This window comes from Dipteris shenzhenensis, chromosome 32 (genome assembly GCF_047967505.1).
Source record: "Dipteris shenzhenensis isolate YYH24624 ecotype China chromosome 32, Dip_SZ_1.0, whole genome shotgun sequence".
NCBI lineage: Eukaryota > Viridiplantae > Streptophyta > Polypodiopsida > Gleicheniales > Dipteridaceae > Dipteris > Dipteris shenzhenensis.
Window position 1 is genome coordinate 28,028,390 of NC_141627.1, and position 72,089 is coordinate 28,100,478.

General features: G+C 43.1%; 2 protein-coding genes across 2 annotated transcripts; both read left to right on the forward strand.

The window, feature by feature from the left end:
• The first annotated feature begins 6,379 nt into the window (after nt 1-6,379).
• LOC147880549 (uncharacterized) lies at nt 6,380-6,796 on the forward strand. Its single transcript, XM_087370636.1, has one exon. The coding sequence runs from the start codon at nt 6,380-6,382 to the stop codon at nt 6,794-6,796; it is 417 nt and encodes a 138-aa protein (XP_087226762.1).
• Nucleotides 6,797-20,545: 13,749 nt separating this feature from the next.
• Nucleotides 20,546-50,849, forward strand: PNT1 (mannosyltransferase family protein). Its single transcript, XM_087370845.1, has 4 exons — nt 20,546-20,962; nt 37,571-37,753; nt 49,260-49,825; nt 49,931-50,849. Exons 1-4 carry the CDS (start codon nt 20,659-20,661, stop codon nt 50,249-50,251), a joined length of 1,374 nt encoding a protein of 457 aa, XP_087226971.1. The 5' UTR covers nt 20,546-20,658; the 3' UTR covers nt 50,252-50,849.
• Nucleotides 50,850-72,089: the final 21,240 nt, after the last annotated feature.

The window sequence follows — 72,089 nt, forward strand, 5'->3', positions numbered from 1 at the left end:
AAGTATACTTGTTGCTATTACACTTGTAGGTGAGGTTTGCCAATGCAATGATGCTCTCAATATATATCATGTCAAGGTCTGTAAGGTCATATGTCAAGCATCTTGAGCCTTCTGCCTTTTGATACCACCCAAGTTGGAATTCTACTCCAGAAGGTCTATCCCGAGAGGTTGAACCCTCTCTTATATTCCACATATTTCCCACCAACCTTTCTCCTCATTTTTTGAACTCATCCAAGATACCATGTAGCTAAATTTGTCTTTCTTTGCTAAGAGATTGGATTGCTTTTTCTTTTGTTTTTTCTTGTTTTGTCTTTTTCTTGAAAGTATACAACATAATTGAAACCTATTCCAAATAGGTTCTCATTTGATGTAGTAAGAGGTATCTCTTCCTTACACTAGTATACTCCTTGTCAAACCCTCATAAGTCTATCTTTAGAGAATGTGGGATAATGGGATTTCCATTAAGCTGGCTTACCAATGTGGACTTGAAGAGAGTATTATTATCAATGCTAACAACTGGGTTCACTGCTTTTTGTTCATCTAGGGGACTCCTAGGAGAGAATCTACCAAATTTTTTATTTCACTTATGGGGGCATCATTGTCATTGTCCTCTATTTTTGACACATGATTTGCTTGTTGGTCTTCATCTTTGGAATCAGATTCTTGTGCATATGCACTTGCAAATCCAACTGACCAAGGTTCTAGCCACCACTTCAAGTCCTCACCCTTTAGCTTCATATGCAAATGTTCACACATTTTGATGAGCACAATTTAGCCCTTTCTTCAAAGCTTCAACAACTTTATCATCAATTGAGACATAATTATAGTCTCCTAGATTAGCTTCTGGCATGTTCTCTTTGAGATATTCAATTCCCTCCAGACATGTTCTTGCTTCTTGTGTGCCCTTATGAATAAGGGACTATACTCTTTACATTCAAAGTGTGCAAGCATGTTTAGACTACCAGCACTATGTAGCATGTCCAAGTCATAAGCATATTCTTGTCCCACCATACTTCCAATCTTACTGAAGAAGATTTCAACTACATCTGATCCTGTAAGATGTAAAGGGCACCTAAGACTTGGACAAATTTCTCTAAATTACTTTATTAATAAGACCACAAAATGGCATGAGAGTTGTATATCTAAGAAAGCCTCTATTCAATGTATAGTGTGTATGATGAACAATCCAAGACCTCCAAATTTGGAAGAAAAAGGAAACTTTGCCCACAAGATGGACTTGGTTCACAAGGCTCAATTGTGGAGACAAGAAGATATGAATATAGTCTTTGTCAATTTCAAGATAAGCTTGTGTTTCCAACATGCTCCTCTCTTTTCTATGCATTCCATTGTTTGCTAGTTCCCCAAACACCCTTGCACTTGTCTACTACATATCCTTTGAGCTCTAGCCCAATTTTGGCGGCATCTCGTCTAATATCTCCCTCACTTAGGATATGCTTGTCAATGGAAAAAACAGCATACACAATAATAAAATGATTTAAGGTGATCCAAAAATTGCCAATAACCAACTGATGCTTAGGCTTATCATCAAGAACATTGACTAATTTTTTTCCATTATGTACAAAGCCTTGATCATGTAGCCCGTAAACTTCATTTTCTAAAACTTTTGCTGAGAGTTTCCATCCATCCCGTTTGATCTTAAATCTACTATCTTTTTTATCTACATAATTAGACAACATTAATGTCCTTCGTTGACTATCACCATCAGATGCATGCCCATAAATTGGACCAAGCGTGGGCTTTATCTTCTCATTCCATAAGCTACCAATGGCATCCTATTTCTTGCAAATGGTGGACGGAAAATGGAGATAGATGGAAAATATGGAGGCTTGACAGAATTTGGAGATGAAGGAGAGATGGAAGTGGCTTAGAAAAGTGAGGGGAAATAAGTGGGGGGGGGGGGGGGGGGGGATGGTGTTGCTTTAATAGAATGTGGGGGGTTTAAGGGTTAATTTTTTGTGATTAGTGTATTAATGTGCTTATGTATGTCAACATTCTTGAGGATGTAATCTCATCCTTTTGCACTAATTGGAAGCATTTTTTCACTCCTTTGCCTTGAGGGATGTGTCTTGAATGGTTTTTCGAAGGGGGATCTTTCTCACACATGCTTTTCTTTCACTTCAGGCACTAATCTCCTCAGTAGCGATGCCAAAATTTTGTTACTCTCCCCCATTTCCACGTTCTGAGGGTGTTGGTTGCCCATAGTCATGTCGTTGCTCGTTGTAGCATAGGTCCTCGGGCCATTTTTCGGTAGAGGTGTAGGCTAAAGCATGGAAAGTAGATCTCATGCGTGCATGGGTGAGAAAAAGGGCTTGATCACAACAATGGATGGAGTCTTTCTCCTCCACGAGGGTTCAAGGGTTTAGAAGGTGGTTGCAAGGTTCAGAAGGGAATAGGGTTGAGAGAGCTATCTAGGAGTTTCAAGGTGCAGAGAGAGTTGCAGGGTTTAGGAGAAGTCTCGGGTTGAGGAGTGGAGAGCTAGTCTCCTTCGCAACTTGGAGAGGTAAGGGTTGAGGAGGAGGGATAAGGGAGGAGAAGGAGGGAGAAGGGAGGAGAAATTGGGGGAGGAGGAGGAGGAGGAGGGAGGAGGAGGACAGGAGGGAGGAGGAGGAGGGAGTACAAGGGTAGGGAGTGCAAGGGTAAGGGCATGCTAGAACACGATAGTGTAAGAGAGCATGGACGCAATGGAGATCAATCACATGACCACAATATTGAGCTTGAACACTGAACCCCAAAGAGTGGGAGCTTCAGTCTTCAAAGATACACAAAGGGTGGATTTCAACAACCAAGAAAGACATAACCCTGCACACACAAAAAGTTCCATTCATCCTCCCCTAGTTCTTGTGGCAAATTCCTATGCTTTGATACCACTAGAAGGACTCGTCCTTGAGTCACCTACCTGATCATCTTCATCAAACTAGAAACTAGGAACCAAGCTATATGAATTACCATCTAAAACTGACCATCCAACCATAGAGATCTTCCAACTGACCCTCGAGCACATAGAGGTTAGGGGTAAGGTTGATGGCCTAACCCTATCCCAATAGACATCTATCCATACTAGAGAAATCCCTCAACAAGGGAGGCATTGGACTAGCTTGGTAGCCTTCCATGCCAAACCAAGATCTAGAATTCAAATATTCACCACTGAATGCCATTGGTCCAAGCCCTCATGCCCATATATAGCCTAAGCCATGGCTAAATATATGATGAATTCTTTTTACCCCTTTGACCTCTAATCGGATGGTTAGTATAACCTTAGTCCTAGGGTCTTTGACGCTAGGAAAATAGCCTTGCCCTATAAGATCCCCCCTTAACCCTAAGGCTAGCTATTGGCAACCCATGGTCAACAGGGATGTAACATGATGAATAATAGTGGTAGGGGAGATGTTATCGGAAATCCAAAAGGTCATTCACATATATAAGGACGTCTTATACAAAAGGTCATCACCAACTTATACAAGGTGACCAAAGATGTCTTATACAAAAGATCATTCACCAGCTTGTACAAGGTGACCAAAGGAGACCTTGTATAAGGGATGACCTAAGGCATCTTGTACAAATGACGCAAAGGGACCTTGCATAAGGGATGACTTCTTATACATGGTGACAACAAAAAAGATATTGTTCAAGGGACAACCTTGTACAAGGGACGACCTAAAAACTTGTACAAGGATGACTTCAAAACTCTTGTACAATTGACCAGAAGAGACCTTGTGCAAGGGATGATATGATCATATAGCATTCTATACGTGTGACGTGATAAGGCGACTTCTTGTACATTAGAGAGATGAGGCAATTTCTCTATACTTGATCAAGCAACCATGTGGCCACCAAGTTACTTTAGAGGTGATGACAGACAAGGTTGCTGACACTCGAGGTGATGTAACCTAAAAGGCCAATTTATCCACCTCAGTACAAGTTAGAAGTTAGAGCCAAAAAGAGGACATACAAATGGAGGAGTTATGATACCACTGAATAGTCAAAGGATGATGGGACTTCAGCGTAGTTAGATATCCAAAGTCATTACGAGATTGAGTAGTAGAATGACTGAGGAAAATAAAAGGATAACCAATGAGAATGAAGTGAAGAGATTTCACCAATAGGAGGTCACAAGTCATCGTCATGGATGTGAGGATGAAAGTGAAGGGTAGGAAGCACTATTCATTGAGAAGAGCTGAGGAGAGAGACTTACTTTCACCAATATGAATCAACGATACATGTGAAGTGTTCTCAAACCATTGACTAACCATTAAAAGTTGTCTCTTGCAAACACTCATGGTTTACTTCTTTTGTTTTGTTCCAATATATATATTTTAAAGTCCCAATACGTGGCGCCAGTTTTCCCTATGTATAATTGAATGTGGTTGAGTGAACGAGAGAGAGAGAGAGAGAGAGAGAGATTGCTTATTGTCATTTAGGAAAATTAGATAATACTTTAGGGCTTCTCATGGCTATGTTTAGCTTGGGACAAGGTGAGGGTTGCCCTTACATCGATGGTGCCATTCCTCAACTAGAGGACCAGCAACCTTGGTTAGATTGGGCATTTTGGAAGCCTTAAGACATAGTCTAGTGTACTACAAACCAAGTGTATCATATGATGGTAATGGAAAAGTCCTAGTTTACATAGAAGGCTAATCATGTATGGCACACTTGGGTGAAGGAAGTACTTTTGTAGGGTTGGGGCTTGAAGATATTATATCAAGGACATGCATTTATCTAGCGCATGCTAGTGGGAGGCCTACCCATGGGAGAAGTGGCACGTTTCTTATGGTAATTGTGTGTTTTGTAGAAAATATTTGGAAACTTCTTCTCATCTTTCATTTCATGCCCGGTGGCAAAGACTTCAGCTCTTGAATATAGACCTCATTGACCCATCAGCACATGACAGGTAAAGCCTGGCAAGATCCCGCATGGGTTGCATAACCCAGAATCTTTAGTACTCTTTCAGTTTTCCAAATGGACAGGCTTGTGGCACATCTAAATAATACGGAATGATGCAAAAGTTGGTATTCAAGCACACAAAGGTTGTATAAAAGGGTTACCCTTGTAGTGAGTTTCTTCATTAGGGTCAAGTCATTTGGTAGAGCATGACATGGCTATTTCCTGGATGAGGGTAATTCGAACCACCATTGTAGTTGGAAGGATATAGGAAGGGAAATTTTGGATATCACATGGTGGCCATGTGGCCATCTCTAATTTGATTTTGGCAATATATCTCTTTTCTCTATTAAGCAGAGGTTTGGGGAGAACGATTGGAGAAGTAAGGGTCGTTTGATTACATTTAGTCAATATGGACCATTGGATAAACATGAACGTTGGGATGGGCAGTTAATCATGATGCCGTTGGATGCATTTGCTGCGTGTGGGAGGAGCCTCACTTTGATATCACCGCCTGCATTGATGTTGCTTGAAATCCTCTACATGATCAGACCATTGAAAACCTCCACTTGCGGCTTCTTTCCTACCATTAACACGTCAAACATCACGTCCACCATTAACACATCGGCAATTAATCGTGACGCTGTTGGATGCATTTGTTGCGTGCGGGAGGAGCCTCTTTTGATATCACCTCCTGCATTCACGTCGCTTGAAATCCTCTGCCCAATCAGACCGTTAAAAACCTCCACGTGCAACTTCTTTCCTACCATCAACTTACACGCAACCTTTGCAACGCTGGGCCTTAATGAAATCAATGATCATGCAAGCACTGGGGGTAACCTTGTGGTATCCACCACCAACAATCTTGTCAGTTTTATGTGAGATACTGCTAGTGCTTGCTCTACGGTGTTGTCAATGTGGAGGATTTTTTGAGGGTCTCCTACTTACTCTACTATCCGGAAGAGGAATGTACAAGCGGGTTTGATCTAATGCTTGAGTCATCTATTCTCTTGATCTTATGCATGATCCGGTCTTATGCATGATCCGGTCGTTGTAACAATTGGACATACTTACGATTGCGTATCCATTGCGAAATGGCTCAAATCCGAGAATTGCACTTGTCTGAAGAGTGGGCATAAGCTATTGGAGGTTAGCCTCATTCCGAATTGCACACTGCATAATCTGATCCGTCAATGGTGTGAGATGCACAATATCCCTTACCTCGAGGATGAAAGCTTTACCAAAGATATCCCACAAGATCACATTTCCTCGCGACGACAGGTTACCATGGAGGCTACCAAAGAGATTGTAGCTTACTTTCATGTGGGCAAGCTTGCAACCGGTTCACTAGAGGTCCAAAGGCAGGTTACTTAAGAGTTCAGGCTGCTGACCAAATGTGGGAGGGAGAATAGGGTGCGCATCGCTGAAGCAAGTGCGACTCTCTTCACCTGATCACAGAACCCAGGAAAATGCAGTTAATATGATAGTTGTAGCCGGCGTCCTACGAGTGGTGGTCGAAGTGGTGAAATCTAGAGGAAGTATGGAGGCAAGAGCGAATGCCGCAGCCACTCCATTCTCTCTCTCAGTCTTGAACGAATACATGGTCATAATCGGAAGCAAGCCTCAAGCCATTTTAGCTCTTGTGAAGCTCATGCGAGAAGGCATAGGGGGACGAAAATGCAGCTACTGCATTATTCAACCTATTGATCTTCATGGGAAAAAATCCAAAGTGGTAGCGTGCTGGAGCTATTCTCTATTCGTAGACCTCTTGACGGATGCAAGGGCAATTATCACAGACGATTCATTGACCGTGCTAGCAGTGCTGACCTCTGCCACAGAAGGAGTTGCTGCAATCAGTCAAACAAACGCCACTCTTGAGAGGGGGATCTCCTGCTGAGGTCGACTAGAGGAAATGAGAACTCGATTGCTGCTTTGCACGCCTTGTGCAGAAGCGGAGGAGAGGACATGATCAGGTTATATGCTCTCCGTTTTCCCACGGCCTTGCCATTGCTGCAGAGCATTGCCCGTGGGGATCTGTAAGAGTTAAGCACAAAGAAGTTCCGCTCCTCAAACTCGTATAATACAAATTTCTCATGATCATTCAGTGATTCCATAGTTCAAATTAACAACCAGAGCATTTCGTGAATCAACGATTCCAAAGCTCAAATTAAGAATAATAGAGGTTGAGTCCTGTACGCCTTGCAACACTAGTCTCCATTAAGGGGGAAAAAAAAGAAAGAGCGAGAGAGGATTACACCCTGCCTTCCCCTCCCCATATATGTAGTGATATGCGATTCCCCATACACATTTCGTGGCATGATCTTTTGTAGGGCATATGCTTTCCAAATATTATCAGTTTGGTTTAGTCGAAATTTTGTAAATACAATCATTATCACATTACAATATAATACAATTTGGATGTTTTTTTGCAAGCAATAAAATTTGGATTTTTCATTTGAAGGGAACACATTTGATTAAGCATTAAGGATTTTCTAATTAAGGTTATACCTTTCTAATTTATTATTATCATTATCAATTTTCTCTACTCACACACACATGGCCAGCTACGAGGGGCACATCAGACCGCGGCCTCCCTTAACAGACAAGAGGCATCCCACGCGAGCAATCAACTCAGGTGGGTGAACGCCCAACTGCTTGAGCTGCCACTGCTCCGCTATTAGTGCCTATGATGCAAGCATTAGTCTCGTGTAAAGCTACATAGGTGCTCGAGTACTGACCATGACATACGCGGGCAATCAGCTTAGGTGGGTGAATGCCCAACCACCTGAGTTACCACTACTCCACTATTAGTGCCCATGATGGCAAGGACTCATGTGAAGCTACACAGGTGCTCAAGTACTGACTTATCTTAACCTAACATCAGTTAGGTGTACTCAAGTCAAAGGTTGCAATTAATGCAGAATTTCGCCATCTCGAGTGATCTCCAAAACTAAAAACCGGCAACACAAGATCCACGTGGTGGCGTGTAGTGCCGTCCCCGCTAAAGAGGTGAAGCACGTGTCGGCCATCCGGATCAAAAGCCGCCGGATTTTGGCTCGAGGTCTACGGGCCGGTTGCCGAAATCCGGCCGGCCACCTCCGACCCTCCCCTACCCATCATCATGATACATCTCTCTCTCTCTCTCTCTCTCTCTTTCCCAACCTACAGTAGCCCAACCTACAACACAGTTGCATGCTAAACTACCAGCCTTTTCTACAATCCTTTTCTATTGGCTCAGCATGATCTCTTCTATTGTGGACCTTGCTGTGCTCTGTGTGTAGAGTCTCATACCTCAATGCCTACTTTGTCTGTGCATATCTCTTTGGAGAGGAGAGAGAGAGAGAGAGAGAGAGAGAGAGAGAGAGAGAGAGAGAGAGAGAGGGAAAATATAATGGTGGACAGAAAGGAATTAAGTTTGTAGATGATTATATTATTGAGATGGAAGAACTAAAAGATAATGGAGGCGATGATGTGATTGGACCAGTAATCATTAAATATAAGCTACATTTTTAAAATCATGCAAACCATTATGATCTTATAGTTTCTAGATGATTATATTATTGAGATGGAAGAACTAAAAGATAATAGAGGTGAGAGAGAGAGAGAGAGAGGGAGAGAGAGAGAGAGGGAAAATATATTGATGGACAGAAGTGAATTAAGTTAGTGTATTAGTTAGAGACAAGACGATGATGTGGTTGAACCCTAAGTGATCTAATTAACCTCTCAAGGAGAGTAAAGGATTATGTATGTTTCATGTCATGTGCATTATGGCCATGAGAAGTAACCTCCAGAGGTGAGGCGATTGGATATCAGTAATCATTAAATGTAATTGTATCTTTCCTAGGAGCATCTTGATGACTTCGCAATATGTCTAGAGATAAGCTTGCACCCTCTAGCCTAAGTGATCTAATCTAACCTTTGTTTTGAGAAGCTAGCCTTGCTTCTCAATGAGAGTAAAGCATCAAATATGTTTCATGTCATGTGGACTATAGGCATGAGAACTAAGCTCGAGACGTGAGGCAATTGGATGATAGGTGGGGCTACACAGAGAGAGAGAGAGAGAGAGAGAGAGAGAGAGAGAGAGAGAGAGAGGACGAAAGGATATAATGGTAGGGCAAAAGTGAAATAAGACAAGGCCATGATGTGGTTGGACCAATAATCATTAAATGTGATTGTATCTTTTGTAGGAGCATCTTGATGACCTGGCAATATGTCTATAGATAAGCTTGCACCCTCTACCCTAAGTGATCTAATCTAACCTTTGTTTTGAGAAGCTAGCCTTGCTTCTCAATGAGAGTAAAGCATCAAATATGTTTCATGTCATGTGGACTATAGCCATGAGAACTAAGCTTGAGACGTGAGGCGATTGGATGATAGGTGGGGCTACATTGAGAGAGAGAGAGAGAGAGAGAGAGAGAGAGAGGACGAGAAATATAATGGTAGGCAGAAGTGAAATAAGACAAGGCCATGATGTGTTTGGACCAGTAATCATTAAAGGTATTTGCATTTTCTTAGGAGCATCGAGCTTGCAGTATGTCTAGAGATAAGCCGGCATCCTCTTCCCTAAGTGATCTAATCTAACCTCTTTTAGAAGTTAGCCTTGCTTCTCAAGGAGAGTAAAGGATTAAGTGTGTTTCACGTCATGTGCTTTATAGCCATGAGAACTAAGCTCGAGAGATGAGGCGATTGGATGATAGATGGGGCTACACACACACACACACAGAGCAAAATATAATGGTGGACAGAAGTGAAATAAGTCCATGATGTGGTTGGATACGAAAGGTCCAAAGTTAATTGTATCTTTCCCAGGAGCACCTTCATGAGCAGACAGTAAGATTGCAGTAAGATTGCTTGGTGATGATCATAGGACTAAGGTCTTAGATTTAGGGTTCGGTAGAGGAGGCTAATGCATGGCAAGGGGAGGTTAGGGGGATTTGATTTTTGAAATAGACGCTAGGGCCATGTGCCTTCCATGCCGATTTCTCCTTTTAACATGTCCTATGATTTCTACTTCCTACCACCATATCCTTGGTCACTCTAAGCAACTTGCCGCCTTTGAATCGGAAAATATTTGCACGAGTGCTTGGCACGAGCTCATTCACAAATATCTCAACCCATCCAACTTGATTCCAAATTCTTTGCTGAGAGGAGATGGGCTACAATCTTTGGGTATCTACCTCCTATGCCAATTCATTTCTGCTCATGTTTGTTCTATGGAATTTGTGTGATCCAATTATACAATTGAGCCAATACATACCTGAAAAGGTTTTTGTATTTTGTTATGGATGCAGCTCCAGAAATGGCTTCTACCGTTGTTCTAAATCTTGGGGAGTCAGGTTTCCATGGCGACAAAGCCTTCGGGCAATGAAGCGAGCTGCTAGGTTGGAGGGCTCTGCAATTTCTGACATTGTGTTGTCATCTTTTCCTGAGCTAGATAGCCTTCATGTGATAAATCAAGTTTTAGCAAGGGCCGAGACTTCAACCCATGGAGCAAATCACGGTCCCAAGTTGCCTTCAAAGCGTTTTAAGTCTAGCCGCGAACGTCGCACTACTAATATAATGAAACGACTTACAAGGGGGAGAGCTTCAACCCATGCAACTGAGCATTCAAGTCATTACAATCTTTTAAAGTCCATTCAAGCCATGTGCGAGAATAATAAGGATGCATGTGCCATGAACACACGATATTTGGGCTCTTTGTGGGGAGAAATCCATTCAGATGGTGCTGCAGTAATAGCGCAGGGCATGGCAGAATTCCCTGGTACTCTCATTGCAAGGATTTCTCAAATTGAGAATAGCGTTAAGGAATCTAATCAATGGATGCAGCAGATTTTGGGGAGAGGTGGAGAAGGGGCAGTTGTATGTGAGAATGGGTGTAGACTACAAGTTGATAAGCTGAAAGAACAAGTTCAGCTACTGTCCACTGAGGTGTCAATGTTCAAAGTTGGTTTAAATAGGCTAACTGCTTTGATGACCAGGATGAGCCATAAACTAGAGCAGGTCACAACCCGTGACAATTAAGAGACTCCTAAGACTTTTATGTCACTTTTTGTACTGGAATCCCAAATGCTTCTATGGGATTCATGTACTTGGGTTGCCCTTATGTTATTTGGCAAGACAAGTTTGACTCCTGAGACTTTTATGTCACTTTTTGTACTGGAATCCCAAATGCTTCTATGGGATTCATGTAGTTGGGTTGCCCTTATGTTATTTGGCAAGACAAGTTTTTTGCAAATGATTATATTTACTTTCATTTGACATATATATGGCAATGGAAGCTAATTTAATTCAATATTTGAATTGCCTATTGTTCCTTCCCATTTTCGTTTTATTTAAGATATACTCAAATATTTGTAATTTCTTTGCATCATGTATTCGCATAAATGCTGATGCAATGCTTATACTTTTTTTGAGATGGTCAACTTTGAGTTTTTTTAGATATGTTAGCTTTGGTTTTTATGTTTCAAATGATGGTTGCACATATGGTATTGTATTTTGCTCACATGTTGAAAAAATATGAGCATTACTCTTACCAAAGATAGTGAGACACTGAAACTTGGTCATGGGACACTATGAGTTCAATGCATAGATGGTCCGCTCTCAATTTTAGATAGATGGGAAAGGGATGGCTTTGTCATGGTTAGGGATGATGCATAAGTTATTTGATTAATCTATTTTTCCCTTTGAGGAATAGATATTTATGTAGTTGGTTGAGTGGATACAGAAGATGGCAAGACAAATAGAAGAGAGGCTACATTCAATACGTTCTCATAGGAGAAGATTGTTGGATTCAACGTGGGCATCCCGTCGTGCTTATGCTATACAAAGAACAAGGTCTAAAACACAAGGTGCTAGAAGCATGAGGGTGGCTGTGGAATCTATGGGTGTAGAAGTAGGAGTTTGCAGTCAACACAATCAGATACATGGATGCAGTAATGTAGCGTGCATTGTGGCTGAAAATACAATGGACCTCAATACTTCAGTAACAGTAGGTAGAGTGCATCAACATGCTTCAGTGATAGGTACACCTACTCAAATGGATTCAACGCGGGCGGCCCGTCGTAGTTATGCTATACAAAGAACAAGGTCGAAAACACAAGGAGTTAGAAGCGTGAGGGTGGTTGTGGAATCTATGGATGTAGAAGACGGCCTTCGCAGACAACAGGACCAAATGTATGGGCACAGTAATGTAGCGTGCATTGCTGAAAATACAATGGACGTCAATACTTTACCAACTGTAGATAATGAGCATGAACATGCTCCAGTAATAGGTACAAGTACTCAAATGGATTCAATGCGGGCGGCCCGTCACATTTATGCTATACAAAGAACAAGGTCGAGAACACAAGTTGCTAGAAGTGTGAGGGGGGCATTGGAATCTATGGATGTAGAAGTTGGCCTACGCAGAGAACAGAATCAAATGCATGGGCACAGTAATGTAGCATGCACTACTGAAAATAGAATGGACCTCCATACTGCACCAATAGTACATAATGAGCATGAACATGCTCCAGTAGTATGTACAACTACTCAAATGGATGCAACCAGGGATGCTACTCATTTAAGAGCCCGAAGGCGTGTTGTTCACAACAGGGCTGTGATTTTGGGTGCAGGGGGGAGCCTCTCTATCTTGCATACTTTTTCGTTAAGGGAAAATGTAGAGCATCCATCTTTGTATCCACTGGTCTTCAATGCTCCTTCTGTTCATGCACTCGGATCCATGGATCATACATGTAGCTTTTGCCAGGCTCAACTGTGGAAACAAGAGACGCGAATGCATATGCATCAAGTTGTGGGCAAGCACTGTTGCAAAGTTGGTCATGTGTCATTGTTTCCGTTAGAAGAACCACCAGAGATTTTGAGAGTTCTACTGCACGGACATGATGCTAGAAGCAGACTATTTAAGAAAAACATTAGGGCTTATAATAGTGCCATGGCATTTGTTTCATTGGGAGCCCATGTTGATCAAATGTTCCGTGGGAATGGGGGTATACAAAACTTTCGAGTCCATGGTAGTGTGTATCATCAGGTTGGAAATTTGTTGCCGGATGAGGCTAGGCAAGAGATGCCACGTTTTGCACAGTTGTACATGTATGACACTGATCATGAACTAGAACACCGTTTAGATGGGATGCCTGGTTTGGATCCAGGCATTTTGGAGTTGTTGCAGAGGATGATGCACGAGTGCAATCCATATGCCAGTGCATTGATGGCTATTGGGCAAGTGCTAAGAACAAATCCACATACAAAGCTGAGGATGGTTATTTGTGAGAGCCGCTCCACCTCAAGGTAGTACTTGGCTCCTATGGCTAGCGAGGTTGGTGCAATCATGCCAGGACAAGGGGATGACTTCGATATTGGAAATCGGGACATTCAGATTTTTAGCCGCAATGGGTTTGTGCGTAGAATATCTAATTTGCACCGATCATACATGCCTCTCATGTATGTTCTTTTGTTCCCTCGGGGGGAAGATGGTTGGCATCCATATATCCCATATAGTGATGTTCCTAATCACACACCACTGCACGAGATACGTGGACAGAGTTGTGTCACCCAGAGACAATACTACGCATATCTTTTGCAAGTGAGATATGATACAAATGCATGTCTTTTGCGTGGGGGTAGATTGCTGCAGCAATACATGGTTGATGCCTACAGTAGCATGGAAGAGTCTAGGTTGGTGTGGATACGAAACAACCAAGCTTCCCTACGCGCTGAAGTCTATCAAGGGTTGATGGACATGGTGAATACAGCTGATGGGACATGTACTGTGCTTGGCAATGCTGCAGGGCGTAGGGTGGTGTTGCCTTCTTCTTTCACGGGAGGGCCTCGGTATATGTGCCAAAGATGCTATGGCAATTGTCAGAAAAAGGGGCAAACCGGATTTATTCATAACATTCACCTGTAATCCCAAATGGCCTGAAATATCTATAGCATTGTTGCCGAGGCAAACTGCACAAGACCGTCCAGATTTGACAGCCCGAGTGTTTTTCCAAAAGCATAAGGACATGATGCAGTCAATTACAAAACATAATTTGTTTGGGAAGGTGGCTGGATATGTGAGTGTCATAGAGTTTCAAAAGAGAGGCCTGCCACACTCACACATATTGTTGATATTAGAAAGTGGTTTCAAACCCGTGGAGATCGGTCACTATGACCGATTAGTGTGTGCGGAGTTGCCAGATAAGGCTATGTTCTCGGAGTTGCATGATATTATTGGGCAATGTAATGTCCATGGTCCGTGTGGTGCACTAAATCCATCTGCAGCTTGCATGGTTGATGGAAAATGCATTCGTCATTATCCACGTGGATTCTCACAGATGACTATTGTTGGCAACGATGGCTATCCAGTTTACATGCGTCGTGATGATGGTAGAAAGATACAAGTGAAAGGGGGTGTGATTGATAATCGTTGGATTGTGCCATTTAATCCTTTCCTCTCCATGAAGTACAAGGCACACATCAATGTTGAAATATGCTCCACAATCACTGCAGTTAAGTATTTGTATAAATATGTGTACAAAGGTCATGACAGAGCCATTATCAAGATGCAGCTAAATAATGCATGAGAGCAAGGGCATTTGCACAACATAGTTGACGGTGGCATTGATGAGATTAGTAGTTACTTAGATGCACGTTACGTGTCAGCATCAGAAGCATGTTGGCAGATTTATGAGTATGCCACGCACGATGAAAAACCCGATGTGCAAAGATTGCAAGTTCATCTTCCGATGCGCAATAACGTCATCTTTCGAGATGATGATGATTTGTAAAATGTTGTAGGCAGGGAACAAAATCAAAAGACCACCCTCACAGAATGGTTCACTTATAATCAGTTGCAATATGATGCAAGCAACTTGCTGTATGGTGACTTGCCAGACAAGTTGGTTTAGAACAAAACCAGTAAGCGGTGGACTAGAAGACAAAAGGGGAATACCATAGGTCAGATGTACAATATTTCCCCCTCAGCTGGTGAGCTCTACTTCATGCGTATGCTTCTTAATGTGTGCACGGGATGCAAGTCCTTTGATGACCTACGTACTTTTGACAGCCAAGTGTACCCTACTTTCAAGGCAACATGCATAGCACGGGGATTGTTGGAGAGTGATGATGAATGGTTTGTGTGTATGCAAGAGGCTGTGTTTTATCAAAATAGTGCACAATTGAGACACCTATTTGTCACAATATTGGTTTTTTGTGAGCCAACGTCTCCTCAACTTTTGTGGGAAAAAATTTCCCTTGAGCTTTCGGATGATTTTTTTAATATATTGGAATCAAGTATGGGGAATTTAATTGGTCGTCGTGAACTAGCAATAAAGAAGGCTATATTGCACTTAGAGCACATTCTTCAACAACATGGGCGAAGGTTGGCTGAGTTTGACGGAATGCCTGTTGTAGATAGAACATCTTTGTCAGAAGCTGGAAATGGCTAATTGCAAGAAGAAAGAATGTTTGATTGTGTGAAAGAAGCACAGACTGCCCAGCAAATGGAAATGTCCTTGAATCACTGTCAACGTGCTGCATTCGATCGGATTTTGGCAAGGGTCTATGGAGATGGTGGTGAGGTATTTTTTCTCGATGGTATAGGAGGGTCTGGAAAGACCTTTCTCTACAATTGCTTGCTCTCTCGATTGCGTGGGGAGGGGCTCATCGCCTTGGCATGTGCATCTTCTGGGATTGCTGCATTGCTACTAGCCAATGGACGCACGGCACACTCACGATTCAAGATACCGTTCGAGCTGGATGGTACTAGCAGTTGCAATATTAAGGTTAATAGTCAACTCGCAGATGTTTTGAAGATGGCTAGGCTGATAATATGGGATGAGGCACCCATGACTCACCGGTTTGCTTTCGAGGCACTAGACAGAACTTTGCGAGATATCATGTCCAATGAGCAACTTTTTGGTGGGAAGGTGGTATTGTTGGGGGGGGATTTTAGGCAAGTCTTGCCAGTTCTTCCAAAGGCAGGACGAGAGGACATTGTCAATGCCACCTTATGCCACTCAAGGATTTGGGGTCACACTACAGTATTGAAGTTAACGCAGAATATGCGGGTCCTTCGGAATGGTGATAATTGTGTTGAGCAAGAGTTCATGCAATGGGTTCTGGACATTGGCAATGGGATAAATAGATGTACAAAAGAAGATACTGTTGTGATTCCATCGCATATGCTTTTAGAGACAAAGTCCATGGAAGGCCTCATTAGATGGGTGTATCGAGGGCTTGCAACTATTTTGGACTATGCACCATACTTTCGAGAGCGTGCTATTCTTGCACCTCAAAACATTGAGGTTGATGCAATCAATGCTACGGCGTTGAAGGCAATGCCCGGTGAGGAAAGGGAGTACCTAAGTGCAGACTCAGTGGACAACTTAGGGGGAGATTCCTTTTTGTTTGCAGTCAAGTATTTGAACAGTCTTGATCTTGGTGGTGGATATCCCCCGCATCGGTTGGTTTTGAAAAGGAATGCTCCTATAATTTTGTTGCGTAATTTGAATCCTCGCCAGGGTTTGTGCAATGGGACACGGTTGATATGCAAAGAGTTTCACACAAAAGTGTTAGAAGCTGAAATCATTACCGGTAACAATGCTAGTGATAGAACGTTTATTCCAAGGATAACATTCATTCCGACCAACGTTAAACTTCCATTCAACATGAGGAGACGGCAATTTCCTATCCGATTGGCATTTGGCATGACAATCAATAAGTCACAGGGCCAAACATTGTCAGTTTTGGGGCTGTACTTGGCGACACCGGTATTCAGTCATGGCCAATTATATGTGGCATTTTCACGTATCCGAGCATCAAACGCTGTTAAGGTTTTCATTTCGCATAGTGCGTCTGATGCCAGGGGCAAGGAGATGGATAATACTTCTACCACAAATGTTGTGTACAAGGAAGTTTTGCAATTGGCAACAGCAAGAGCCTAGGTGTATGACATTGCTCTTTCAAGCCCTCCTCAGACTTTCTTGGGTGGAAAATCTTCATTTTGGTAATCTTTGTATAGCTTTTTTTAAGTTCTTTCAGTATTCCAACTATCATAGGTCTTTGGGAATGTTGGCTATTTATACAAAGATGAAGTGAGATGTAATATTTCATGACTTTGTCCTTGATAATGTTTGGATTTCCTTTTTAATTTGAGTTATGGGTTTGCAATACACTACAGGCTATTTTCTCTTCAAAGCCTATTGTTTTTTTCCAGTATATGTAGATTGACACGTGCATTCTTTTTTTGCAATGTGATAGGATGTTTAGGCAGTTCACATTTGTCACCGAAACAAGAGCACAGGTGCAAGGTACATAGTTGCTTGACAACCACGTTTTATGTTGACACGTTTAATAGTATAGTCACTCACTTTTAGAAAATTGTAGATCCTGCGGGCTGGGGATCTCTGGAGAGCGCACAACTGTTGTTGGATTTGCTTGAGCTGGAGAGCTACCTTGGGTAAGAATTGTGTGCATTGTTTAATGCTTTATTTTTGTTAAAACAAAAGTCTTTTTGGATTATATATGAGTGGGAAAACATGCTATTATTTGTCTTTTAGGACTGTTCCTGATTCAGGGTTTCTAATGAATCTCCACGTCCACAATCCTTTGGATGGACGAGTCCATTTGGGATATTACGCTGTCCTGGCTTGCCGGCTTCATAGGGATGATGGACCACAGACCATCACTGTTCGTTGGCTGGGATACTATGAATGTGTGTGGACACGAATTTTCTATCGAGGGCAAAATGGGGACTACACGTACACCTTTGCCAGCATTGTTGATAGCCCTTTGCGTCTGAGTAAGTACTCTAAAGAATGAGTTGGGTTTTACTAACATACATGTATAAAAGTTTTATGGCTCAATAATTATAGTTTCTAAATTGTCTTTCTATGTGATGCTGGTCCAGATACGATTGTTGGTACTCCGTTGTATGTTCGTAGCCATGGTGGACGCGGCGGACGTGGTGGACATAGACTGAATGGCTGTCGCAGGCTTTTCCCTGCAGTACATGGCTGCAGACTTTTCCCTTAGGGATGTTTGTGTGTGTTTTGTAGATTTTGTATGTTCAGTTATGACTTTATTTTGCGGCTGTGTATTTGGATATATCAGTCAGTTCTTTGATGTAGCTATTGCATGTTCAGACATGTGACTGCACTTTTGGATGTGATATTTTTTGAAGTATTCTGTCATAGAAAAAATTTTTATTGGACATGGCAGATGTGGAGTACATGGCCGGCACAGGCTTTTCCCTATAGTACATGGCCGTAGACTTTTCCCTTTAGGGATGTTTATGTGTCTATTGTACATTTTGTATATTCAATTATGACTTTGTATGCGGATGTGTATTTGGACATATCAATGAGTTCTCTGGTTTCACTTTCAGATGTAATATTTTGAAGTACTATGTCATAGACATTTTTTTTGGTTAGAATATGTTGCTGGTTTCAGACATTTTAGCATCTTGAGACCCGGTGGAGCGGGTCGCTAGCCCATGGTCGACGGGTCAGGTTACTCGAAAAAGTTTCACACGAAAGTGTTAGAAGCTAAAATCATTATTGGTACCAATGCTGGTGATAGAACGTTTATTCGAAGGATAACATTCATTCCGACCAAGCTTAAACTTCCATTCGACATGAGGAGATGACAGGAGCGCAGGTGCAAGGTACATAGTTGCTTGACAACCACGTTTTATGTTGACATGTTTAATAGTATAGTCACTCACTTTTAGAAAATTGCAGATCGTATGGGCTGGGGATCTCTGGAGAGCGTGCAACTGTTGTTGGATTTGCTTGAGCTGGAGAGCTACCTTGGGTAAGAATCATGTACATTGTTTGTTGCTTTATTTTTTTGTTAAAATAAAAGGTTTTTTTTCGATTATATGTGAGTGGGAAAACATGCTATCGTTTGTCTTTTAGGACTATTCCTGATTCAGGGTTTCTAATGAATCTCCACGTCCACAATCCTTTGGATGGACGAGTCCATTTGGGATATTACGCTGTCCTGGCTTGCCGGCTTCATAGGGATGATGGACCACAGACCATCACTGTTCATTGGCTGGGATACTATGAATGTGTGTGGACACGAATTTTCTATCGAGGGCAAAATGGGGACTACATGTACACCTTTGCCAGCATTGTTGACAGCCCTTTGCGTCTGAGTAAGTACTCTAAAGAATGAGTTGGGTTTTACCAACATACATGTATAAAAGTTTTATGGCTCAATAATTATAGTTTCTAAATTGTCTTTCTATGTGATGCTGGTCCAAATACGATTGCTGGTACTCCGTTGTATGTTCGTAGCCGCGGTGGATGCGGCGGACATGGTGGACGTAGACTGAATGGCCATCGCAGGCTTTTCCCTGCAGTACATGGCCGCAGACTTTTCCCGTAGGGATGTTTGTGTGTGTATTGTAGATTTTGTATGTTCAGTTATGACTTTATTTTGCGGCTGTGTAGTTGGATATATCAGTCAGTTCTTTGATGTAGCTATTGCATGTTCAGACATGTAACTGCACTTTTGGATGTGATATTTTTTGAAGTACTCTGTCATAGAGAAATTTTTTATTGGACATGGCAGATGTGGAGTACATGGCCGGCACAGGCTTTTCTATAGTACATGGCCACAGACTTTTCCCTTTAGGGATGTTTGTGTGTCTATTGTACATTTTGTATGTTCAGTTATGACTTTGTATGCGGATGTGTATTTGGACATATCAATGAGTTCTCTGGTTTCACTTTCGGATGCAATATTTTGAAGTACTATGTCGTAGACATTTTTTTTGGTTAGAATATGTTGCTGGTTTCAGACATTTTAGCATCTTGAGACCCGGCGGAGCGGGTCGCTAGCCCATGGTCGACGGGTCAGGTTACTCGAAAAAGTTTCACACGAAAGTGTTAGAAGCTAAAATCATTATTGGTACCAATGCTGGTGATAGAACGTTTATTCGAAGGATAACATTCATTCCGACCAAGCTTAAACTTCCATTCGACATGAGGAGATGACAGGAGCGCAGGTGCAAGGTACATAGTTGCTTGACAACCACGTTTTATGTTGACATGTTTAATAGTATAGTCACTCACTTTTAGAAAATTGTAGATCGTATGGGCTGGGGATCTCTGGAGAGCGCGCAACTGTTGTTGGATTTGCTTGAGCTGGAGAGCTACCTTGGGTAAGAATCGTATACATTGTTTGTTGCTTTATTTTTTTCTTAAAATAAAAGGTTTTTTTTCGATTATATGTGAGTTAGAAAACATGCTATTGTTTGTCTTTTAGGACTGTTCCTGATTCAGGGTTTCTAATGAATCTCCACGTCCACAATCCTTTGGATGGACGAGTCCATTTGGGATATTACGCTGTCCTGGCTTGCCGGCTTCATAGGGATGATGGACCACAGACCATCACTGTTCGTTGGCTGGGATACTATGAATGTGTGCGGACACGAATTTTCTATCGAGGGCAAAATGGGGACTACACGTATACCTTTGCCAGCATTGTTGACAGCCCTTTGCGTCTGAGTAAGTACTCTAAAGAATGAGTTGGGTTTTACCAACATACATGTATAAAAGTTTTATGGCTCAATAATTATAGTTTCTAAATTGTCTTTCTATGTGATGCTGGTCCAGATACAATGACTTGAGACCCGGCGGAGCAGGTCGCTAGCCCGTCGTAGACAGGTCAGGTTACTCGTCATCATGACAGTCGATGGATCGATAGATCGGAGCATCGTTTCCATGTTGCCAGCATAAGAATTTGCAGGTTTTCGTGCTTCATATGGCTCGCCATTCTAACATGAGTATCACCAGTCAGCTATTCTTCACGGAGAATTCTTTACTTCTCGTCTCTGCAGTCTTGCGCCTACTATTTATCGCAATTGGGCAGTGGCAAGATGCTCGTATGGAAGTCCGTTACACCGACATCGATTACCAAGTCTTTTCTGATGCTGCGTCTCTCGTCGTCAAAGGCAGATCGCCATTTGACAGAGACACGTATCGTTATTCCCCTCTTTTGGCTCTGATTTTGGTTCCCAATATTCTACTACATCCAGCCTGGGGGAAGCTAATTTTTTCTGCTGCAGGTATGAGACTACGTCTACAACAGTGGAACTTGTGTGCATTGAACTCTTCAAAAAGTGAACAAGTAATGATTTTAAAGCAGACGTAATTGTTCAGAGCATTTTTATAAACAGGTTTACATCTCTGGACTCAAAATGGGCCACTTGACAACTCGATTGAATGATCTATATGGAATGGTGCATTGTGATTTTGTACTTGCATACTAAAGGTCGTCTTTATACCATTGTGCGTTTCAATAACATGAAGGCTCATTACAAATCGTAAAGACTGGGGGACGTTAAGTATGCCAATATGCCGAGAGATTTCAGAAATCATTCTGCTCGGTCCCTAAATGGTTTATTGCTGCCATAAATCATTTAGAAGGTACACTGCTGCCATTCTCCCTTAAACTGATAGTAGGTCTTGGTGTCGAGAACTGAGACCTAACACTATAGATATAAGGAGCTGAGAAGCTTGTAATACTCGATAAAGGACATAAAGTTATTGATTGTGTACCTCTGCCGGTGGAATGGGATCATCTTGAAAATTTAAAAGAACGTGTCATCCATATGAAAGGGAAGCGATAAAATCTGAACCTGTTGTCAATGTTGGGAATTGTGTGATCAAGGGCTTGTCCTATGATGGTGTATGTGTGTGTGTAGCACACTAAGTGCTATGATGTGTCATGATGTAGGGAATGGTTTCCTTTGATGTAGGAGAGGTGCCTATGATCTAGGCCACCCTCTCTCCCATTCTGTAAAAGAGAGGACTTCCTCTCAACTCAATGGAACATTTTGCCATTTGGTTTCCACACCCTTCTCCATTATGTCCATCTTCTCTTCCACTCCCCTACATGTGGTATCAGAGCCTCCTTGAGCCCCTAGCCTATTCTAGCTTCAATATGCCACCTCATCATCTTCTTCTCCACCCTCCACCTTCTTCTTCATTTCTGACCTCTTTCCATCAGATTTTGCTTAGCTTTGTTCTCTCCATCTACCACGCCATTTCCAGAGGCCTTTGAACAGAAGTTTCCTTCCCCTAGGATGCACCTCTGGCTCCAAGCGTTTTCCGACATTTTGCCTCTATCGTCCGTGCCAACACTTTCTCTGTTCAGCGACCTTTTGCATAATTCCACCCATAGCCGCGACCATTCGTCAATTCCTCTGAGCCACATGTGGGCGACACTATAAGCTGTCTTATGTCCAAGTTTGAGGCCTAATAGTTGCTGGAGCTAGGAGAAAACACACAAAAACTAGTCGGAGAAGACAATGTTCTCATGAGCAACTCTGTGCATTTTTTTCATAGTCCTCCTAGGTGAACATTCTCTGGTATAAGAGTGTTGATTGCGCATAAAAACCCCCTTCAGTTATACTTCATAGAGCTTGAATCAGGCCCTTCAAATTACTCTGTTTTTACTCTACAATTTTGTTGTTGAATGCTTGATGCAAGCTTAGGGATGATTCATTGATAGCATATTCTCAGTTAATAACATGTACTGTGATTATTGATGAGCATTTGAGTTGTAACTATGACTAGCTCTTGTGATTCTTCCAATGAGAACAATGTGAAGAAGTCCAAGTCAGCAAGAAGGGAAAAGATCAAGGTAAAGAAAACTCCTTCCAAGAGACTTTGGGAAAAGCCTACTGAATATTTCTATGCCAAGAATTTGGGATTTTCTGAGTACATAGCAAATAACTTGTATTTGTATGGTGAGGGAGACTTCTTTGTTCAAAAGATTGACCATTTGTAAGAGAGTAGACACTGCCTGCTTATAAAGATAAGACCCTCTCAATGGCCACCTTTAAGATAGATAAGCTCAATGGCCAAGGTTTTCACACTTGGCAAATGAAAATCAAATTTGTACTTATAAAAGAGCATTTGTGGGACTTAGTCAAGCCAAGGAATCAATCATCTCAAGAAGGAGAATCCACCACAACCAAAGGTAAAGGGAAGGCAAGTGACTCTTCTTCAACTGCACCTACAGCTGCTAGAGAAGGCTTATGCACTCATTGCTTTAGGATTTGGAGATAATTTTGTGCATCATATTTCTTTTGCGCAAAAAAGTAGTGCTAGTTATATTACTTGAAAGCGAGAGTACAAGAGGGCCTAAAGGCCAGCGGGCTGCAATCACAAAATGGATACAGCCCGAGGAGCCAAAATGCTAATTACAAGCCTCTCAGGGCATAATCATCGGAGAGTGGACAAACAGCCACAGTGGGGGGACGTAATGCCACTGAAGACTCTGAGCAGAGTGCTGGAAGAACAACTCCCGGTGGTCCCAGTCGCGAAGGAAATGCCGTCTCTTTTCCTTCCTTGCCCGGGACTCCCCCTGAATCTGATCCCACTGACCCTTGAGCGTGTGAATGATCGTGCTCCAAATGTCTGCTAGGTTCTAGGTAGCAGAAGAAGCCTGATCTCATACGGTCTGCGCGCATCTGGAAGTCCAGATATGCCAGCCTGTAATGTTCCCTATGATCTCCCAAACTGGGTGCCGAGTCATCGCTCCTGCATCTGTCTCTGTCAGATGCCAAGGGAAGCTGTCCATGTATGCCTAGGTGGCGTGCGTAATGAAGAAGACTGGATCCTGCCTAGAGAACTCATAAGCCAAGTGATGTCCCATCTCGGTGCTGCACCAGCAAACGGCTCCCCAAGTGATCGGTCATAGCTCGGGTGCAGCCCTCGCTAAGATCCCCATGACTCCCTTCCAAACTGTCTGCGCATGCGAGCAGCTCCAAAGGCAGTGCTTCAGGGACGACTCCTCCTGAAAATACATATGGCAGTGCCCCTCCTGCCCCATCTGCCTCAGCCAGCTGCCAACTGGTAGCCCCTTGTGTGCCACCATCCAAAGAAAGTAAGAGATCTTCCTCGGCCGCCAGCTTGCCCAAAGAGTCTTCCAGAATGTGCGAAGAAAGACCAGACATATCCCTTGGGCATACCAACTATGTGCCTGTGTGTGTAGCCCGCGCTGGAGAGCCCCAAGAGCACGCCTACCAGTACGCGAACTGTAAGAGAAGAAGGGGGTAGGGTTCTTTGAGGTCTCCAATGGTGGCCAGCGCCACTCCCCTGGGTCCCACTCCACCTCTGTCAAGGAATGGCCCTCCCATATCCAGAGTCTCCAGTCCTGGTCCTGCATAATCAGGGGGTCTATATGCCACGTTTTCCCTTGCAGCCCTACGATGCGAAGGCGCTGCCAGGGAAGCTGGGGGTCGATCACGGCCTCTCTGCTCTGGAGGCGGCTATCATTGGTGACGGAGAAGAAGTGGATCGAGGAGTCCGAGAAAAGGCTTGCAACCACCAAAGGAATGCCCCGGGGTGTGAACTGTCCTAGCCACCTCTCATCTCCCGGGAAGAACTGTCTGGTGACCATGGGAATCCTCCAACCTGCAGGAATGGCAGCATCGATCTCCGCTCGCCGAGCCTGGATCCCGCGTGCCGTACCTACTGCTGCTGCCAGCTCGCCTGGGCTCAGCTGGCTGTAGACGTCCCTCCAAACCCGAAGCGAGCGCGCGGGCCCACGCGCCTAGAGCGCCCAAGGGATATGGGATCTCTCTCCAAGCTGGCGACCTGTATCATCTGTCACCTGGCTGCTCCAGATCAGGGGCTGTCTGTCTATCTCCTCTCGGCAGCTAGGGGGAACCTGGGAGAGGCTGTGTCGCAACTTCCTCCAGACCGAGACGAGGCTACGGAGGAAGGGGGAACAGGGCTGAGTCAATGGGACAAAAGTGAAGATCCACCGGATAGATGGCTGCCAATCACCCCCTCTCTGGGGGGTACACGCGCTGAGACCATGCTGAAGCAAGAGCTTCCACGTCTGCCCTCCTGGGGTCTGACCGTGGATGACTAACTTGCCAAGTAGTGCCTGACTCTGCAGTTCTGGATCTATGATGCCAAGGCCGCCCTCTGTCTGGGGGAGAATGACCGTCTGCCAGGCGACCCGGGCACTGGTGGTGCTGGAACCATCTGAGCCAGACCAAAGGAAGTTCCGCACGAGTCTCCTCAACTGGGCTACACATGATCTCGAGAAACAACAGCATGAGGCCACATACCAAGCGGTGGCAAGAAGGACCTGGTTGACCACAAGGGCCCTGCCTGGCAAGGATAGCCGAGCCGTGCTCCAGAAGGCTAGCTTCCGTCGTATGGAGGCTAGGACCGGTAAGAACTGCTGAGCCGGCATGATGTCCAGGCCTACCTGGAATCCCAGGAAACGTGTCGTCTGTCCTCTAGGAATCCAGCAGAACCCCAGGAAAATACCCCACTGTGAGCTGGCTCCCGGATCTGTAAGAAAACCAACTGACTTATGCCAATTGATTTTCGCCCCAGCGGCTAGGCTAAAAACCTCTAAGGACAGTCTCACTCGCTCCAGTGACTCGATGTCATCCTACACATATAGGGCTGTGTCATCTGCATACTCGGAGTCCAGAAGTTCTGCATCGTCTCGAATAGGGAGACGCATCCCGCGAAGACCAGTGGTACGGGCTCGTAGGAAGTGGGTCATGGCCTCCGCAAAAAATAGGAAGAGGTAGGGCGCAAGCGGACAGCCCTGACGCACCGAGCGTTCGAGGGTGAATCTCTCCCCCATCTTGCCGCTGATGATAACCTGGCTGGAGGCCGACCTGTAGAGGCTAGCAATACCTCCGATCCACTCGTCCGGGAAACCGAACCGAGAGAGTGTACCTTCCAAGAAGGACCAGTCTACCCTGTCGTACGCCTTCTCAAAGTCAAGGAGGAGTATGGCAAGGTGCTGGCCAATGTGCTGGGCCCACTCCATCGCGTCTGAGAAAGTGAAGATGTTGTCCAAAATGCTGCGACCTTGGACAAAACCAGTCTGGGTGTCATGGATCAAGTCGTGTAGCAGGGGATGGATGCGGCTACTGATCATCTTGGCGAGGATTTTGTAGGCAGTCGGGAGGAGGGTGATAGGGCGCCACTGTTTGATCTCCTGGCGGTCCCCCCCTTTGGGGATGAGGCATATCAAGCCTGTCGCAAGGCTCTCTGGCATCTGTCCGTTGGAGAAGATATGCTGGAAGGCTGCGAGCAAGGGCCGGTGGACTTGCTCCCAAAAGGTGGTGAAGAAAGCTCTGGAGAGGCCATCCTCACCTGGGCATTTCTGCCCATCAATAGCGCTCACTGCATCCTGCATCTCTGCCACGGTGAAAGGGGCGAGAAGGGAATCACTCATGCTAGGCTGCACGAGCAGCGGTGTAAACCTCCACACCTCCCTGCATAGGCGGCCACGAGGGTCTGGGGGCTCCTGTTGGAACAGGGATCTGTAGAAATCTGTCGCCAAGTCCCGGACCTCGTCTGGATCTGTCTTGACACTACCATCCTGCGCTCTAAGAGATCGGAGCTGTTCCCCTGCTAACCTCTGACGGAGAGGGGGGTTCCCTTTGGATCATGCTCGAGGAAGAGAGGGGAGCGGAAACCACCGGTGGTGGGGGGGATCCTGAAGGGGGTGGAGGTCGGGGGACTGAGGAGGAGGGGGGAGGGGAAGGAGGGCGGGGTGAAGGATGAGGGGGAGGCTGGCTGATCTTCTCCTTCCCTTTCTCCTTCCCCTTACCGGGCTGCTACTGATTGGTGACCACAGGGGGGGGCTCTTGCTGTAGATGGGAAGGCTTTTTTGGTCCTGCTTTGTTTCCTTTCCGTTTTCTTTTAACCTCAGTCCAGCCTTCCCCGTCGGGAGGGGGTGTCGATGCCTGGTGGGGGGGATCCTGAGTTGCATGGATGGGGGCCTTCTGAGGTTCTGTCCTTGTGAAGCGAGGGGAGGAGCGCGCCTGGTGCCCGAAGCCATGGCATCTCAGACACTGATTTGGACGACCAGTGACCATAATGTGCTGCGTCACCAAACTTGTGTCCGTCTCGATCTCGAACTCTGAGGGGATACTCTGCTTATCTAGGATTGCCACTTTGACACGTGGCACCCCTTGGGCTGCCGCCGCATCAACGTAGGTGTCCTGCATGGGCCAGCCAAAGTGCGCCCCCAGGTCCTTGATGATCTGGCGAAGCTCGGTTGCGAGGCCTGGGAAAATGAGGGTAAGTGGATGGCGAGGAATGCGGAAGCGGGCATCGAAGTCCGCTACACTGAAACCCCTATACCATGGGACCATAAGGATGATCTTCCCACCCACAAAAGTAGGGGATCGCCTGACCATATCGCTCGCAGCCTGTGCTAAGGAGAGCTTGAGCCAGAAGATACCACGTCCCATGAGTGCAACCTCCTCAATGTGGCTATCCTCAAGGTAGAGGGTGGACTGCAACCAGTCTCTGATGTCTGCTCGTGAAGGGGAGAAGCCAATGACTCTCCCATAAACGGATGTCTGGGAGAAGTCCGTGGCGGCCTGCTTCACCAAGGAGACGTGGTGCTCTGTCAGTGTTACGCGGTAGGCTGATGGAGGGGGGGTCCGTCTGGGCCACCGGTTCCGGGCTCGTGGCCGCCATACCGCACCGACAAACTGCGAACGCTCCAAAGTCGGGGAAAAGAGAAGGAAACGGCAGAGACGAGGAGGGGGGGAGTGGTACGGAGGCGGGGGAGGGAAGAGGGAGGGATGGAGAGGTACGGGGAACCGGGGGGGGGAGAGGTGGTGACGAGGGAGCGAGTGGCGGAGGGAAGGAGGAGGAGAGAGGGGGGGGGCAGAGCAGCGCAGGGAGGGGGAGAGGAAGGGGGGAAGGGAGGAGGTGTGGCAGCATGCACGAGAGGGGATGGGGAGGAGAGGCGAGGAAGGAGGGGGAGGGGGGGCAGCGTTGCGCCGCACCGGGGAGGGGCAGGAGGGGGCGGGGGGGGTGGTAGCGCAACGCGAGGGGGGGAAGGCGGGGGGGGGAACTGAGAGCGGAGAGGGGAGGAGCGGAGCCGGGGGGGGGCGGGGGAAGCGGGGAGGGAGCGGAGAGTGGAGAGGGGAGGAGCAGAGCGGGGGGGGAACGACGGGCGGAGGGGAGGAGAGGGGGATGGAGGGCTGCGGCGGGAGGCGACGGTGAGGGAGGAGGAGGAGGGGAGGGCCGCGCAGCGCGAGGGGGGGTAGACGGGAGCGAGGGAGGGGGGGGCATTCGTAGGAGCTACGAAAAAAAAAAGAGGACTGTGCATCATATTTCTGATTTGGAATCTCCTTCTGAGGCCTAGCATAAGTTAGATGTGTTATTTGGTGCTAGTTTTCATACTTCTAAGTTGAATTTGAAAATTAAGTTCTTTGAACTTAAGATGGATGGAGACACTGTTGTAGCTTATGTTAATACTTTGAGGAGTCTTATGACACAATTGGCCTTAATCAACTCTCCAGTTATTGAAGATGATGCTATCGCTGTGCTCTTAAAGAGTATGCCTCAAGACTATGATTATGTTGTGACTACCTTGAAGAATCTTTCCCAATCCACACTAGAGGGCATCATCAGTGCTCTACAAGAGGAAGAGAGAAAGAAGACTTCAAGAAAGGGTAAAGAGCACACACAAGCACTTGCAGTGAAGTTTACATCAAAGAGCAAGTACAAGGCATGCAAGCATTGTGGAAAGACCAATCATCATGAAAAAGATTGCTACAAGATCAATCCTTGCACTTATTGTGGCAAGAACAATCATTCAGAGAAGTTTTACAATGAGAAGAAGAAAAGCATGGCAAATCTGGTTGAAGAGAGGACTCCATCAACAAATGAAGTCACAAACTTTGTGGTAGAAGAAAATAAAGCCATAATGTCCATCTTCTCTCCCACTCCCCAACAATGAGAGCAACCAGTGTGTCTTGAAGATAGTTGATGTCTTTGCTGAGAGGAAGCTATGGGTTTCTATGCATACTGCCAAAATAAGGCACGTGTCTGTGCCCTGAATGTATACCTTCTTATGACTAGAATGTATCCACTCTTAACAATTGAGATTGTTTTGAAAATTGAAGGAAAGAAGAAAAGATGGAAGAGAGAGAGAGAGAGAGAGAGAGAGAGAGAGAGAGAGAGAAAGGTGTCCTGGTCTATATGATTTCGTGGAGTAATCCTGAAGGCTTTTCTCCCTGTAGACCCAGTTATAGAAGAAGGAATGGAAGTTGCTGTAAACCACTCGTGAAAATATGGTAAAATCGATTAAGGATGATCTAGTTTTGCTTAGAGTAGCATAGGGCTAAGAGATTCTGGAATCTTTCGAAACCTAGATTGCAGCTTATGCTTGGATACTGATGAGAACATAAGCATAACTTTGCTTACAAAGTTATTTTTATATTTCCCTTTTACTCTTAGTTTTGTTTCATAGTCTCTTCTAAATTCCCTTCTTTCCTCGTCTCTATTATCTCCTATAGTCTTTTGTTGATTTTACAAAAAAAGTTTTAATTTGTAAGATTGGATAACTCCTAGTCTTATGAAGGTGTATATGAATATGATAGATTGCAACCTTAGTGCCAAAGGATTGGTAGGAGTGTTTTGTCCATTGAGCACTGGTGCTGTAAGGGGGTCCTCGGTTTTGTTTGCCAAGTGACTCTTGATAATACTGAAGGACGAAGGAGGTGATGTATGAACAAGATTCCACAATTGAACGGTAGACTTGATAGGTTGGGCACATGTGTGGCTCATGTTGTGGTAGATAATTTGTTCCTACAAGGAGGAAAGAGAAATAAGGACTTGTCAAAGAAAGGATGTATAGCGCTCCATGTGATGGGGTTCACAAGAGACTCGAAATATCATAGTGGCGAAGGTCTCAAAGTGCTGGTCATGATAGCTACATGTGATTGCCTGCAGTAAAACGACAGCAGGAGATGTTGGAGGCTTCAACAAGAATTGGAGAAACGTATTGAGGCTAAATTCCATGAGTTCCATTTCCTTGTTGAAGAATATCCATTTGCCAAAATGTGCTGAAATATTAATGACAGCAGTTTTATGTCCTTAGACAATGAACTTCACAAGGTATGCAATGAGGAATGGCAAATGCCCTTATAGATGAGATGTTACTTTAAGAGGTTTGCTGCGTCTCTCTGTAACAAGGATCGAATATGACACCGCCATTATGTGCAGGTTCTCTTTAGTTTTGCATGTCTTCCAAGGCTGGAAATTTATGACAAGGAATAGCCATGGTCCCGGGGTACATAGGCAGGAAATGGGGACCCAGCAATCATGAATATCCCCTAGGTGGGGGGATATGCTAGGTAAGGAAGGGGGTTGATTGCATGCACGAGGGGGGCTGGAATCCCGCTCAGCCACAATGCAGCCAGAGGGGGGAGGGGAGGTGGATTGCAGTTTTGGGGGCCGGGGGGATGTATAGCTAGAGGGGCTTAAATTGCCTAGCTAGTGGTAAAGGGCCTTGCCTAAGAGACCCCCAAATGAGGAATGCACAGGGACTGGCACCATGGGACCTTCTTGAGATTAATTAGGGAACTGATGGGTGTGGCACTCATGCACACGAGTATGTGTGGAGTCCATGTGTGACTGCTGCATGCATGCGTAGCATTGGGTTATGGATGGCTGTCTTATGTGCAGCATGGAGAATATCATGTGGGCAGCAAGCTTGGTTGACAAATAGGAAGATGCCATGGAGGGCTGGAAGGCCAGGTATTGTTGGAGGTGCTTCCAAGGCTCGAATGCCCTGACTATAGACCCAACTTGTTACATTCCAATTATGATGTAATACGATCTTGGATGGATCAGTGGACTCAAAGAGACCAAATAAATGTGTAAAATATAATGGTGTGTTTGTTGTATGTGTGTTTATTGTAAGTGTGGTCAAGGACTTAATTGTCAAGGTCCAAGTATTGGGTGTTGAGACAACTAGAGGGTCTAATAGGCCAATGTGCATATTCATGTCTAGGACTATTTGATATGTCATATGCCTAGGGGCAACCAAATGACGTCGGTATTTATTTATGATAACCTAGAGGACATGAAAAGGATGGATGCACATGTGCGTGACATGTGGCAAGCAGCTATGTTTGGCAAAATAACCTTCTAGGGAAATTCGGGAGTGACTTGGTCCCTATCTAGATAGGAGATCATCATTCATATTGAGAGATGCGAAACAACCCCTATAGGTTAGTCACCACTAATGTGGGGCTCTAGGACTATCTCTATCTCTGTGCTAACTGTTGGGACAAATTGATGTAATGGGATCATACCAAAGGTTGCAAGGTCTATGGTTGTGAGTGTGTGAACACGTGTGTGTGTAGGCGTGCCTGAGTTAGGTGTGACTCATGATGTATCAATTAGTAGGTGTGATTGAGTGAATCTAGGAGTGTGGTGTGTGATTGAGAGATAATTGTGGATCTAGAGATGCTCTCTTGAGCTCACATATGATGTCACTCTTGGATGTAACTTATGCCTATATATTGGGCATATCTCTCATGAATAATACACGCTTTTCTTCATCATCATGTTTCCATTGCTGCTCCAACATGTGTTATTAGAGCTTGGTTACCCTCCTTGAGCCACGTCATCATTTTCCCCGCTTCTCTTCTTGTTCATCTCTTCTTGCTCTCTGCCCGATTTTTGCTTAAGCTTGTTCTCCACCTCTGATGCATCATTCCACGAGCCCTTTGTGCTGAAGATTCCTCGTGATTGGGCAAATCTTTGGACCAGAGGAATTAGAGAAAAACTGCGCCATCTGCCCGTGCTTTCACTCCCACTTTTTTCTGAAAATTCACGCAATTCTCTCTGTAGGAGTCACCATTCACAAAATGGTTCAAAAGCTGCAGTTGGGCGACGTCATGAGGAGGATGTTGATGAAGTTTGAGCACCAATGCTCCAAAATACGAGGAGAAATCACGAAAAAACTAGTCGACAATGGCGCATTTCTCGCAGGTGACCTGACGCGGAACTGCACATTTCCTTACTAGGGGCTGCTCTGTGGTAATAGAGCTTTTTCATGTGGAGACTTGTTGTGCGGAAAATAGATGAATATAAAAGGCAAACTCAAGCATGAGAGACACAAGAGATTTACCTAACTATAGTACGCTGCTTTATTTATACATGGTTGCCAAATCGGCATATAAAATTGTGCTGAGACCACTCCTCTAACTACGACAGGCAGGCTAGGCAGCAAATTGTCACTGCTACCTGGGCTTGACCCTGGTGCATGTGACAAATCTAGCCAATTCGGTGAGTTGGTCAACGGTTACCGAAATTGCATCATGCCCATGAGAGGTTCGTGGGGTAAACTACCATGAAATCCATGGAAATACTTTGCCATTTACTCTTGGGTATTTTCAAAGGATGCAATAATCCACCTCGTCTCAAGCACTCAACTTTATTAGCTTCGTATTATTTACAGTTTCAAACATATAGCTCGACATCATCCGTAAGCATAGGCCAAAAGAAAGTTCTTTTGACTAGATCCAAAGTTCTTTGTACCCTTGGATGACTAGCACTGGGACTATCTTGACATTCAAACAAGATGCGATGCCTCATATCTCTCACCCTGGGTATGTAGACCTTATCTTTCAGAAAGGCAGACCATTCCAAATGGAATACTCTGTTAGTTTATTACCAAGAGAGCCATTCCATGCTTTTACTTTATCTCAGACTCTTTGGAAGAATTCATCTTCGGGACAAAGGGCCGTGATAGTCATATAGCCATGAATGTATCTCTATGAAGCAAACTCAATTCACGTTACCAATTCTGCTCAAGGCATCAGTTACCTTGTTGGTAGAGCCCTTTCGATAACGGATCTTGAATTCAAACTCTTGCATCAACTCCTACCATTGGGCTTTCCTGTTAGAGAAATACTTTAGAGAAGATTTATCAATGCAGCCCACAAAAGTACAGCCATACAAATAATGTCTCCACTTTTTCAACGCATGAATAATGACATACAGTTTCTTTTCATGCATTGGCCTCTCGCACTAATTGCTTAGAACATGCGTCAAGCTCCTCTGTTCACGCAATGGGTTGATACCCTTCCCCTTTATATAACCCAGACAGGGGTAATGCTATCTTAGCATAATTCTAGATTTTAGTCTGAAAGAAGTTCACAAATCTTAGAAAAGATTGACCTCGGCAATAGTCCTCAAAATGAGCCACTCGCATACCTCAAAATGAGCCACTCGCATATCTTTCTGACTTTCTCATAGTCAATACAGACACCATTTATCGAAATCACATGTCATTATGAGTTTGTGTTTCAGGAACTCACATTTACTTTTTTTAGCATAGAGCTTCTCTTTTCTAATTATGGACAGCAATATCCGTAGATGGTGTCCATGCTGAGAGAGAGTCTTGCATAGATCAAGATGTTCTCGAGAAGGACCACTACGAACTTTCCTAGATATGGATGAAATACATTTATACATCATCTGCAGAAAGGTTGCTCAAGTCTAAATGGCAAAATCAAGAACTCATAATGACCGAATTGCGTGCAAAATGCGGTCTTAAAGATATCTTTCTCAACTCCTGTATATGGTGATAGCTCGTTCTCATATCAATCTTGGTAAAATATTTTGTTCCACAAAAGCGATTGATGAGATCATCCGTTCGATGTAACGGATATTTGTTCTTAATCGTCAAGTGATGAAGATCCTTGTAGTCTATGCATAGATGCATACCAAAGTCTTTCTTTTTTACTAGTAGCACTAGTGCACTAGTGCACTCCAAAGTGACTTGCTAGGCTGCACTTGACCCAGCCAAAGGTATTCCTAAAGTTGCCGTGCAATTTCATCCTCCTCCTTCGAACTTGTCGTGTACGGCTGCTTGAACACAGGTTGTGCACCAGGCACAAGGTCAATCCTATGGTCAACATTCCTCAAAGGAGATAGACCCATGGGAAGCTCCTTTGGAAACACGTTGGCACATACTTTCCTTTCCTTTTAGGACTTTAGAAAGTACTTTTAGGATTCAGGACTAAAAAGTTGGCTTTGCTGAAGTGAATGAAGAACTTTAATTGTAGTGGGGATACTTTTAGTATGCATGTATCCACTTGTCAACTTTAGAACTTGTGGTGGCAGTCCCAAAATAGTTTGCATGGCAAGTAAACATGCATGCATCCACAGTTCTTGCATGAAGCCTACTTGACACAATCCAAGGCATAAAGTAGAGGATTTTAGCATCCCAATGCTAAATTAACTTGTAAGGCATGCAGCCTTAAAAATTAGTTGCATGTCACACATGAAACCTCTCTTTGCCCTAAAAAGTAGGATGGGCCAAAAAGCCAGCAACTTTTCTTTGTTTCACCCCAAGACAAGACAGACCCAGCCCTTGGAATCCCCCACACAATCTTGAAGCCACCAAGCAACGAGAACATCACAAATTGTACCACATTTTCAGTGCACAGGCCCTGGAACAGATTCGTGACTGTTTTAGGCTGTGCTATGTGCTGCTAGGAGGTGAAACTAACGCCAAAACTCCTCTTTGATTTCCGTTTCTGCAAATCACCTTCAGCAGAACTTTCCCAGCAGCTCCTGTGAGCTCCCCTGGCCAAAAACCTGTCACTAGTTTCTATCTGTGACCAACAATCTCAAATTTCACCTCGAAATCTGTAATCCTGATACAAAAAGGTGAAATTCTCATAGCTACACCAGCTGCTAATTTTGCCAAGGAATCCTCCCATTCTTTGCTCCTATCTCTACCTTGATTCTACCCTCACAAGGCTTCAAACATACATCTCAGATCTATTTCAGCAAGCTGTAATAATCTTAAGAAACCATGCTGAGTACAACTCCTACTGCCAAATCTCAACACAAGACAATCAAAATTCAAGCATCCCAAGTTCTCAACACCTAACAATCACACACATGCAATTGTAGAAATCATGCAAACAAGTGAAGCTCTTGTGAAGAAGAAGATGGAAATGACTCTGATACCAAATGAAACGACCCCTATAGTCTAGTCAGCTCTAATCTGGGGCTCTAGGACCTCCTCTATCTCCGTGCTCACCTGCATGCACAATCAATCGTGAGTGTACAAACATAGTGACACATATGGTGTCGGCTAGTGGATCACCACCTATCCGTAGATCCTTCAAGATCACCCCCGAGCTAGAGATCAGGCAACCTCCAACCATAGTCCATTCCAGGTAAGACTACATGTCGCATACCACGCAACCCCACTTGTGCACAGATTGCCGTTAGGGAGACACGAACCTGGACGGGCTCTCAACCTAGTTGGGTACTATGGGGAGGCCCCACCGCCCCCAAGTGAGTAATGACTTCCACTTATATAATGTAGGGTGTCTTAGGTGTCTCAAGCCTAAGACTACCCTTAGTGTACCAAGGGTACCACGTGTCCTACGTATCCCAACAAGACCATAGGTTAACTTGACCTCTGTAACACCAGCCATGTTGTGTCCATACATGGACATAACAAAACGTCTGTGCGGGGGTGTGATTAGTGTTGCAATGGCTGGGTGGTGATTTTGTCTTAATTACCTTGTAGTTTGCAAAGTTGAGTTGTAGACTTTTGCATCAGGTTGTGTTTGCAGAAGGTAGTTTTGGTTGTAATAGTTTTAGTATCAGTGCTACAGTGACACATCTGTGGGAGGATGTGTAGCTAGTGAATCTGATTGGAGATGAGTTTTATAATTGAGTCAAAGGTGTATCGTTTAGCGCAAGTCGACTGCTTAGGAAGTGCGGTGAAATTTGGACGAGTGCATGATACTATACTGCATTGTTTGGGGATAGTTTTGGTGTCTGCAGCTGGCAACCAGAAGCCGTCAATCCTATGGTGGAAATGAAGCGAGCTGAAAGGAAGGGAATTCAATGCAAAGAGCTCAAATGGGGAGTTGAATGGAAGCAATTCGACGCCGGTCAAAATAATTTGATGCTATTCAAAGAAATACATCACAGTTTTGAGTGGCGTAGGGGGTCTGTTGTGATTAAGCGCATTTGGGGAATGAATTTGTGACGGCCAAATAAAACAGAATCAGCAGTTGATGTGACGTAGATGGTGAGCTACATATTTTGAAATTAGATGACGATGATGTGACTGTTCAATGCAGGCATATCGATGAAGCTACTCAGGTCATGATTTGCAGAATAGGGAAAAATTTAAGGTCCCTGATTTGTGGTTGATGGTGATGGTAAGGCCAGCGATAGGTTGGGTGACATGGTTGATGATATCCTTTAACGATGAATTACATAAGAGGAACAAGTGTATAGGGTTCAGAGCACTTAGTTTATTCACAACACCTTCCGCCCCAACAACTCATCAGACCATCCTTTGTCTTTGCGTTATGACTACTGGCTGTGAATGAGTTCAGGACGCACGTGTGGCTAAGGATTTCCAGCAAGCTCTTTAAAAATGAATCTTGAATTGCAGATTGAATCAGGGATATCCCTTAGGATCGGGAGTCTGGCCAGTACCATAGGTATTGCGCCCTGTGGCATGTGGACTCAATCCTAATACTTAGAAGATGCCTTGCAGGAGATTATGATGCAACAATTACATGCAAATCAAGGTCAGAAAGAAGTAGGGAAAATTATGCATGCAGTTGCTGACGTGCATTCTAAAGAGGATAAAGGGAAAGGATCGGCTGAGCCACAGTTTAGTGTCCATATGTAGAATAATATAAAACTAAAGCGGCCAAACATTTAGCAATAAAGCTCAGAAGCTTGAGCAACGTAAGAGTTTGAATGCCATGGAAAAATTTAATTGGAAACATGGATAGGTTATGAAACCTGGTCTCCCGAATTACCTTAACTACATCCATCCTGCGTTTTTTTGTAAAGCCAAGGCTGAAGCTTACAAATTTCAAACTGCAATTTGTTGTTTGCATGTAGTCATAAGCATTTAAAGTTCAGATTTCAGAATTTAGGTGCCTAAGTCCATAAATAATAGAAATCTCAAATTTCAGAATTCAGTTCAGATTCTTAAGCAAAAGCTTTCAGATTTCAGATTTCAGAATGTAGGAATTTGATCATGGAATTACATGTTCCTGTCAAGGTATGTGCATGTTCGAAATTCCATGAGTTGATAAATGAGGCCCATGGTGGATCTTGAAGGTCTGTGTATAGAGGCTGATCCGGCAATGTACTCCACATTGTGCCACAACTCCCCATCAAACACCTGCTCTCAAAAGCTTGTGCCTTAGGTGTCTTGGACTTTGGCCAACCCATGAATTTCTCACTAACAATCATATGCTGTAAACAAGGCTTTACCTTCACCGAGCGTGCAAGGACAATGAAAAGATATGCAAATTGAGTCTTCGAAGGCTTCAAAAGCTCATGGGTAGCATGCTTTCTATATATTGCTAAGACCCTGTGCTTGCATGTGGCAAAAGTTTCCAGATTGTGTGCTACATGCACCCAAGGGAGCCTCTCTATATCCTATAGAAGAAGATCCAAACTGTGATAAAGATTTCCATGATTGTTTGTTTTTCTTTCTCCATAGCTTGCCATCTATATTGTTTCTTGTACCAGGGATCCAAGCATCCTCTTCTCTGTGGGTGCACTACCAAGCAGCTAGTGCTACCTGAGCATTGTGTATTTTTCCAAGCTAAACCTCACGTACTATAAAACATTGCAGTAGAAAAGTACATGTCACCAAATGTGTCCTTTTCATTTGATGTCCATGCCCACCCTTTCCTAGATCAAATGAGTGAGTGAGAAACCACAACACATGGAAATATAGTAGAGTTGTGGAATACACTGTATAAGGACATCAGTTTGAAGGTCTACATTTGTTGTTTTAATGTGAATTGAATCTGGATATAGTCGGCTAGTTGATCTATCAAAATAAATTGTAAATGCAGATTTATTGGCTGGACATTTTATTTATCAGATTCTCAAACTACAAGGTGTCCATGAAAAGATGAGGGTTATCTGCACAGCTCTGTGGCTTTTTAATCCATTTACTTTCACAATTGCGACACGAGGAAATTGTGAGGCAATTGTTTGCTGCATGATCCTGCGGATTTTATTATGCCTTCTTGTGGGTATGTATCTCAACTCTCTCTCTCTCTCTCACACACACACACACACTTTTTTTTTTTTGGTAAATCCATGATCATATTATCAGCAAAATTTACACGAGGGTCTCAAAAAAGCAGAGAGCCTCAACAGGAAATCAAAATCATATTATCTTCCTCAGTCTCACACACACACACACACACACACACACACGGACACACCCACACACACACATTTTCTCTTATGCATGTACAAACTGTTGGATAAATAGGGTCAATGCCCCACCTGTTAGCACCCATATGAGGAGTGCAATGGGGCTTGATACCTGTAGAAGTATGGGTATACAGGCTATCTGGGCATGTGGAGAGGGAGATGGAAAGACTGCCATGTGGGCAGCATGTCTGTTTCTGTGTGTATGTGTTATGTTCTTAAGAATAATAAAATCAACCAAAGATTTTCACATAGATGAAACAAAGTTTCTTAGATTAAGGTAGAAAGAGAACACATATTAATACATTGGGTTATGTACTTTCAGATTCAACAACCAATGATTACCTTAATGAGTTATTTCTTATTCTAGACTGAATGGTGTACTTTTAAAAAGATATGAAGGCATCCTGGCTGTCTAGGTATTACAGAATTTGGAAAGATATGTATGAAACTATGTTTTGGATGGTTAGGGCTTTTGAAGAAAGTTTTCTCATTGTTTAGGGTCTCCCTATGTGAAGTGCTCTCTCTATACATACAAGCACACAGAGTGAGTTGGCAATTGAAGTTTTAAATCTCAAGACTTTCTTTATTGCACTACATAAGGGTTGACTGTAGCAAGCTATCCTTTTCTCTAACATTAATGAGCTTTGGTGTCTTTGAGATCAACAACAAGAAGGCGTTAATCCCATAAAGGGAAGAAGCCCATGGAATAGGCTAGAGATGATGATTGGACATATTCTAGTCTTAGAAAGGTAGGTATAGAGATGATGACTTAGATTTTGATGCTGACATCCTTCCTACCTCTAGGTGTGCCAGCTCATAGGAGCATGAAACCACCAAGAGGCAATGTTCCCAGGGATAACAGTCCTGAAGTGGATGGTCAATGTCAAAGGTAATCTACCAGCAAATCTCAGGTCAGTTATGCCCTTCCATCAACATATTTAGACTGTTAAATCTGGTGAACCCAAGGGGCCCACTCAGCAAGACAAGGATGCTATGGATAAGATTGTTTTGTCTAAGTTCAAGGGTGAGTCTTGTACCCCTAACGAGCTGGAAGAGTGGCTGAGTAAGATGGAGGATTATTTTATGTTATACCCTAAGAGTGGTCAAAGCAAAGTCAGGTTTGCTGTTTTGCACTTTGAAGATTACACCCACACTTGGTGGAGGCACCATCAACCCCGGTTAGCTCATGGGACGATTTCAAGGAGCAGAGGTTTCAGACGTTTGTATCTCCCCTTGCTAGAGACAAGGTTGTTTGTGAAATATAGTCACATGGAAACCGGTTTTGTCTTGTTCGAAACCTTGAAATGCGAAACAGATGAAACATTTTGAAATAGGATGAAACGTTCTCAACAAAACCTTTGTTTCGCCCAAATCAAAATACACGTTTTTACCCCATTTTTTCTAGAATCCAATGTGTTTGTGTTTTGAATTTCCATTTTAGTATCTTGACTTGTATTTCTCTTTGTTCACTCTAACTTAAATATAACATATATTTTCGTCCCTATAAGGGTATATATTAAGTATCAATTTGAAACCTATCCGTTTCGTCCGAAAAGTCGAAACAAAACTTGTCGAAACGAGAAAACAATGAAACAGATGGTATGGGGTGACTCAGCAAGGGACAGTGAGAAGCTATACTAAGAAATTCTGGAAGCTATCTTTGTTTGCCCGGAGCATTGATGATAGGAGCAAGCTGCTGAGGTAAATTCATGGTCTTCATCCCAGCATCGCAGCTGTTGTGCTAGCTCAAAGCCCGAGCTCTCTTAAGGAGGCCATGAATTGCTGAGCTCTGTGAACCTAAGTATAGTGTGAAGGAGAAAGGTGTTGATATTGGACACTTGGACAGCAAACCTGTCAATAAGCCTAGCCCTCCAATGAATTCTAAGAAAGAGGAATCTTCTTCAACAACAGCCACTCCTGTTCCCAGGTATCCTACTATTTATGGCAGCAAGGTAGGGAACAAAAATTTATATAGGCTGAGGATGCAAAGGCTTTAATCAGGCCTAGCCCTAACGAGGAGCCAAATGATAAGAAGGATAAGGTGGTAAAGCAAATGTCTCAGGCTATCATTGATGATAGGAAGAAGAAAAACTTATGTTATCTTTGTGGGGAGAACTGGACCCCTAAGCATAGGAATGTTTGCAAAGGTAAGTCAGGTCCTAAGTTGAGTATGATGATTGAAATTGAAGATGACCCAATGTCAAATGACCCTGCAGCAGAGACAAAATTCCATGATTGCAAAAATGAAGGTTAGTTTGTGATGTTGGAATTACGCATGGATTCAAAAAAGATTCTTCTTTTCCATTTGATTCCGGTGGGTCAGCCTTGTGTAACTCGACAGCTAATGGTGACTACCAGTCCAAGCAGGAGCATTCACTCACTTCTAATTGATTTATTGGTGTCACAACTGATGGGTATGATGCAATGATGGCTACGGATCTTGCTGAGAAAGAACATAGATGCCCTACCCATTGGATATTTCTTGTACCAGCTCAAGTTTACCCTTGATAGCAAGAGGCTTTTATGGAAGCTCAAGGTGTGATGGAATGATGTGATAGACTGGAGACACCATTTCCCTATTGCTATCTTAAAGTTGGACTTTATGAAAAGGGTATGATGGTTGTGACGGTTGCACCATTTGAAAACACACTCTGCTCTATACCCCCCAGCACTGCCACCATTCCCAACAATGAGAATTCAGATCCTGAAGGAGGATTCATATTTGAGGGAAGTGATTATTATGATGGACCCACATGTTCAACACTACAGATCACTCTGGTATAAGCCTTGGAAGTGTCTCTGAGGAGTTTTAAATAAGGTTTCAACTTGGATACAGCCTGCTTGGCCTCTTTTGTTGAAGCTGATTATTTCATAGGAGAAGGCCAAGACTCCAAACACTTGGATAAGCAAAGCGAGCATGATCCTGATGTTGTTGTGTCGTCAAGTCTAGACAGAATTCAATTGCAGGTTGGTGTGCTAAGTCAAGGCCAACCATTCTTCAATCCTGAATTGAATTCTCTGCAGGGTTTCATGAGAGGTTACCACTGAGTGATGTGTCGGATCACCATGAGATCAATCAAGCCTTTGGCCTAGAGAGTCTCTCAGTTGTTGATGGCACTAGAACACAGTGTTGCTCCTTGATCCTAAGAATAGTTATTCCACCTCATGTAAGAAGCAAATGCCTCAGACAGCTGTGTTTCTCAGGGTGCTTGACAGCCTTATAATGCATCTTCTACTCCCCATGGTTGATTTTGCTGCATCATATAACAGCTACAAGAACCTGCAAATACGAATTCAGCAGTTTGCTAGTGACAGGTCTCCACATATTTTGTTGAGACAGGATACTGAAGGAACAAGGATCTACTTGGCATTCCCCACCAAAACTCAGACCTATCAAGCAATGTGCCTCATTCTTGTTAAGGAGGATTATAATGATGTTGGAAGTGTGTACAATGAGGAGCAGCAGGAGGATAGAAAGGCTGTAGAGCCACAAATTGTTTCATTCTATGGGGATACTTTGAGGGAGGCATCTTATTTGCAGCCTGGAATTGGTGATGCTCAAATCACTGATGGAGATGTGTATGCAGCATTAGGGAACCCTTCCGTTTTCTTTAAGATATGGTAGGATTTCCTCTTGTCCTCTTTAGTCTTCAAGTGCTGAGTTCTCAGAATTGCCTAGTTCTTCTCCATCATCTACAGTTAGTGTTGGGAACCCTTCGTGCTCTTCAGTCTTCAAGTGCTGAGTTCTCAGAATTGCTAGTAAAACAGGCATTGCTCCTATTCATGCAACTGCTCATGTATCCTTTTTGTCAAGACTTCCATCCATCCCATCTGCTGGTCCAGAAACAAAACTGGAGGCAGGTGGATGTGAGACATTATCTCAAAGTGCCTTGATACATCCAAGCAAAAGATCTTGATGATCAAGAGGAGTCATATCCAAAGAAATTGGAGATTTTAAAGGGCTCTATGAGGGCAGTAATGAAAACTTTTCCCAAAGGCTATGGAGTGTCCAGTAGCCAGCCAATGGTGGTTCATTGTTACCAACAGAAGTAGATTGGACTCACTGTTACCTACATGATCTGATCAGATATGAGCTCATCTCCCTTCTATTGTTGTAAGTCCTTGTTACATCACCCCTGCAAATTTGAGGGCAAATTTCCTTTGGGCAAGGTGGCCTGTACTGTAACAAAGGTCAATTTTACTTAGTTTATTTCTACTTTAGTCAGCCTTTAAATGACTTTGTAAATAAGTAGTACTTTTAGTAGGGGAGCCTAATGTTGCCACATGGCATCCTAGGGTGGCTATCCTATAAGCATTGTGCCCAGGCCTATACCTATATAAGGGTGCCTTGCTGTACCATCATGTACTCATACTTGAATATCTCATTCTTGGAATGCAATCTAATGAACATCGTTTACAGCTGAACCCACTTGCTCTAAGCTGAACCTAGGACTCTTCTACCTAGCCTGTTGCTTGTGCAGCCCATCACAAGCCATGGATTTCCCATGGATTCCAAGTATTCCTCTTGGTAATTGTGCACTTGATTCTCATAATTACATGCTGATTTGTTCATTTGTTCCTAGATGCTATCCCTAGTCTTATCGAAGTACAAGTATGGTATCGGAGATACTGCAGGAGCTACACTGTGTGGTTATTGTGACTTGGATTTGGTAGGAGATTTGATACCACAAGTCGACTTCAGGCTATTATTTCATGGTGGTGGGCACTTGCATTTCTTGACTTAGTAGAAAGAAACCCATAGAGTCTCTTTTTATAAATACAGAGTACCAGGCTCTTTTTTCAAGATGATTCAACTGCCTAAGTCTTGTTATTGTAAAGAATCTAATGTTCCATGCTGGGATAAAGGTTACCACTCCACGACATTGTCAATACATTCAGCCACTGACCAAGTTTCTCGGCTTTAGATATCTCTACTCACTTAAGCTCAGGAATCTAAACGGTTTCCTAAATTCTATTTTAAAGTTATTCCAACTCAAAGGTTCTATATCATCCTTTCTTCACTCAATCCACCATCTCGTTGCAGCTTTAGAGGACATCTAAGAAGCCTCACGGAGTGTTATAGAATTCCCAGCTCACAAATGACATAGGCTTCTTCCCATTTTTGAATCCATGCTTGGATCACACCAAGGTTCTCTATTTCATTCAATTTTCAACTGGCAATTGACCTGAAGTGGAACTACACCCGGAGAAATTTCCTTATTCCGCTAGGATCTACGGGGTGTGTCCTCCTCTCGAAGCCATGAACAAGGGATGTTAGTGACACATGAGTCACAAAGGGTTTCAATCAACCAATGGGGTACTTTCTGAGAGCCTGACCCGGAACTTTACCTTGCAGCCTAGGGAGGTGGGGACTCATCTAGATCACTGTCGGAGTCATTCTCGGGTAGAGGATTAGGAACAGTTGCCGAAGCTGGGGGCAGTGCAGGAACATAATCATCACTACTATCATCATCCATGGTCTCTGGGATAAGAGGTGAGTCGACATCAACCATCGAAAGAAGGAATCTGCTCATCAAAGACAATATCCTTGCTGAGGTCTAAAGTTTAAACACTAGCCTTTGATTCCATTATACTCTTTCAGGCTTTTTCTCAAGAATGATTATTTCAGTGCATTTGTAACTGATCTTGACCCTAAAATGCTTGCAATTGTTGTAGTAGGACTTGATGCATAGCATTTTTTCTAAACTCCCATTCCTCACTATCAATGGTTGTATCTCTGTTTTAGCGGTCAAAGGACTTCATGCATACAGTACAAGCCAAACTCCTTCAGGGTTCCCAATCGAGTTTTTTCCCTCAATTTTCATTTCTTATGGCATTTCCCTTCCATGCTGTTTTTAATGTTCTTTTTCCATATTGAATTTCCAATTCAGATATGAATATGCAAACCCCTCATGCTTATTCTTGAGTACTGATGAGAACGTAAGCGTAGCTTTGCTTCTTTTTTTTCCCCAGAAAAAGGTAGATTCTATTAATGCTTGAAAAAAAACCAGATAGACAACTTCCAAAAGGAGCTGTTGATGCAAATACAAATAATGAGATAAATTAATGCAGGAGCTAACCTCATTAAGGCCGAGACACTTGTATCTGACCACCCATACTTTGCAACCTAGAGTTCATGGAGGATAAGCAGGATAGAGCCTCTTTTGCAAAGATGCCAGCTAGGGAGAGTACCTGGGAGCAGTTCATTTTTGCGATCAGTGGCAAGGATCCATGGTGCAGCCTGAGTTTACCAAGCTTCCGGGCAGCTTGTAGTTCTCCTTTGGTCAGCGACATCATGATGGGCTGTTGGAGCGCCTGGACAAATTTTATATCGGCTATTGGGCTCTACTCCGTGGCGGCTCCACAGGCATTTTAGCAGGTACTACGATGTCTGACCACTCTCCAGTGGCTCTTCACTTGGAGCAGCCCTGCCGTGGGCTCCCCTAAAAGGGGGTCTATATACCATACAATCTCTTACAAGAGGTGGACGTCCAGCAGTTGATAGTAGAGCTTTGGAGACAACCGGAGGACAGACCCGACGAGGGATGGGCGGTAGAGAGGATTCAGCGGAGTAGTTAGGAGCTCCAACGCCAGGTCCTTAGACGAAGAGCTGCTCTTCAAGAGCGGGAGAGAGCTCTTCGTCGAGACCTAGCATCTGTCGAGAGACTCAGGGAGTAGGATCCGGGGTCCTAGTGGCTTATGGATCGTCTGGAGTGTGCACCTTTGGAGCTACAGGATTTGGAGGTTCGCGGAGTAGAGTTTTCATATCACTCTTCCCGGGCTAGATGGGTCCAGCAGGGTGACAGAATGACCAGGTAGTTTTTCTAGACCACAAGTCCAGAGTCCACAAGGATAGCGACTCAGAGGCTCACAGTGGCATATGCACACAGACCCTCAGGAGATTCTCGAGATGATTACGGCCTTCTACTGCCAACTCTTTCAGTCAGAAGAGGCCTCGCCCACCACTCTTCTGGCTAGAGAGGCGGTTTGGGGGCAGGTCCCCTCAGTTGTTTCCTAGGGTCTCAACAGACGTCTGGAGGTGTCCTTCACTCATGAAGAGTTGTGAGAGGCCTTACAGGATCTTCTAAACCAGAAGTGCCCCGATCTTTTTTTGATGCTTTTGGGAGTATATCTCCACCTCACTCAGGTTAGCCTGCCAGGGGATCTTTGACTCCGAATCCCTTCCACATTCCTTGAGCAGAGGTTGGATATGCCTGACTTTGAAGGGGGGAGATAGATCAGATATTTGTCAGTGGAGGCCGATCACCCTTCTAGACACAGCTTACAAGATCTTGGCTAAGGTCTTGAGTCTGCGTCTGAGGACCCACCTCCCAGCCAGGAGCACACCATCCTAGATAATATTTTCATTGTCTGGGATGCAATGGATTGGGCCAGGAAGGAGGCGCAGCCTCTCGCCATTCTCCTTCTTGATTTCGAGAAGGCTTATGATAGAGTGGAGTGGTCCTTCTTGGAGGGGACCATGCAAAGACTTCGATTCGGAGAGATGGATTAGAGGGGTTTCAGCTCTATACGCGAGCAGCTCCATCCAGATGATTATTGGGGGCCACACATGCGAGACCTTTCCTCTTTCCCGTTTAGTGAGGCAGGGCTGCCCGTTGGCTCCTTATCTATTCCTCTTTGTGGCAGACTTGGGCTATTTTTTGCGCTCTCAGGCACTTGGCCTTATAGGGATGAGGCTTCCAATCCTACAGGAGGAGGAGCTCCTAGACTCTAAGTTTGCAGACGATACAACACTCTATGTGGACGGTTCCACTTCCAGTCTAGAGAGAGGCTTCCCATGCTCGCATAAATTGGATCAAATCCGTTGGTTTCTTCACAAGCATGGAGGTGATCCAGGAGGTTCGAGATTGGGGAGCTGATTTAGGCTTTTGGTGGATCCGGAGAAGGGAGACAGCAAGATACCTAGGCTGCCAGGTAGGCATCGACAATTCGACAGAGCAGCAGCTCAGCCCAGTCCTAGAGTGTTTTCAGCGGAAGCTCTTGTACTGGAGCTCCGCTAAACTCTCGCTTGCGGGCCGAGCATTAGTGGTTAACTAGGTACTCCTTGCCACAGCTTGGTACATTGCCTCTTGCTGGTGTTTCCACCCGCTCTTGTTCCTGACGGAGAATCAGCACGCATGGTCATGAAGCATGTGCACATTCCAACTCACCATCGTCAAACTCATGGGGATGGGGCGGCAGTGAACAAGGCTCGCCGGTGCGTTGGAGCCTACTCTAGGAAACCGGACTTCAACGACTTCACCGGGGGTTTGGAAGGAGAGTAATCTGTATCCGTGCGCCGAGAGACTAGTGTCACCACTAGCTCAATCCCTACCCTCCGTGCCCAATACTGAATGAAATAAACATCGACGCTAAAAAGTTTGGGGCTCTGCAAGCGGATCACTGCTATTGCCAAGCTTGATCCTGGCTTCACGGGGGAAAAGCTAAGCTGAAAAAACGTGGAACCACCATGAGCAAGCCAAAGATCCATGCCTTGAGTTCCCATCCACTTGTCCATCATCTAGTAAACGTGATGCTCCATCATCGTGTCAAAAGACTTGGAGTCCGCTTCTCCACCATGTGGAGGCAAAAATCCGAACTGGCTGGGTGCGGGATCCGCCCCCTTTTCAGGGCTACGGGATCATAATGCTCAATTCCAAGGGCATGAGGTATGTATCCGCCGAGATCTCCAAATAATTCCAAGGTCCCAATCGCCAGAAATCCATCTGCAGAGGCCTCCGAGCCCGCGTGCAGAGGCCTAAGGACTCAGCATCAGAACCCCTCTCCTTGAAAGTGTGAGAAGAAGCTGAATCTTGCGTGCCCAAAGTGCTGACCTGCTGCTGGGGAGAGGTTGGCGCAGAAGCCTTTGCCTTGCCTGTACTCGCAAATGAGGGGTCTATTGCTGAAATTGGCGGGGTGCGTGAGGAAGAGGCACCGGGCGAGGTTACTGCTTCTGAGGGGAAGGAAAGGGGGCTAGAGGGGGGGGGACGGGTGGTGAGGGTAATCACTGTGGGGGAGCAGGTGGCGGAGGCCAAGGTGGGCAAGGCACGGAAGGGGGTTGGTGGGTCGGGGGGGGGATGGGGAAGGTGGCTGTGCGGGATGGCTGTGCGGGATCTGCCACTGTCACAATAGAAGGTCGTTGTGGTGGTGGCACCTGTGGCCTCTGAGGCTCCTCCTTTGAACTCTAAGGAGGGTGAGTCAGGGGGGCCATGGGTGCTGGTGCTTTGGGAGTCTTTGGTGCCTGCTCCTGCTGCTGTGGGGGATCCTACGGCGGGCAGGAAGTCTCTCCTTTCGAGGGGCTTGAAGAATGTCCCGAGTTCGAGGGCCGTCTCTCCGGATCTCGTGGTACGCCTACCTGTGGGCTACCAACCTGATCTCCTTGTCACTACGTAGTTGCTTGTGATCGCCTCTTACGGTTGGCGCGCTGTCGTTGGTTCTTTCTAGCCCATTTACTTCGCTTCTTTTTCCCAACCTTGGTCCACCTTCCTTCCGAAGACTCAACCCAGGGGGTCTAGGACTCTGCTTGTTGTCCCTGGGTGGCCTCCGAGTCCCATCCTCTCACTATGCTGTCCATGTGTCTCCTGTGGGGAGGGGTGTGCCCTGTTTAGGCCTCTTGTACAATCTCTAGCTAGGTGCCCCTCGGGCCTGCACCTCAAGCACTGATCTGGTTAGCCCAAGACCTCCAATTGCCTCCAAGAGAATCACCTCTGGGAGGGTATCCGGGCTCTCTACCACCAGCTTGAGTCGAGAAACCCCGTCATCTGTCACCACTGCTGCCTTCGACTTTGAAGGGTACTCTAAAACTGTACCAAAACCTCACCCAATTGAAGGAGGATAAACCTATATTCCCTTGGGAGCCCCGGGAAGCGGAGTGTCACTGGAAAGCGGGGAACATGGTGAATTGAGTCCATGTCCACCATGAATACATGATACCAAGGGATAAGATACACCAAATGAGGGCCCATGAGAATGGGGCTTCTCTCCACAGGAGCCAAAGCAGTATCCGGGGAGCCAAGCTGGAGGAGGAAAACACCACGTCCATAAATAGTGACCTCCTGGATGTGGGCACCATCTAGTGCCAAGCTCCGTGTCGTGTAAGAGATCCAATGCCTGTTGTACTTGTACCTATTGCTTATCCACTGGTGAAAGCAATGGGAGGCCATATAACACTCAGACTGGAATATATATTTACAGGTGAGTGGTTTGCTAAATCCTTTTAAAGATTTTTATGTAAAAAATGGGGTAGATGTTGAGCTCTAGTTCTCTAGTTTGTTAGTTTGTCAAAAGCCTGTTCGTTTTGGGCCAATGACTGGGACTAGAAAATGTCCTGATATAAACAAACATGAACATAGACACGGACGTGGAGATGGATATGGACATGGAACGGACAGAGACCAAACCTTGATATAGTCACATTGACAAAATAGACATAGATAGCCAGTGTGTGAAACCTTTTCTGGTCATGCAATAAAAAAGTGGAAGGTTTATAGACAACTAATTTAGAACACACATTCACGCACACATTTTGTGATACTTAAAGCAGCAACATCCATCATGACTCTGTGGAGTCATTCACATAGCTGTTACGTGATTATAGCATCTCAGTTACAACTGGGCTGTAGGTTGCTCAGATGCAATTTGTAGAAAATCTGAGAAGGAGCTGGGTCTTGATCAAGGCAGCTCGTTCTTACAAAGGCTTAGGGATGCACCAAAATGTGACTAGGTCTGTTGTCAGGGTAGCTGGAAGATTGCTATCCTCAGCCTGCATTGGGTCAGTCCTTCGTGTACACCTGGGTAAGTCTAGGTGCCACTTGTGGTGATGATTTTATGAAAAAAAAGTTCTCTTTACATTGTTGTGGTTGCATGAAATTCTGAGCACTAGGTGTCTTTTTATACTTATTCTACTTTTGGATGCTGACAACATCAATAGGTTGTAATTACGCTACTCTCAAATGTGCATAACATGCTTTCTGGTTTGACGTTTATGAAATGGGCCATAGGATGCTGAAATTGCACATGATGTATTTTCATTCAGCGTCCTAATCTTGGAAATGGATTTCACCCTTTCATAGATGCATTACCAGTGATCTTTTTTTCGTACTACACAAGCTTTGAGGGAATTTTGGACAGTTTCATATCACATGTCACATTCGCTACATATTTTGGCAACTCAGAATCCTAATGCTTCGGCCCAGGATAATGTATGGATTCCCTCAATTCTGTTGACCTCTTGGATGTTAAAATTCTCAAATCAAACGGTTTTTCTCTCTCCTGGGGTTGGGCTTTGAAGGGTAATGAATGTGCCATGTGATTGTGCAGGTCATATTGTTGAAGCTGCAGTCTGGTATGGTTTAGTCGTGCACTTCAGGATTTACCCGATCATATATGTCATGGCTATATTGATTGTCCTTGACAGTACATATATGGACAAATTCATATCAAGTCAAGGACTTTCTCGCATCTTTGAGAAACAAAGTGGTCAAGAGCTTGAAGGAAGAGATAAGCACGTGGCATTGAAGTTAACCAGTCCTTTTCATTGGAACTATCAGCTTTTTATAAACCTTGTGAACAGAAACAGGATTGTCTTTGGGGTTGTCTCTGGAGGCATTTTTTGTCTCCTAACAGGGTTATTTTATTTACTTTATGGGAGGAAATTTCTACATGAAGCTTTGCTGTATCACCTGACAAGAACGGATCCTCGGCACAACTTTTCTATATATTTCTACCACATATATTTGCACCAGGTTCATAGTTTCACTTTGATGGAGAGGCTGCTGTCCTTTGTGCCTCAGTTCCTGATACAGAGTGTGTTGACAACCTATTTTGCCAAGGATATCCAATTCTGCTTTTTTATACAAACTGTGGCGTTTGTGGCATTCAATAAGGTCTGCATCTGCATCACTTCTAAATACTTCACAAGCAAGAGTCTTTGATTTTGTCAGGTTGCTTGACAAATTCTGGTGATGAAAAATTTCCTCTGTTTGTTGCAGGTCATCACTGCCCAATATTTTGTCTGGTTTTTCTGCCTCTTGCCACTTATTTTTCCATGGACCAGATTGACATTGCGATGGAAAGGAGTATTTTGTATGATATTGTGGACTGGTGCCCAATTGCATTGGTTAGCGTGGGCTTATACTTTAGAATTCCAAGGGAGAAACGTTTTCTTTCAGCTTTGGCTGGCAAGCATCGTCTTCTTCATTGCGAATATCTGTGTTCTGTCGATGATCATTTGGCATCATCCTTTCTGTCCATCAATTCGTACAATTTTTAGGGATACTGATAGTGAGATCAATGGGAAGAAAAAACATTGAAGTCTGAAGTCTGTTTTTGAAGCAGGCCGGCCTGGTTTCTGATCTTCCAATGCATTCAGTTTCCTTGGATAGTGGGTCATAACAATTTTTGTAATATGGGATATTCTACACATTCCATAAAGCTGATGTTCTTTGCACTGATTTGGTTGCTATCTATGCCATTTTGCATCTCAAGTATGGTTACGGTCAGTAGGTGTGGGCAGTGGCTATGGTGTTAAATATGAGGATATCCATCGTGTGATGCTGTCCCTTCTTTTACAATGGACTCAGATGCCCAGACTAGATATGGTTACCAGAGAATCCAATCTCGAGGTGTGAGCTTCTGACCATAAAGCTCATGAGACTACACAACTTTCGTTTTTCCATCATAGTTAGGGGCTTTGAAATTTGCTGTTGGTAGACAGCTTCCTCACATGCGATGAGCACATCACAAATCCATGACTGTGTTGGATTGTTATTTTTTGAGAAGTAACACAAATGCGCGATTGTGTAAAAATGTTTCATGTAGTCCTGATACTATGCAACTGGAGGTCTCTACTACTGATTGTAAAGCAGCTTTTGTGTCTGGTCGTAGCCAAGGATATGCCACTCTTGATTTCTGACAGCTATCTGGTTAGACGTATTGGCTGATCTATCTAGTTAGACGCATTGGCTAGGAGTTTCGTTATGATTCAGAAGCTCTTAATGAGATGTGTTTTGGCATCCTCATTATGTTAATTTTACCTTGGACTTATTCCACGGACAGAAGCTTTGATCGACAAAACACTGAATATTTATAGAACAGGAGGTGTAAATAATCCTTCACATGGGCATACAAACTCAGAAGCAAAACTCAAAGGTCTGCACAGCTCATCGCCTAGCCTTCTCAGCAGAGGATATGAGGAAGCTGACATATTGTGTGTGTGTGTGTGTGTGTGTGTGGAGAGAGAGAGAGAGAGAGAGAGAGAGAGTTTATTAATGTCCACGGGAGATCATAGGTCTATGGGACAACAAAACACTCCGATTAGGGAGGCCACAAGGCAGCTCCCAAGGAGTGCAAAGCAACTCCAAGTTATATAGGTTACCTACATTGTAAACTAAAATAAAAGAGAGATAATCGGCCATACATCAGTTTAAGACTGAGTGATTTAAAGTCCTTAATGAGGGCTATGCCCTCATGATATACTGCCCATTTTCATTCCTTCCTAGCAGCCCTGAAGCGAGTTCCGTTACTTTTTGTGCTAGTTGAGCTCGTGTGAGTTCTGCTGCTATCCAAATCTTAGTACCTTTCAGCTTGTATGATTGGCGGAGGAGCTTGAGTCGTAGAGCCCTTGAGCTAAGTGTGAGTACAGCATGTCCATTGGAATTACGAATATTAGTCATGTAATCCTCGTCATCATCTCCCGCCCATTCAATGCTAGGGCGGCTGCTTTGATGTTTGCTACAGTCTCACTATAAGAGTCCTCAGCCTTGAACCAACCTTCCGGAAGCCCCCTAATCCTGATCTTCAATGCATTATCTCGTTTCGTTTCGTGCTCCTTGATTTATGCTTGAATATCAGTCTTGCTTGCCTTTGTGTCTTCTCTACAATCACTTCTTTTTTTACATTTTGTATAATATATCTTTGCGTAGGGAGAGGGTTTCCTAGCAACTGAGGAATAAAGAGGTTTCCTCCTAGAGATTGCTGATGTTGGGGTTATTGTAGAGGGAGTTTTTGGAGAAAGATGAAGCCATTCCATTTGAACCATATCTAAAGGCCACTCCCTGGCTGAATATACAAATACATTTGCAATACAGGTTGACAAGCTATCTTACAGTGAGCCAGATAAGATAACCAAAAAGATTCATGTCGGCACCCAAGGTGAGAACAACCTAAGGCAGTGAGACCTTGTTGAGCAACTTGACTAATCCCTACGTTCGCTCCCAGTTCTTTGAAGAAGCTGAGAGTGTCAATGGTCTGCTTTGATGAAGACGATGAGGATGGGGAGTCATCTGGGCAGATGAGGGCTACTATGTGCGAGCTAAGGGAGTTGTGAAGTGATGACGATAGGGAGCCAACTGGGAAGATGAGGGCTACTGTGTGAGAGCTAAGGGAGCTGTGAAGTAAAAGGTCGTGGAAGTCAAATAGATTTGGAGAGTAAGTGATGTAAGGAAGAGGATGAGGTTGAAGAGAGGAAATCCCAAAGAAGGTGAGCTGAAGCTACAAGCAAGGGTTTGAGGGTGAAATGGGGAGGATGAAGGGGATATATACAAATGGTAGAGAATAATGAGGACTGTGTGTGTGTGTATTGTCCCCTCTCTCTCTTACACATCCAAAGTCACAATGTGCCTGTTTTCTTGCTTGTAAGATGGTCAACTTAAACAATTGGAACAGGCAATCGACGCACAGGTGGTTCTCTAAAATAACTCTGATGGTGGATGCAATTCACAGTGCCGGATCTATAAATATGTCCTTATGTGAGCATGAAGCTGGATGCGTATTTGTGCTGCTACAAAACAATGTCATATTACAGCGTTGCTATGGTGGGCTTATTCTTATATTACTGCATATGTAAGACCCTTAGTGCCTGTCAACTGTCTTGTCCATTGCATAAGCTTGCAAACTGTGTCGATTTCTGCAATGGGAAATCCCAGGGGAACTCGAACTTCCTTATGTATAGTGCTACAGCTCATGCTAGAGGTAAACATATAGGGGATGCAATCGATTGAAAGGATTATGAATCAGACTGGAGATGATATCATGTACTTTACCAAAGGGTGATAGATGAGTGGCTTCCTCTAGAGTCTAAGCGAAACCTTCAATGGCTTTTAAATCAGAGACGGTTGAGTAGTTGTTCATATAGTTTTGCTCCACCCATTGGAGCTTACTTTGCGTCTCAGTATCCAACATTTCATATGATTCTTGGCTCCACCATTTTCTAGAAGAGTAGGTCATAGTTATAAATTCATCATATGCATCCAATTTGTAGTTGGCTAGGGGGCTAGGGTGCAGCGAGAAAAGCCCTTGAGTCCAATCAATTTTGACCAATCTACCTTTTGTTGCCTGTCGCTCTTCGTTTGCGGCTTTGTTCCTTTGGACTATTTTGATTGCGAAACTTCTATGTATGTTTAAATAAAATAAATAGCATAAACTCATATTTACTACTTTATAAAAGTTATGCATGATTGCATGCTAGATAAATTTGTTACACATTTTATGTTTGAATTCACATCTATTCCAATGTTTGTCAAAAGCGAAAGAAATCTGTGTGGCTGGTGTGTAGAGGAGTTTATATCTTCAATTGCAATACGAATACAAGAACGATCGGCAATTAATATGTCATTATCTTATGCATCCACTAGTTTTTCACTCAAGACTTCTTCAAGACTATAATATACAAGACGTTCTCAAACACGATGCCCAGGGATGGGCATGCTCCCTTTTATTATAATTCTTTGGGAAAGAAAGTGCATCACTTCCTCACCTTGTTGAATGTTCTTAGGAAACTTTGTTCTCTCACCTTCCCTAAGATATATTTATTCAATCTAAATTCTTATAAAATTACTTTTGTGTCTTGAGGTGCTTGTACGATATCTTTTCCAAGCATACGCCTCCTACTCTTTAACTTGCTACCGTCTACTTTTGTTGATGCTTCATATCCAGGTATTTGTCGCCTCTGAACAATAAAATTCATAGTTTTTGAACATACCCTCGTTCAACCTTCTTCCTTTATTTTATCTCCTCGATTATCTCGTATGTTACTTCAACCATAATCACGGAGGCCCATGGATAGGGTTTGGTGAGGCAAGAAACTAGAGGGTTTGACAATGTTTGCATATTATGGGGTCTAGAAGGATTGAGTCTAGGATCACACCTAAGACTAGGCATTTATGAAGAGGTGCATAGGATAGCCTGGGAGAGGGGTTAATGGAAGGAGTCCCTTAGGGGGAACATGGCATCAAGAGGTGAGGTCACTTGTATGTGTGTGTGTGTGTGTCTCTCTCTCTCTATACATACATACATACATACATACATAAACACTGGGCTAGGGGGGGATTTCTAGAGAGAACTCCAAGGTGAAGAGAAAGAAAGAAAGAAAGAAAGAAAGTCTATTAACGTCCACTGGAGACCAAAAGGTCTATGGGACAGCAAGAATCCCTCTAGTACATCTGTTTTAGGGAGGGCACATTGCAGCTCCCAAGGAAGACGGTCTCTCATAGGTAAGGGAGTCTGAAAAGCCGATGAGATTGTGAAGAAACGGAGAAACATTGCTCCCAAAATGGAAGCGTCCAACTACAACACTATAGAACAAGTCGACAAGAGACGGAAGCACCATCTTCATATTGATTTTTTTAGTGGAAGAATATACGCCTCTGTCAAAATGACAGTATGTTGGCGCCATGCAAAGAGAGAACATGAGACGAGAAGGCCTTCAACATATTCACTTATGGTGTGATGGAAACATTTATCCAAAATGTCTACTCAGGAAGTCTACTCCGTTTTTTCAAATCCGAAAACATTGCTAAAGTTTGTGGGTGACGGAAATAAAGGTATGCATGGATATATCACATCTTAGTTTGAAGTTACACAAATGTTTAAGTGTCTCTATGAGCAAGAGGCAAACATAAAAATGCAGCAGATTGCCGAAACATCTAAATTGAAAGAACTACACAACGATTTTGAAGAGCATACAAAGATGAAAAAGAAGTTGTAGAGAGCAAGATCGAAAGCAACCCCATCAGGGGATAGGCTTATAAAAAGAAAACTTTGCAACCTTGCGAATTGAAAGCGGGAAGTGGAGGGTGCAAGTGGCGCGTTCGAGGAGCCTGATAAGTAGCTTTTGCTATTTGGAATGTAGCTATGTTCAATATTGCTACGCGGATGAAAATCGAGCAAAGCTCTTATTTGCACATGCTGTTTGTAGAATAATTTTGAAGCCTCAAAAGGAGAATGTTGTTCAGAATGCCTTGGTCTATTTTCAACTACTATTGCGAAAGAGATGATTGAGGAAAAGAAGTTTAAAGCCATCAAACACGAGTGGAAAGCAACAAATTTGATGTGATCTTAATCTGAGAGGAGTGGAGTTAGTAGGAAAGGTTACTCTTCTATTTTCAAAGCAGTATCATCAACTTTAAAAAATTAGAGGATCAAATGTGTGCTTCTTTTGAATCCTGTTGAAGGATGGAAGTTAAGAGGTTCACTTAACCAAAAAGTAGATGATTTTATTGGGCATTGGTTGCATATTAAGAGCATTTATGAAGGTAACAAAAGTAGCACTATGTATAATCCTTGGAACAATATTTTTGTTGATCTTGAACAATTACAAAGAAGGATGGTTTAATTCTATGGAATTACATTTGAAGAGTCCCAAGGATGACTTATATTTGTTATTAAGTTGGATGAATGTGAGATTGTTAAGGAAAGAAAGATTGAAAGCCTGATCATCATGCTTATGAATACAGCTCTTGATCCATCAATAACAAAAGCAGACTCTAGATATTTCAGTCTACAATCAGAGAAGCACATTTGGTGGTTGGGTACATTTGAGGTAAGCACAAAGTTGGACTTTAAATGGTTATTCCTATTTAATGCCCAAAAATTAGAAAATAAGAAAATTCAACCTTGAAGAAGCCTCGAATAAAAAATAGGCACCAAAAGAAATTGAGCATTCAGTTGCACACTTTTATAGTTAGCTACAATTAAAGCCCACAGTTGGGAGAAGAGAGAGAGAGAGAGAGAGAGAGAGAGAGGTATTGTGCAACAGAATACTATTGGGAGATTGGGAATTTTCCAACCCTCCAAATCGCATTCTAGTGCACAATTCTTTTATTGTATAGTTGGTAGGCAAGGGGTAGCCAAACGAAGTTGAAGGCATGAGAGAGAGAGAGAGAGAGAGAGAGAGAGAGAGAGAGAGAGAGAGAGATTATTAAAGTCTTCGGAAGATCGATGGGTCTATGAGACTATGAAAATCTTGGTACAAATGAGTTGTGAGAGTGTAGCTACTAAATGAGCATCCACACCAATGCAGAATGCAAAAAATGCAAAATGATAGTACTAAGTATAACATAGTCATGTCAGTGGTTGACTACATTAAAGTCTCATCATCATCGTCATCCTCATCATCATCATCATTCTCATCATCATCATCATCATCATCAGGACATCAGGGTGGATGAGGCAATGGAGGCATGAAATCGGTGATAGAGTGCTGACAACTGCTCACGGGTGTGGCCCTATGACGTCTCGTGGTCATAGCTTTGCGCCAAACAAGGGCTATAGTAACCCCTGTCAACCGAGCTCTGTCACCTCTGAACAGAGAGGGGATATCCGCAAGTGTAATCTGCGCGTCAACCCTCTGTCCGAAATGTCGAGTCACTGGCTCTAGGTCACGATCATGTCAAGTTCTCATATCATGGGGGTCTGTGTGATCTAGCAGGAAGAACTCTGTGATAGAGCTCTGAGAGGGATCTGCCAAGGAAGAAGTCTATTCCTGTCTCGGTGATCAAAGTAGCTTCTCATGGTGCCTGACTACCTCATGAATGAAGGCCGCCAAGCATCTCTAGTCTAGATAGGAGAGGAATGGGGATAAAACCCCAGAGCTATCTCTGAAGAGGTAGTAGAAATGCCCTCAGATCTCATAGTAAATAGGACACCTGAAGATGAACTGCTCCTCCATCTCAACCTCCTGTATGTCACATAATGTGCCAACTTCGACTTGCTTCTATGTTTGCTTCATTTTTACCCATCTCACACATATGAAATGGTCATTACTATATAATTCCGTTTTTGTCAATTCACCTTCCATTGAGGCACGTTGGAAAGAATTTCTTGTGAAAGTGTTGGAGATGCATCCGGACACTACAGAACTTGAACGCATGGTCCTGATACTAAAGAACACCTCAAACTCATGAGCTTTGGTTCATGATTGCCTTCTTCACTAAGTACAGCCTTGCAATGTTCCTTCGAAGTGATTTGCCAACACACTTTAGGCACATGCCTTGACTTGAAGGTTGGGAGCACCATACATACTTTGATCATGGACGAACTCATTATTCTTGCAAAGATAGCTCCTTTGCACAAGCAAAAGCAGAAGCGTGCCTATGTTATTTGGGATGCAAAGCAAGAGAACTATTTGTCATCATTGGTACGTGATGCCACATGCTACTACAAAAGACATCGCCATTTGTTACCTGTGCATGTTCCCATGTTCCATGCACTCAATGCAATCTATTCTCAAGAGATCCTAGAGAACGAGGAAGGAATTAGCTCTCACGATGGTATTATGCAACAACACCCCCTCTGCCACCCAAATTTCTCACATGCCTCTGCAGCAGCAACACTATACCCAAGAGCACTCAAGCTATCAACAGCTAGCCTACTCTGCCAAAGAGGCAATCCAAAGTAGTGCGATCAAAAGGTACTTGAAGAGCATTCAAGATACGCCTTCATTTCCTTGTTCTTGTTGCGGAGTCCTAGAGTTCAAGGGAAAATTTTGCCGCACCTCTACTGCAACAAGTGGCTTCATGGTTCTACATGAACTCCCACCAATTGGCCACAAGTTGGTCTTCTATGCACATTATGCCACACTTAAATTTGCAAGGCAAATGCCAAAATATGCCTCCAAAAACATGCCACTGCATTTAAGAGAAAAGTACGTGAGCATGCTCAACAACTTGGTGGCACGATTGCTTGTAATTAGGATACCTTTTGCCCAAATCTGTGAACTATTGTACAAAGGTCAATATGGCCTCTAGGGTGAAATCATCAATGTCTTTGTTGATGTGTAGAGCACAAAATTTCCTGCCTTGATTCTTGAGTGACAGTTCAATAGTCATGGTTGCCTCGAAGCGAAAATTGGAGTTCATTTAAAAATACATGAGTGGTCTTGTTTGACCCACACTCACTCTCATGGCACTTGAAGAGCCATTAGAAACCCATTTGTATAAAAAGTACAATGTGGCATTGAGCCAATTGTGGGCACACATTAGAACATTAGTAAACCAAACTGGCAGTGGGCAAGTGGAACACTGTTGTCCCCAGGAACCAGAAGATGACATTCCAATTGACACTCTAGTCCATGACGTTTGCACAACACAACGAGTGCTGGACTTTGAAGATAAGACAATCAACATTGCACCGTCCGAAGGATACATGCCATTGAGCATTTTCAAAGATAAGTACTACAAGGAAATTGCCTTCCCAACACTTTTCATTGGTCACCCTAGGGAATACAATTTGCCTAATCACACTTCCTACCAGGACATTCCATGATGGGAGCTCACCAACAAAGACCGATGATTCGCAATGTCAATAGGAAATTTATTCTTCAAGACAATGAAAGTGATGGTTGTGTGCATGCTATCCTCATCATGGGTCCTCATGCGAAAGGGCCAGTTGCGTGGGCAAGAATACGCGCAAGAGAGGAAGTCCAAGACACGAACATTGAGTGGCTCCTGCAATCCCATATTGGCTTTCAGAACTTTGAATGCCTCGACACTTCAGCTGACTACAAGCATAAGCTCAGGCGCATGAAGGATATCTACACAAACAATTTCAACATCACTATATCTAAGCTATGAAATGCAAATAATAATGTGCAATTTGTTATGAACCCCCACATAGCTGCATCTTATTGCACTTAGTACATGATAAAGGTCGATCATGTCACACCCAAAGCCATCAAACAAGCTTTGCACCAATTCTTGCAATATAATGCAGCGAAAAATGAGTGTATTTGCAAGATTGAAAATGCCATATTGAATACTCAACACATCATTTTGAAACAAGAAGCACGCTTATCATTGCCCTATCGGGAATTATGCTACATAAACACACACACCATGCTCCTCAAACAACGCTCTCAACCTGAGAAATTGGAACCAAAAAGCATCGATGTTTTCTTCCTCGACATATTTGGCAAGTACAAAACAAATCAAATGAGTTGAGTGATTTGTGCTTAGCAGAGTACATTAGTATGTACACCGTGGGTGCTCATATGACAAAGAAACAAAAACGACCAAAGATTGTCAATGACAATTTCCCTACATGGCATGATTTGTACTATCATGAACAATAAACAATTGACACCAACAGGAAGAAATTTAATAGAGACATTTTACCTCACGACCATGTGAACACCATATCACCACTATCACTTTCCTAGGACACGCTTGATAACCGATCTGCTTTAAATAATGAGTTTGACCTATGAAATGAGTTGGAGGGCCTTGGTAAGACAAATCACTACCAGAAGGCAAGGGACTTACATACATGTTCATGCCTAATAGCCAATACCAATGTGAACTTCACAAATTGATCAATACATAGTGCCTCCTTCTTGAAGATGTTCTTCTCAACAATAAATGTTTAGATGCAAGACGACCCTTTTTCTTGTTCTTGTCAGGCTATTGCTATTGGTGTAAGCCTTGCTGTGACACTACTCACGTCAGCAAATGGCCGACACCCGAGACGGAGCTGCCTAGGATCTGCTCTTAGTCTACATTAGGAAGGCTACGTGCAACATAGGCAGAACAATGATACACTCTGCCCTTCATTTGTCTTTGCTAACATCAATCTACAAAAGCCTTCCCGTTGTCTGCTGATAAACTGTAAATGCATTCTAAGATATACAATGACATGCAACTAATTGTGTTCGATGAGGTTTTGCTACTAGGACAAATCACGTTCATTGCAATAGACATGCATATGTGAGAAATTAAACACAATCAATTGCTACCCTTCAAAGGGGTGGAAATCCTCTTGTGTGAGGACTTGTGCCGAGCAAGTCCTATGATCTTACAAACCTTTAGTGTTAGAAATGCCACCTTTTGTTTGGAAACAGAACTTCATTATTATGCAAATAGTTTTTTGGGAATGCTTAAAGTGAAGCCATTACTTGTGTTTCCTCTTATACCTGTTCTCTACCCTACTCATTGTGCTCTAATTATTGGTTTCTTTGATCTTTTATCTTGGAAATTGGAATGTTTTTGATACTTTCATTGCCTTTGGAGTGCAATGTTTTTGGTTCTAATTGTTATCGCTTCATGATATGTTAATGTTTGTGGTCTTCATCATTTTTGGTTGCCATAGTTCTTACCTTAGGTACATGGAATAAGGATAGCTAGACCTTGATATAGTTTTGTTAAGATCACCTTGTACAAATTAGAACTAGTTATACTTGTGTCAAGTTGCGAATTACTAACATACTCATATATGTGCTTGGGCATTACATGCTAGAACTAGAGCAAGGCTTAATAGATTATCATTTACAAGGTGGAGGAAGGGTGCTAATGCTGAGTTGAAGTCATATAAGGTGGTAGAGGATGTGAGGCACGAGGTCATGTTTGGGCATTTGTTCTGTCAACTACTTAGTTAGTGGATGGCATAATTTATAAAATTGGGAGAGAAATTATAGGAATTGGCAGGGAGCAAGAGGCAAAAGACAAGAGGCATACATGTTGGTGCACAAAGTCTTGACATTTATATGAGAACATGTTTTGGAAATTCTATTACCATTTGTATTTTTGCCTTAATTTTTCAATAATTATAATGAAGGGTGCTTATGCTTAGTTGAGTCATATAAGGTGGTAGAGGATGTGAGGCACAAGGTCATGTTTGGGCATTTGTTCCATCATCTCCTTAGTTAGGGGATGGCTTAATTTATGGAGTCAGGAGAGAACTTATAGGAATTGGTAGGGAGCAAGAGGCAAAAGACAAGGCGCACACATGTTGGTGCACAAAGTGTTGGCATTTATATGAGAACATGTTTTGGAAATTCTATTACCATTTGTATTTTTGTCTTAATTTTTTCAATAATTATACCACAATATTTGGACATGATTTTATATGATTTATCTAGTTTCCATGTCTATGCAACCTAAAATATTTCATGTTTTCACCAATCCTCATCATCTTGAAGACATAAAATATTATTTATCCAATCTATATATATAACAACATTAGCACCACTTTACCCATATGAGAGGATTTATGCATAATACATTCCTCAAGCTTGCACTTCGTCCATATAGAGACAATTTTCATTCCCCATTGTTCAAGATTCACCTCAATGTCTTCATTTATTTCTATTTCTCTTTTTGAATTCCAAATATTCCTCATTCACAATTTCCATGATCCTCTCTTTAATATTTTCAACACCCTCGTTTCTCTTCTTTCTCCTCTCATTCTCTAGAGTGGTCATTTCTTCTTGATTTGTGTGGCAAGGTTGGTGATAGACCTCATGCCTCTTTTCATATGACATTTCCACAACTTTAATTCCACAAATATCACTTGTGATAACATTGTATATATATATTCCTATAAAGTACCTCCTTCCAAGGCCAAAAAGAGAGATGGGAAATGCCATTTTCTTGAAGAAGAAAACTATTCAGAGGGTTGGACACCAAAGAGAATTAATATAGAAAACCATAAGGCACAAGGGAGTTAGATAGTAGGAAAACATGAAAATGAAAAATATAATAAATCATTGTGCTTCTAATGTCTTGTAGTCCAATAATCTCATGTAGCACATCAAAATCCAATTGTGCCTCATGAGAGGAATAAATAGGCTAATCTTGATGCATTACATGCTTTTGCTTCTTACTCTATGAAGCTCTATCTCTGTTGTAAGTCTTATCAATTTGAGGGTCAGCCATCTTCTGACAAAAGATAACCCATAAACTCAGCTTTGTACTCTCAAAATTAAGCACCCAATTTGGAATACTTCAAGGTAAAGGGGGGATATACATTGTAGGACTAGTCAAGGCATCACAAAGTGCTTAGAAATCAGCAAGCAAACCCAAGCCTACAAGAAAGGTAATGAGAATTGGCAAAATTATACAGAGTATGTCTATACAAAAAGGCTCCAAAACAATAGTTATAAACAACACACACATGCAAGCAAACCCACATAGCAAGCCATAGAAATTTTAAAAAAATAGGGTTACAAAAGTTAGCAAGAGAGGTTGCAAGTTAGGAGAAGTAGATGTATGAGTGCTTGCAGTAAAAGAAGTAGATGTATGGGATGTCACGAGTTGCATGCAAACCACAAGAAAGTCCATGGAGGATGTATAGATGTGGTGCACATAGAGCAAAACATGTCACAAAATGGATGTATAGCAAGATAGGGTAGCAAAAGGGTGTTTGAATAGAGGTCGCACCTGCAAGGGATGGCTATAAGTAGATCTTTTAGGGCCAAGAGCACCCCTGAGGGGTAGCATAGGTACGGGAAACCACCCTCGATGGGCCTACAATAGGAATTTGCCACCATGGCTACTCTCTCCAAGTTAACACAGATCCCACACAGCATGCACATACATTGCACACACTTTTTTTTTGGGTGCGTGCGCGCACACACACACGTGCACACAGCCCCCATTTGGTGAACCATGTATATTGGTGTCCCTCTTTCTCTTCCATTCCATGCACTTTTTGTATTGCATATTTTACACATTCCACTTCTCGCATCTTTAACCTATTAACCATGGACAAAGGAAAAAAAAAGCAAGGACATGTGGCAGCTTGGAAGAGAAGAGCCTGCCACGTGTCACAAAGAAGGAGCTCTTGGATGGAGGTTGGGAGAGGGGAGGAGGTGGAAAGACAAGAGGTAGGATTTGAGTGGGGAGGAGGTGGAAAGACAAGAGACAACTTTGGGAGGAAGGAGGAGATAGAAGGTCAATGGAATGGAGGAGATAGAAGTTCACCTTTGGGAGGAAGGAGGAGATGGAAGGTCAATGGAATTAAAGGAGGAGATAAAGCCATGGGTTAATACTTGCCGAAATTTAAAAATCCAATCCAAGTATGCGAGGTTAATTGATTAGCAATTTAACAACCGATCAATGCATGTGCCAAAAGGAGCTCTTTCTCTCTCTCTCTCTCTCTCTCTCTCTCTCTCTCTCTCTCTCTCTCTCTCTCTCCTGCAGCAACATGCAAGTTCCAATCCAAGTATGCAAGGTTAATTGATTAGCAATTTAAGAACCAATCAATGCATGTGCCAAAAGGAGCTCTCTCTCTCTCTCTCTCTCTCTCTCTCTCTCTCTCTCTCTCTCTCTCTCTCTCTCTCTCTCTCTCTCTCAACTTGCGGGTTGCACACTAGTTGTTCCTAATAGTTCCCCCATGCAAGATGGCCATAGAATTCTTATCTTGGTAGGAGATGGGAAGTACTGCATTAGAGTGCTCACTCTTAAAGCATTGACCCAAATTTTTAATTGATACCTTGAGAAGGTTTTTATCCTCTCAACAATGGCTTCTATTCACCATTTTCCCATTCATCCAATTGGACCACTACGTAAACAAAGTTGCAATGGGCGTTGTGACCTCAGTGGATAGGAATGTAGCTAATCCTACCACATCCCAAGGTTTTGTGATTGGTTCATGGCCCATCGGGAATGTGGACCTTCAAACCCATAAAAGGACATATTGTCCTCTTCCCGTGCTTGGTACCATGCAAGGTCCTCTTGGAACATCTTGTGCATTAGGAGTGAATGTCTTACTGATGAACCATGTGATCCTTCCTCGTCCATTCTCTCAAGTATAAGGGAGGCTTTAGGGATCTTTTAAAGTCTAATAGTTAGGTGGATGGTGTTTGGCCCCTTTCTATCATTGAGCCATTGCTCAAATGTTTCCTAGTAGTCACACACTAGATATTGGGCCTCAACAAGACATTATTTCTCAAAGATAGGGTCTGGGCATTCACCCTGACATTTGGGGGTTGTAGGTTTTCCATAAGTCAACACTCACCAAGTATCATCCCTTGCTTTAGGTGGTGGCTGATTAAATTGCTTCTTGATCGAGTGAATATGACTAGAAGAGGATGAGGTAGACAAGGTAGTTGTCCTGATTGGACCTATTTTGGATAATCACCTCATCAAAACCCTTCCCCACTTTGACTGCACCCTTGTTATTTGCCTCTTTAGGCTAGCATGTACTAGCTTTATCTTTTTTAGCCTGCTTGTGGAGATCATTGATAAAGTCTCTTCTAGCCTAGGCCTTGGTTATCATATTTAAGGACACCAAAGACTCTTGGCCTCTTTCTACACTCAATAAGTTAATACTAGCCTTAGGGCCTATGGTTGTTCTAGGGGTCAGGCAATCCTTGTAGAGATGACACACTCCATAACTAGAGCACAACAGTGCACCCGCATAGGAGGCAGTCTCAACTAGTATGGTTTGGTCATCCTTATAGGGGCAATCCTTTAAGAAGTGAGGTCCTTGGCACACTTGCTGATTAGTTGTCATCTTGTATGGACACTCACTAGTCCTATGGGGACCTTGACATGTATAGCAATGGATTGGGTTTTTTGGCTCAAGGTATTCGTATCCCTAGCCTTTTGGGAGGTAGGAGCTATTTGGTAGACTGGTATATATTTTTCATCTTGCAGAACATAGTGACTTATATAACCGGACTAGTTTGTAGGACTCTCATAATGAGAGTAATCACCCCTCGATAGGGTGTGATTCGGATCTTCCCACAATCCCAAGGTAGTTCCTCTACTAACACCTAGTTCATGGGGGTGATCCATGGAGGAAGTTGAGGACCCAGTATGGGTGGAGGTAAAGGTAGGTCTTGAGCCCTATATTGCCTGTGATTTGCAGAAGTGGGTCTCTAAATAGTCAATTGTCCCTAATTGGATGGTCTTGGTGGTGTGGGTAATGTCAAAAGCAGTCTCTATTGGCACATTAGTGGGGAGTGAATTTGGAATATCATCATTGTAATACATGATGTGCTGGATTAGCTTCATGGAAGCTTCAATGTTCAGCAGCATAGATTTAAAAAGTGGTTATCAAGGTCTCATGATTTCTCCATCCTACGCAATGAGCACAATAGAGTGACAGCCTTGCACTAACGTGAGGGCACTCATTGGTGGGATGATTCCCCATGCAGATGCCACACCATACGTTATCGTGCCTTGCAAATAGGTGAGGATTACTTGGGTCTTCTTTGGCCTTCATCCCTTTGACTATTGTCTCAGTTGATTCAACAAGTTGGTAGCCAACTCTCCCATGTTTGTGCCTACAGCAGGCGGGGTTGTTTCCTTAGCTTCACCTGAACTAGTGACTTTCACCATTTGATACACTTCTAATGAAGCTACTTGGGATTTCTCTCCTTGGGCCTTCGCTTTCATATTGTCACCAAAGTGTATAACAATTTTGCTACACAGCTCAAACTATTCATTGGAAAGAAATGGTCACGGAGCTTAGAGTCCCACATTCCCATGAGGAAGCATGGCAAGAGTTGCACATCACTCATCCTCTCATGTGGTTTGCACTGTGAGATCAATTGCTTGATTTGGGCAATATAATCTCAAAGTGACTCGCTCTCTTTCTGCTTGACCTCATGCAATTGGTCAATGGGTCTCCCTTTGGGACCATTGAGGCCAAATAAACCCCGCTATGAATGATCTTCTCAGATGTGTCCCAATTGATTTTCTCCTCGGGGTCTAGACCTCTATACCATTGACCTGCCTTGCCATTAGGCTCGGCCCAAAATCATTGACATTATCCAAGCCTTATTCAAGTCTCCAATGTTCCCAAAAGTTTCACAAATCTAGTCAAATCTTTCAACATGGGATACTAGGTCTCTTTCACCTAAGAATTAACTGATGATTTTGGAGATTGTGGCTAGCTTAGTCCTCGAATATAACCTTTTAGTAGAGGTTGGTGGCATGGCCCCCCTTCCTAGTACTTGCACTAGGATCCTCATAGCTTTGTCAACATGAACCATTTGCAGCACAACAGGATTTACTGGTGAGGGAGGCATTGCCCCATAAGTGGGTTGTTCTAGAGGAGGATTCTAAAAGGTGATAGGTTAGACAATTGTAAGTTCCTAACCCAATAGACCCTGGAGTCGGCATTTGTAGTGAGATCGGTCTTATCAACTACATTGGGGGTGGCCTATGCATAGGCACACTCAAGTTTGGCACATGTCTATAAGGAGCAGCAACTGAATAGAGATTATTCTCTAAGCCACTTCCCTAAGTTGGATATAATAGGGGGTCGAAAAGATGACATTTTAGGCAATGTATCTCCCTAGATTCATTCTTCTCATTCATTAGTGCCATCAAATTGTGTGGCCAATAGTCACTTGGCATCCTTGGCTCTCAAAGGTATCACTAAATGAGGGTACTCCATCATAGAAGCACCTAAATGAGGGTACTCCATCATAGAAGCATACATGCGGTGCCATAGCACTCATTGGTATGATGGGAATTGGTGTGCTCTCTACATAGCCTCTATTATCATTCTTTGGTTTGGGCCCTACGTCTCCTCTGGCACTTGATTTCACCTTGCAAATGGATTTATAATCTCAGCCGATTCTGACAACCCAAACCATCCCATCATGTTGGAAAAAAATTCCTGAAGCTAAGAGGCTATGGTAGAGGAGGTGGGGGAATGGGGTCAAACCGAGCTACAATTGGGAGCCATGGAGGCTCCAAGATTTGGGCTTTCACCCATCTCTCCATTGAAACTCATGGAATCTTCTAAGCTAGAGGTATCAACTTGGGTTGGTCCATTTACAGAGTGTGAGCTTAGTGCTCAATTCCCTTGAATTGATGCTACACTAGACACTTGGCTGGACAAGATGTTGTTCGAGGCAATATCTTCAGATTCAAGTTAAGATACAAGAACCCTTTTAGACCTCAAGTGCATGTAGGTGGATCAATGTAAGTGGATAACCGGACAAGCCCTAATAGTGAAGTCAATTAGTGCCACTGCCGGTGGTCAACTGGTAATTCAGTGTGAACAAGGTTACTAACTCAGTGTCCGTTGTGTTAATAATTTAGTGTGCATGGGTTTATAAAGCCGTGAAGTTAGCTTTAATTTAGCATGGTACCTTTTTTTAGCAGGTTGAGGGTCCAAATGATACTTTTTAGTGATTCAAACCCGTTTGGTGAGTGTCTAGATTATTAGTGCTCAATTTTATGATTTCCCCCTTAGTTCAATCAATTACAAAATTTACCCCTTTTATCAATATTTGAGTTTTAGTTAGTGATTGTGGGGTGGTTGGTTGATACTTAGTGCATGGTTGATCACTTAATGATAAAAATCATGAAGTTTAATTAAAAAACAAACTCTTCCAATGGACCAACTAACTGAGCGTGTGTTGAGTTGATGTTAATTCAATGTGCGTTGGGTTGCTAACTCAGTGTGCACTGGGTTAGCCCTAATTTACCATGTGTTGGGTTAAGGGTTGGCTCCTATTTTGGATTAGATTTTGTGCATTCAATGTGCCAATTGGAAGATCTTGTAGATGTCATAGTGTCGGTATGTGTCAGATGGTCAACTCTAATCCAACATGGGAAAAATTCATTCAATGTGCTCTAGGTTAAGGTTAATCCAGAATGTCTTCTCTAGACAGTGTTGCTAATGAATTTTTCAAAGATCTTTGAGCTTCCATGGCCTCTATGCATGGTTTGGAGTGCTAGGGCAGTACTTCTCTACCTATTCTACCTACTTACAAACAAGAAGCAACAAGAAACAACAACAAAAAAAGCAAGTTTAAAGCAAAATAAAGTGTTTTTCTCAAAAAGAGCATTGTTTGTTATTTTTACAAGGCCTTGAAACACTCACCAAATCATCACTTGTTAGCGTTTCTCTAAGGATTGGATAACATGCAAGGTTTAGCAATGATCACCTCTACCTTTTCCTAGATTAGTGCAAGTAGAAGCCTCAAAAAGCATCTTCAAACAACTCAAAATGACAACCTATCTCTCTTCTCACTCACTTTTCCTCTTTTCTCAACTCATACCTTTCCCAAAACACCAAAACCAACTACTTTCCACCTAGCTACTAATTGTTGGGCAATGGGAGATAATGAGAGGATCACATACAAGCAAAAGCATATCTCTAACTTCCAAGCAATGGCGCTAAAAATGTGTAGTCTTAGCGGTGACTCATGTGTCATGGGGATCTTGGAAGTGTGTCGATGGAGCCTCCAACACCAAGCTACTCTTGTGGGATCTATCCAAGCATGAATGGTCCATAAGTGTCACTCAAATGGCTCCCAGAGTTGTTGCAAGTGTGAATCCACATGAGAAGAAAGGGGGAGAAGGGATGGGAGAAGAGAGTGGAAGAAGGAGAGGGGATGGGAAGCAAGAGGCAAGAGAAGGATAAGGGGGATAAGTGGCATTCACAAAATACAATAAGAAAGAAGAACACAAGTTGCAACTCTTGGAAAAAGAGAGAGCTTCTATACCTCAAAACTTGCATCCAACAATTGAAGACCAAAGTCAAACTTTTAGCCTTTTATACTAGTCACCTTTTGATGAGAGGGCCAACCATATGCTCTCACTCTCTTCCTATCTTTTCTACCATCTTGTTCATAGTATTTAAAATTCTATTGGGCCACTATATAGCTCCAAGGCAACTCCTAACAAAATCCATGAACGCATTGCACATATTTACAAGACTACATGGGAAGGTGCAAAATGACAATGTTAACCAAGGCAATTAATAGTGGCAGAGGCGGTGGTGATAAAAGGGAGGAGGGAATGCTTAGAAATCAAGAGGTATCATAAGAGTGTCAAATTGCTTATTCCTAGAGCTCCTTTTGCCTGCCTATCCCATGGGCATGCGAGTCCACCCCTTTTCTTTTCTTGACCTTTGGGATTCCACTTGATTCCACTAAACATTATAAGGTTCATTGACATTACAAAGGCCATTACAAGGGTATGTCTAGTAGTGATTTGTATATGTTCTAGTTGAAAGCTAGTCAACTCCATCTCTGCTTGCAAGTGGTGGTCATTATTGTTTTTATGGTGTTCAGATGGGTGTTCTCATTTTTTAATTGGGTCTAATTGTCATCCTTTTCATAGTTTTTTTTTGTTTCAAAGAGTCATCCTTTTTAATGTTTAGCCAATCATTGTTATTTTGAGCCTTTTCAACAATAAAAAACCCTCACAAGTTGGTGACAATATTCTACAACAACAAGCCCTCACATTAGCATTGCAACTATCAATGTAGCATAGAAAGTGTTTGTATTCATATTGATGAAGTTATACAACTATATCATTGTAATTATTTTTAATGTACATGTACTTGAATGTACATTGTAGTATACAACCGAATCTATACAAGTATATCAAGTAGCTTTGATCCTTCTAGCCTATTTTGAATTGAAGCACGTCTTTGAGCTGGTAATATTGTCAAACTTGGAAAGCCTTGAGTGAGTAGTGGAGCATTCAACACGTTGATTGTTGCTGCACTAAATCATGCAAGTGCCAAGATTCTTCTATTGAGAGCTTTTGCCCAAAACATCCAAGGGCTACATCTCAACACACCAAAATTTCCTTTTGTACTTGAGATAATGGTGCAAAGGATGTCAATTTAAATAGATCCTTGCACTTTAAACACCTATTTCATTAATTTTGGACTTTTTGTGTTGTTTTTAGACGAAGCCCAAAAATCCTTCCCAAATGAAAACTTTATGAAAATATCCTTCCCAAATCAAAATTTTACTTTCTGAAAATATTCTTCCCAAATCAAAAGTTCACTTTGTGGCACTATCATATTCACATAAAAATATTATTTTTTCAATCTATACTTTTGCACCAACATGCAAGAATTTGAAATAATCCTATATTAGAAATTCTAGCTATATCTAAGTTATTTGTTAATTTAATTATTTTTAATATTTTTCCTTGACGTTTTTCCTTCCCAAATCAAAAGTTCACTTTGTGGCACTATCATATTCACATAAAAATATTGTTTTTTCAATCTATACTTTTGCACCAACATGCAAGAATTTGAAATAATCCTATATTAGAAATTCTAGCTATATCTATGTTATTTGTTAATTTAATTATTTTTAATATTTTTCCTTGACGTTTTTTCGTTGACGTGATAAATTTATAAATCCATGAAAGGAGACTTAAATATTTCATTAAAATAACATTGTCACTCGGCAATATGCACAAAATTTAGCAAAACTTTTAATAAATAGAAAGAAGACATGATGCCATAAGACCCAAGTTTTGTATTGAACCAAAGAGGTATAATAGCAATTATAGCTATTATTATATGATTGCATTGAGAGACGTTGCTCTTAGCTAGAGTCTTTATATCCAAAATGATATAGATTGAACATATGTTTACAATTTAAATTGTTGCTCTTAAAGAGCCTCAATTCGTGCCATTTGCATAATTTGACTCCCCATTGTCTTATTGCTCAATGTCACGACAGTCCCTTGCCAGGTGCCATCTGCATAATTTGACTCCCACTTGTCTTGCCAAGCCTTGCCCCTTGGGTGCATTGACTCCCCATTGTCTTATTGCTCAATGCGATAGTCCCTTGCCAGGTGCCATCTGCATTAACTCCCTATTGTCTTGCCAAGCCTTGACCCTTGGGTGACATCCAGTGCAAAATATAGGTGCCATCTGCATTAACTCCCACAAGTTATCTTGCCAAGCCCTGCCCCTTGGGTGCATTGACTCCCCATTGTCTTATTGCTTAATGTGATAGTCCTTTGCCAGGTGCCATCTGCATTAACTCCCTATTGTCTTGGCAAGCCTTGACCCTTGGGTGACATCCAGTGCATATTTTGACTCTCATTTGACATAGAAGGTGATGACTCTGATTATAATTGTCTTGGATTGGCTCCTTGCCTAGTACCCAAATAAAATCCTTCAATGGACTTCAATACAAAGCTTTAATCATGGACATTCTTCATTTGCGCTGTCTCCTTCTACTTCCTCCATGGCGAGCATCCTTAAAAATTCGTGTATATGCAAAATAGTTTGCTGTGGTATTTTTATTTTTCCTTCTTCCTCATATCCCATGTGCTTCTTTGATTTCTTTGGCCTTGAATGCTAAGACACTATGATTGTCTCCGTCGAAACTTGAGAGACCGGTTCATCATTTGGGACCCACTCCTTCATTATACAATTAGTATATAATGTGTTGTTATCCATATTCTCCTTCCTGTCCTTTGGCTCATACCATACCGCTGTAAATGTTGTAGCTCTCCCTTGGTCATCTCTTTGCACATCAACTACTCTTGCAACCCAAAACTTCACATTCTCATATTCATCATCCGATGGCCAAACCACAACAAAACAATCGACCTCTATATCTACTTGTGGCATAAACTCTCTCTTCTTCGGTCCACAATATGGACGTGGGAGTAATGATACAAATTCATTTTCAAAGACTGGAGCTGGGCGCAAATCGTTATGAACATTTGGCCAAAACATATTGCATTCTTCCTTGACATCCTTTGAGCCTTGCATTCTCTCAAGGTCCTTTATTAAATTTTGTGTCTTGTTAATTACAGTGGTAGTGTGTTCTCTCCAAGTAGGCTTTGAATCAGGATATTTCCGGAGCATTTCCTCTTTGTATGTAATAAATGCTTTTAATCCATCTATTTCACAATTAGACCTCTCATTAAATTCTTGTATAGGAGCCCATGTTGGATACCTTTCCTTGCTGGGAATTGAAGTTAAGAGACTGTAAGGTTCTTCAGGTTCCCATTTTGTATCATGAGAATACTGTTGCCATTGCATTATGGGTTTTTCATCTTGAGCCTCTCACATATTGTACTTTCCTTATGACCACCAACTTGCCTGCCACATCTTATTACCAAGTCATCTATTGTCTCCACATCCTTTTTTTAAGCTCCTTTGAGACTGTGCAAAAAACCTGATCGATATCCTCATGTGTATGCCCAACATACAAAAATCCACATTCGACCTCATTGAAGATTCGATGAGCAACTAGCATGGAGCAGAATGCAAACATGAGTACATTCTTATTTTCTCGCCAGCAATTATTAGCTTGTATTCTCAAAGTCGGTGGCAGGCGACCTTTTTTTGCATGTACATTGCGAATTGCCTTCATAATAGATGTTACAACTTGATTGCTATCATGTAGATGCAAGGAATCAA

Excerpts from the sequence above, each read along its gene's own strand:
- PNT1 (XM_087370845.1), top strand. The coding sequence starts at position 20,659 with ATGGCTCGCCATTCTAACATGAGTATCACCAGTCAGCTATTCTTCACG. Across the intron at positions 37,754-49,259 it reads TTTATTATGCCTTCTTGTGG|GTCATATTGTTGAAGCTGCA; the intron begins GTATGTATCTCA and ends GTGATTGTGCAG. Across the intron at positions 49,826-49,930 it reads CGTTTGTGGCATTCAATAAG|GTCATCACTGCCCAATATTT; the intron begins GTCTGCATCTGC and ends TGTTTGTTGCAG.
- LOC147880549 (XM_087370636.1), top strand. The coding sequence starts at position 6,380 with ATGATAGTTGTAGCCGGCGTCCTACGAGTGGTGGTCGAAGTGGTGAAA.